This window comes from Odocoileus virginianus, chromosome 3, assembly GCF_023699985.2.
Source record: "Odocoileus virginianus isolate 20LAN1187 ecotype Illinois chromosome 3, Ovbor_1.2, whole genome shotgun sequence".
NCBI classification, from domain to species: Eukaryota; Metazoa; Chordata; class Mammalia; order Artiodactyla; family Cervidae; genus Odocoileus; species Odocoileus virginianus.
This window is the reverse complement of record NC_069676.1, coordinates 60,095,308-60,167,396: the sequence shown is the minus strand read 5'-3', so window position 1 is coordinate 60,167,396 and position 72,089 is coordinate 60,095,308. Positions and strand designations below refer to the sequence as shown.

The window sequence follows — 72,089 nt, the reverse complement described above, 5'->3', positions numbered from 1 at the left end:
AAAGTACCTCTGCTAATAATCCTAGTGCAAGTAGTCCTCAGACCACACCTTGAAAACTAGTGTTTTGACTTAGATGAGTTAGATGTATTTTCTGAACCTCAGTTTCTTCAACTGCAAAATAGAGCTGAAAACTCTAGCCTGACCTAATTCAAAGGTCTGTTTGAGGGGATTGTGAATTTTGTGACAACTCTAAAGTGCTATAAACATATAGAGATTTTTATTAGCTTTGTTGATGACAGTATTATTATTTCTAGTAAATGTACAATAGAGGCTTTCTAAATGTAACTATGTAACCCAAAGGAATACCTAAAAACTGAAATTTAAAGGTTAAATGAATTAATGAGGTATAGGCCATATCTGTTTTGATTTATGATCTATCTCCAGAGTTGACATGGAATAAATGCTCAAAAAAAAAAAAGCTGTTGAAATTAGTAAAGGATGTGCAGGCTCTTTGATAACTAGTATTTGTTGCTGTTCAGTTGCTAAGTCAGGTCCAACTCTTTGCGACCCCAAGTTTTTCACCACAGCAGGCTTCCCTGTCCTTCACCATCTCCCAGAGTTTGCTCAAATTCAAACTCATGTCCATTGAGTCAATGATGCCATCCAACCATCTCATCCTCTGTCATCCCCTTCTCCTCCTGCCCTCAATCTTTCCCAGCATCGGGGTCTTTTCCAACTAACTCCCCCAACTGCCTCCTGAGGTTTACTCACTTTAGCTTCCTTCACCAGGACCAGCCCTGGATATGCAAAGCATCAGGAACCCACAGGAACACTGATTTTTATTGACTTAAGATCCCTCCTTCCTGAGCACCAACTTCCTGCTTAGTACTGTCCTAGGCCTGCAACGTCACTTGTGGATTTGTTTTCTGGATAGATATCACAGGACAGAACCACATTTTGGGGATGGAAGAGAATTTTCTTGAAAACACCTCCTTGTAAATGCCTTGCTCCTTCAAAGAAAAGGGTCCCTATCTATGTGGCAGAGATAACCTCCCCAGATCCTCTAAGAATATCGACCTCCTTTTCCCCCACACCATCCTTTTATGCTTACCTGTATTCTGGCATGTCTGTTAGCCCTTAGCATAGACAGAATTTGTGAACCCTCCTTGTGATCAATAAAAGGCAGTGTGCTAGGTAGAAAACAGAGAAAGAACAGGTGGGTGGTTCCAGTCTGCAGGGGCAGTGCTGGGAGACCTGCCAACTGCAGCAAGGGTGGCTAAATCGCCATGGCAACAAGCAAGTTGATCACTTAGGCACCATCACCCACTCCATAGACACAGCCTTCATGGACAAAAGGAACACACATCCCTCCTGAGGGCTTTGATATTAATGCAGGGGCTGCCTTCTCTACAAGGTGCCTAAATTTCTGGTCTATTTTAGAGTTTTATTATTCTCTTTCAGGCTTCTTTGAAATCTCAAGGAAGCAATTAAACTGCACATAATGCTTTTGTAAGAAAGAACAATCTTTTCCTTTTAAGCTCTATAGCACTATTTGTATTTGTTTATTTGATAACTATTTACTGAATATGAAATTAGAGATATATTTTATCCTCAAGTCCTTTTAGTCTAGAAGGAAAATAAAGACATAAACAAAAATTCCTATTAAAAAAAAAAAAAAGAGTAGGCCCTGGAAAAGGTTCTTTAGGTGCTTTGCATTCACAGATTTAATATTCATGATTTTGATGATTCAAAATTTATTGAGGTGACCCATGGCATGATAGAATTTGAGATGATTGAATTCTGGGGCAATTCTGGTATTTAGGAATAAATCACATCATTGGTAAATGAACTAAGCTGTCTTCCTAATATCTCTGTAGTGTGGCTTGGTTGCTTTCTCTTCATTGGCATCTGCACAGCAACTATTAGTAAGCATCTGAAGTGCTGATAAAGATTTTATTTCTAAATGTCTGACTTTTTGTGGAAAGTGATATGGTGATATTATTGAAGATATTATGTGGTTTTCTTGAAGATATAAACTTAGACTGAAGTGCTAAGTCTCTTCAGTCACATCTGACTCTTTGTGGCCCTGTGCACTGTAGCCCGCCAGGCTCCTCTGTCCATGGAATTTTCCAGGCAAAATTACTGGAGTGGGTCGCCATGCCCTCCCCCAGGAGACCTTCCTGACCCAGGGATTGAACCTGACTCTCTTATGTCTCCTGCATTGGCAGGCAGATTCTTTATCACTAACACCACCTGGGAAGTCTCTTTCAAATATTAAGAATTTATTTTAGTGATAAAGGATATTCAGTTCAGTTCAGTCTCAGTCATGTCTGACTCTCTGTGATCCCATGAATCGCAGCACGCCAGGCCTCCCTGTCCATCACCAACTCCCAGAGTCTATCCAAACCCATGTCCATCGTGTCGGTGATGCCATCCAACTATCTCATCCTCTGTCATCCCCTTCTCCTCCTGCCCCCAATCCTTCCCAGCACTAGGGTCTTTTCCAATGAGTCAACTCTTTGCATGAGGTGGCCAAAGTATTGGAATTTCAGCTTCAACATCAGTCCTTCCAATGAACACCCAGGACTGATCTCCTTTAGGATGGACTGGTTGGATTTTCTTGCAGTCCAAGGGACTCTCAAGAGTTTTCTCCAACACCACAGTTCAAAAGCATCAATTCTTCAGCACTCAGCTTTCTTCATAGTCCAACTCTCACATCCATACATGAGTACTGGAATTAGAAATTTAGAAAAGGAAGTTCATTTGGTAGAGAAGATGGATATTTTTAGAGGAACTTTAAGGAGTACATGGCAATGAATTACACTTTGAATGGAAAGAGTTTTCCTATTTTGAGGGAAGGTATAGAAATGTGCACAGGTTAAATCAAGAGTGGGAGGGGGGACCGGGATGGGGAATACATGTAAATCCATGGCTAATTCATTTCAATGTATGACAAAAACTACTGTAATGATGTAAAGTAATTAGCCTCCAACTAATAAAAATAAATGGGAAAAAAAAAAAGAATGAAATACCACTAACACATCTGGGATTCCCTTGTGGCTCAGATGGTTAAGAATCTGCCTGCAATGCGGGAGACCTAGGGTCAATCCCTGGGTTGGGAAGATCCCCTGGAGAAGGGAAAGGCTACCCACTCCAGTATTCTGGCCTGGAGAATTCCAAAGGGGTCACAAAGAGTCAGACATGACTGAGCAACTTTCACACTTCAACACATCTATGAGCATGACTTTAAAATGTCAATAACAAATGCTCACAAGAATGTAGAACCATAGGAACTCTCATTGATTGATGGTATGAATCCAAAATGGTCCAGCTACTTGGAAAGACAGTTTGTCAGTTTCTTCCAAAGCTAAATATAGTCAAAATCTTAGGTATTATGTTTAAAGCAGCTTTATTAATCATTAGTAATAAATGGAAACAACCAAGATGTCCTTTAATAGGTGAATGGATAAACTATGATACATCCATACAATGGAATGTTATTTAGTGATAAAAAGAGATGAGCAATTAAGCTAACAAAAAGACAAGGAAGAGCCTTAATGCATATTGCTAAGTAAAGAAACCATATGAAAAGGGTATATCCTACATGATTCAAATTACATGACTTTCTGAAAAGGTGAAACTATAGAGATAATGAAAGATCAGTGGTTGCCAGGATGTCAGGGGAATGGGACAGGGTTGAATAGATGAAACACGTGGTTTTCTTTTAGGGTAGTAAAATATTCTATATGATACCATAATAGATACCATGTAGATACATGACATTATGCATTTTTCAAAAGCCATTGAAGTTTATAGCATAAAAATTATGAAATGTAATGTATTGATAGATTTTGTTTTTTTTGTTTTTGTTTTTTTTTTTTTAATACATTGACATGAATCAGTCATGATAGATAAATTAAAATAAATCATTTAAGAGGTGGACTGATCCCAGAAGGTTGTAGACTTTCCAAGAGAATCTGGCTGTATTATGAATATAAGAAAACAACTTTAGGAAGAGGGTGGTGCAAAAAGGTGCTGACCTAAGTAACCTAGAAAATGAGTCAGAAAGTCTAAAGCCAAAAGGAGCTACGTACAATGACTATTCTCTAGTTGGTAAAATTGTATCTATCACAGAGATAGAGGTTAACAATTATGATACTGTTATACATGTAAACTGGAACCCAATGACTAAGTAACTGGGTGGCAGATGGCGGGAGCCAGGTCTCTCACTGTAGGTGTAGGAGTTTATTGATAAGGAGAGAAAGCTAGAATGATTCATCTGGTGATGGATTAAAGTTGGAGCCATGAATCTGAACTCACAATGAATGTTGTAAAGGCACATATGATTCCATGTAGAGATAGTGACCTGTGTGTGTTTACAGGTTAGTAAACACACATGCAGTTCCTTGTTCTATCACCTAAGAGGATCTAGAAACAATGACACCTCAGTAACAGTGTGTACATCTACACCCAGATCTTGATTTCAAATACCATTTCCCAGTAAAACAAACCAGGGCAGAAAATATGCCAGATGAGCTGGGAGCACTTTTCAGTGCCAAAGAGAAAGTGCTTAAAAACTGCAGACCCATATTGTTGTAGGCATGTCAGGGGGACACAGAAGCTAACTAAGAGAGTTTCCAATGGACAAAAGCAGAATTAATTTGACCAAAAATATAAGGTATTAGATTTTAACCCACAGTATAAAGTAAATATCAATGTATCTATGCTGATACATATACAAAGATGAATAAATATACTGGGGAAAAGGGACACATCACCCATGCAGAAGAATTCCAAATAATTTATGTAGATACTCCACTTTCAAGGAGCAGAAGAATAACTCTTTACTCAAGTATCAGCTGTGCATAACAACTTCCTTCTAAAGAACACAGTATGTGAAGGGTAAAAAGTGTAATTTTATATTAGAGAAACTTGACATACACCTCATGTTGATAGTACAGTTTTGATATGATGCAACTGGCACTTGATCCCTGGTCTTCTCCACCAAAACCCCTTGTAACTCCAATCTAACAATATAGAGAAAAAATACCAGTCAAATTATAGTAGAGAACATTCTATAAAGCATGACCAATTCTTCAAAACTGTCAAAAGACATCACAGGCGAGGGAAGTCTGAGAAACCGTCACGCCAAGAGAACATAAAGAAATATGACATCTACATGTGTTTCCCAAAAGAAAAGGGACATTACATAAAAGCTTTTTTCAGAAATCTGAATAAAGCATGGAACTTAATTGATAATAATTTGTCAATGTCAGTTTAATAGTTATAACAAATATACCAACTAAAGTTAGATGTTAACAATGGGAAACTGTGTGTGGGATGTATAACAACTCCCTGTACTACCTTCTTATTTTCTTTTCCTGTAAATCTGAAATTGTTCTAAAAAATGTCTGTGTTTTTGAAACATGGCGGGCAGAATTGTTGGGGGAATAGTAAAGAGTTGGGTTGGAAGAGGGACTGTACAGTACTGCAGTGGGAAATCAGGCAGGGATCATATATTGGAAGGCATTACTGTCTACTGTGATAGACAGTAGAGGTTGGCTATATCAAAACCCATTCACAATCCACTTTAATGCTCACTTTCACCTTAAAGACTGGGAAGAAAAAAAAAAACTTTCCTGCATTAAGAAATGAATAAATGGCACATTTTAATAAAGTCTCAGGAAAATATATCTGGAAATCTCTTACTATCCAGAAAAATAGGGTAGATGTTTTTATTACTACCACTTCCACCTTCTCTGTCTTGAGTATATTCATGCTGCCCAGTTCTACGACCACTGTCCCATGACCATGCAGCTCCAAACCATTATGGTAACAAGAGTAAAGATGAAGATAGAGATTATATCTTTGATACATTTTTTAGTGTCTATTAGGTCAAGACTGCTTACCTCCAGGCTTCTTACTGTAAAACCTAATTGAGTGTCTTTATTACTTAAACCACTGCTGATCATGTATGTTGTTAGTTGAATATGAAAGTATTCCTAACAGAGTGACTTTGGAGGCCAGGATAGAGAGACAGGACTTCATTTACCAGGCAGTGGAGAGCACATCTTAGCATTTTATTCATTCATTCATTCATCTTCTATAATCATTAAGCCATTTAGGTTTTCCAGTTCAGCCAAAGTATTAACATTTCCTATACGTCAGGCACAATTCTAGGTTTTATGGATATCCTTTTGTCATCAAGATTACATAGTTTGGTGGAGGGGGGCAGAGAAATCAACCATTTTAGTGGTTCTTAAATGCTGAGAAGAGAAATAAATCAGGGGGAAAAGACAGAGATGAGTGTATTCTAGATTGAAGGGTCAGGGGCATCCTCATTGATAAGTCCACATTTAATAAGAAACCTAAATGAAATGAAAGAGAATGCCTTGTGTGTGCCTAGGGAGAAAACAGTCCAGACACAGGGAAGAACAGGGAAAGTACTTGAATCATTACTGCACTTGAGGAACAGCCAAGGGGCGGTGGAGTCAGGTGAAAACTAGAGGAGAGGACAGGAGGCAGGAGATAACGTCAGACCAAGAATGAGGCTGCCATAGATGGCCTTACAGGCCATGGTGGACTTTGGCTCAGCATAAGCTGAGAATGAAGCCACTGGGGAATATGTAGGAAGAAAATGATGGCATGGAAATGATGTTTTAACAAAAAAGACAAAAGGATATTGGTAAGGGTTACTGACATTGCAATAATATGGCAAAAGGTAATGGTCATTTCATCAAGAGTGATAAATGAAAAGCAGTCAGACTCTAAAAAATTGCTTCTGTGTATATTTCCACTTGTAAACTAAACTGCAAGGCCAGAGTGAACAAGGAACATATTTTAAACTTCTTTCCTGATGTCTTCTCTTGTCCTAACACATTGTGTATAGCAGGATAAAGAAATACACTCTTGAAATGAACACAATTTCTTGAAGGGTAAAAACAGAGAGTGAGAAGGAAGTGCAGGTGGGCTTGAAGCACAGTCAGGGTAGCAGATGTAGGCATTGCTAAGCCTTTTCCTCCTTGGAGTCCATCTGGCCAACCACTGAGAAGTGGCCCCTGCACTCAGCCCTGGAGCCCAGCTCAGACACAACTGAGTCTCAGCATGTTCCACAAATCTGTTCCTACAAGAGGTGGGTGCCATCTCTAAGGCTATGTGGAAGAATACTGGAGAAATCTTGTTTGAGAAGTGTCAGCAGACATATTATCACAGTGCTTAGGGATTCACAAATTGCTTGAAAATGCAGCTGAGAAAAACCTATGATGAATTTCCTTGTAAGTGCTATTCATGAGGGCTATTTGGGGCAATCAACATATTATTCTGCAAGGCTTCCTTCTCAGGCACAACTCCAATTTTATTTGATGAGAGTTTTTCTGAAGGTTCTTGCAACATGATCTCATATTATATAGATAATCAGCAGAACCTGCTCACCCCTTAATGCAAGCAACTGAGACCAAGAGCCTGAACAGAGATAAAATCACAGCTTTACTACGTAGCCCATTAACTGGGTAGGAACTGCATCCTGAGGTTATAAACAGTTATTAGCCAGTTAATGATAGCTATAGTCAAATCGTTACATTTACATCTGATGAACAGGGATGAGGCCTTTTATAGTTTTTCAGCACTCAGACCATTTACTATAGGGCTTTAATATCCCAGGCAGTAGAATTTCTAAAATTAAAAAGACCAGTCCTTCCACTGATTTTGAAGAAACACAGTAAATGAATATAAGAATTATGTAAATGTTCTTAGATTATTCCACCGTATATTAATTCCTATCATCTTTGTGTTCCTAAAGTTCTTATATCTCATTGGAGAGGAACTGAGAGGCTGGAACCTAGTCTCCTGTCCATGTTGTGTGACTCTGCTTGGGTCATTTAACATTTAACTTTGCTTCAGTCATCTCACCTATGGCACGAGCTTAGACTAGCTCACCTAGAAGCTCTTTCTTACAGAAAATCCATGCTATGACAATGAGACTTTGTTCCAAATGGCAGGAACACACTTAGTCTTGGTATGTTCTCTTGTGCTATTTTTAAAAGCCAATATTTTATCTTGTCCTATTTCCCTAAGTGGTTCCTGAAATTGAGAAATTTAAAATATTGGTTAAATCTAGCAATAACCCTTCTCCAGCAGTAGATGCAAATTAATACACAATATATTGTTTGTGGTTGATTTTACACCCAAAGATACATAGTTTGAGCTTGTTTTCTATTTTGTTTAACTAAGGGCTTATGCTTTAATTGGAGTTATTTGGATGAGGGAAGAATATTTGCTCTGGCACGCTTTTTGATAAGTATAGAAAACAAAATGTGATCCACTGGTATCACTGAAAGGTGAGCAGATTCAGAAGTCTTCAGTTTAGAATTTCTGAAAACAGCTCTAGGAGTTGAAGGTTAAACATTATGTTAACTGTGATTTTGCAACTTCTCTTCCCTCATCAATAGTTACCATTAGTCCAAATTTGAACTTATGTGCATAGTCTTGGATATATGAGAGATATGTAGTTAGGGGATGAAGTTTTACATGTATATCACAGCTAACAAGCATTTATTAAGGTTCATTATCACTTATGGAGAAGGCAATGGCATCCCACTCCAGTACTCTTGCCTGAAGAATCCCATGGACAGAGAAGCCTGATGGGCTGCACTCCATGAGGTCGCTAAGAGTCAGACGCGACTGAGCAACTTCACTTTCACTTTTCACTTTCATGCATTGGAGAAGGAAATGGCAACCCACTCCAGTGTTCTTACCCAGAGAATCCCAGGGACGGGGCAGCCTGGTGGGCTGCCGTCTATGGGGTCACACAGAGTCGGACACGACTGAAGTAACTTAGCAGCAGCAGCATTATCACTTACTGTGCGTCCAGGCGCCAGTAGTTACAGAAGGCTTAAGATACAATAGAAGAGGATGACAGTGTGATCACTGTCCTCAAGGATTTTCAGATTTATTTAAGACTATAAGACTAAATAAATATAGAATAATGGAAGTGTGTATAGCCAATATTTGCTTGTTGAGTTCTGACACAAACTGCTATTGATGTTTTTCTGAACAGACATAAGAATTAGGGAAGGCTTCCTTGATCTTAGGTGACCTTGAAGGAGGCTGGAGACTTGGAACAGTGATGACGAAGGGAAAGAAAGGGCATCCGCAGGTAGAGAAGCCTCCTCCCCAGATGTCTGCTTTGAAGAAATGTCTCATTATAAAAAAAATGTTATAAATAATGTCATTTCCTCAACTTTCTTCTTTCTCTGCTTTCCAGAATGAAAAGAAATATAACTGGACTGATAGTGCCAGTTTGCATGGCCTACTCAAGTTTGCTACCACAACAGTCACATGTTCCTTCTTCCAGCATCCCACCCTGCCCCCCCCCCCCACTAAATACCAACCCAGACAGTTCCAGGAACTGTGAGCATTTATTTTTCCCTTTATCTTCATCCCAAACTGCTTCTCTTCTCTTCCTACTTAGCCTTCTCTCACCTTGCACGCCAGCTTGCCAGACCAAAAGGACCTCTCAACCAGCAGACACAGTAGGATTCCACTGAACAGCACCCAAATCAAAGGGACACACAAACACAATAATCCTGCGCTCTTTCCTCCTCATTCCAGCTGCCTTTTGAAGCTGGTAACATTATTACATAGGCTAACAGCGGGGACGGGGGTGGGGGGTGGGTGTGGAGGAAGGGATAATAAAAATCGTATTCTTCTTTAATACAGAATGAATCCTATATTCTTACTCACTTTTATTGACAGTTAACTGAAGTGGAATTATAACCATATTTCCATGGTTACCCCTTACCATATCTCCAATGTTTTGGTTTTTTTTGTTTGTTTTGTTTTTTCTCCAATGTTTTAAGGAGCTACCTCTTTAGAGATTGCTGAGACTGTGTAGGTGAGACCCTCCCACAGTTATGTAATATTTAGGGACAGAAACAAAAACTCACTAAACTCACTTTCCTGAGGGTAAGGCAGTTTTAGTTGAATAGAGGACAGGTTAGCATCATGTTTTAAAATTGCAATAACGTAAAGACAGGGAAATAGACAAGCTGCTACACTCTTTCTAAGCCTCACTGTGCTCATCAGGGACAAGCGGGTACCCATCTCACAGAGTGTCTATAATGATAATGTAGGAACAGTTTGCGCACAGCACCTGAGAGATAGTATTTCACTGAGTGTTAGCTTCTGCCTTTGGTGAAGGTAGTTTGTGTGAGCATCGTGCAGGGAAATGCAAACAACATAGGGTATGGAGTCACAGAATCCCACTTTGAATCTCAGCCTTGTCAATAACTGCATGGGATTGGATGAATAACTATCTGTGTGAACACAATTTTGAAAAACTAGAAAGTGGGTATTAGAAGATCTCCTTTTAGTCTTACCTCATAGACTTTTTCAGGACCTCAGATGAAATAAGGCACATGAATGTGTGAAGTAAAGTGTGAAGTACTCTAAAATTGAACTTGTTTTGTTCTCAGCCATACATCCAACCAAGCTGGGGCCCACACGACCTTGGCTGCTTCTTGTGAACATTTCCTATGCCTTCTTTCTGGAAGGATGCCACTGCCCAGGGCCCCAGAAACTTCTCCATGAAATGAGTGATTAAAAGGGCCCAGTGATTTGCTTGGCTGGCTGCATGCAGGATTGTATTTGGAAAGCATGGAAATCTAATCAGATTTTCTGACTCGTGAGACTGAACAGCTCCAAATGCAATTTTTTGGAGCATCTCTCTGGAGCAGTAGAGTCAGGAGCAGGTGGGGGCTATCACGTGGGGCAGAGGAGCGAGCAATCAATAAAAAATTCAGGGAAGCAGAGGCCTCGTGGTGGCCTGCTGACTGCTTTTACAGTTTCCTGGGCTCTGTGACAGTAATCTCTGAAAAGGGACTCATTTTGGAAGAATGGTCAGCCACCTACCCAATTAGTAAGATAGAATAGAATTTAAATCCTCGCTACACAGTAAGGGGATTCAAAATGCAATATACATTTCAGCAGGTAATCGAATTCATCCCAAAGCCTGGCGCTTCTTGCCACCTTAGTGAGTGGAGAGCCCATTATCGTTTCCAAGAAGAAGGAAAGGGGTTGACACGTGTAAATTGCTTTGTCGGTTGACTGATTTGCAGATCAACTGCTCCAGAGTGATAGCAGGTTTCCCTCCACATTAGTCTATGTGTCGAAATAAATTTCCTAAGCGTGGCCTGAGCCCCCTGGATATTTTCAAGTCAGTGACTGCTGTCAGGTTCAAATTTATAGCACAGGAGAGACGACCTTCAAAGCCTACGTTTTCTGTTTTTACACTTTCTGACTTTTAAGAATAAAAGTCTCCTTCAGAGGCGTTGTCGTATCTGGGCTGGAATGACAAGACCACTCATTTGACAGTGAATCCATGTATAACACTGGAAGTGGCTGTGCCCATTCTGTTTTGGTACATCCCTCTCTTAAAATCATGTCATTTAGAGGTTGATACTTCTACTGAGGTATTGAGGAAACACTGTCGATTGGTCAGAAAAGAAAGGAGAAAGTCAAATAGTGTGGGAAGCCTTTGACTCCAACTAACCCCTGGCGCCTGTGGTAATCACAGTCACTTAGCATTCACTGGTTCAATGTACTGGGGCTGTGCACAAGGTTTTCTGTAAAAGAAAGGAAAACCTTTTGATACTGGTGCGGATGGTGGTCTTTGATAGTTCTTCTTTGCCAATAGTAGCTGCTGTGCTTCCTGTGTCTTGTCTGTGTCTAGCTCAATCATAGCAGCACCATGGCAGAGTGAAAAGAATGCTGCTAGGGAGTCAGAAGGCTAGACACGGGTCCTATTCCTGCCCATGGTTAGCATGTGACTCCAGTAAAGTCATCTGCACCACAATCTCTACCCAAGATTTGGGCCTACCTACAGGGTTTAGCTTTAACACTAAAAACATCTTTGGGGCTTCCCTGCTGGTTCAGTGGTTAAGACATTGCGCTTCCAATGCAGGGAGCATGGGTTCGATCCCTGGTGGGAAAACTAAGATCCTACATTGGGTGTGGCCAAAAAAATAAAGACCTTCCTTTCCCAAGACTCTCTGCCCAGCATCAGTACATTCCTTATTCCTTTATGGCAGCATCAGTTGCTGTGAACTGATTTATGCTCTTTCTTCCTCTCCTCGGACTCATATCCATCCATTAACAAATTTCCTTATTAACTATAATGTACAAAGTGACATACTAACCAACATGTGGGCAGAGCTCTCATTTAGAGATCAATCTTGTCTTCAAGGAACTTTGAGCCTGTTTTCCACAGAGTTTTATAGTATCCAGCTTTATATTCAGGTCTCTAATCCATTTTGAGTTCACTTTTGTGTATGGTGTTAAATAATATTTTAATTTCATTTTTTTTACATGCAGATGTCAAATTTTCCCAGGACCATTTGTTAAAGACTATCTTTTCTCCATTGTATAGGCTTTTGTTTCTCCATTAAAAAAAAAAAAATTGTTCTGATGAAAAAATTGTTCTGTGAAAGAAAAATGCAATTAGTAATCTGATAGGGATTCCAATGAATCTGTAGATTGCCTTGGGAAGTATATTCATTTTGACAATATTGATTCTTCTGATCCAAGAACATGGTATATCTTTCCATCTGTTTCTTCCATCTTCATTTCTTTCATCAATATGTTAATAGTTTTTGGAATACAGGTCTTTTGGCTCTTTAGGTAGGTTTATTCCTAGATGTTTTATTCTTTTTGATGTAGTGGTAAATGAAATTGTTTATTTAATTTCTCTTTCTGATCTTTCATAGTTAATGTATAGAAATGTTCATTTTCTGTGTATTGATTTTGTATCCTGCAACTTTATCAAACTCATTGATGAGCTCCAGTGTTTTCTCATAGCATCTTTAGGATGTTCTATGTATAATATCATGTCATTTGCAAACAGGAATGATTTTACTTCTTTTCCAATCTGGATTCTTTTTACTTATTTTTCTTTTCTAATTGTCATGGGTAGGCCTTCCAAAAACCATGTTGAATAAAAGTGGAGAGAGAGGAAATGCTTTCAGTGTTTCACTGTTAAATATTATGTTAGCAGTAGGTTTGTCATATATGGCCCTTATTATGTTGAGGTAGCTTCCCTCTATGCCAACTTTCTGGAGAGTTTTTATCATAAATGAATGCTGATTTTTGTCAAAAACTTTTTCTGCATCTATTGAGATATCATATGGTTTTTATTCTTCAATTTATTGATATGGTGTATCACATTGATTGATTTGCAGATATTTAAAAAGTCCTTGTATCACTGGGATAAATCCCACTTGATCATGGTGTATGATCATTTTAAGATATTGTTGGATTTGGATTGCTAGTATTTTGTTGAGAATTTTTGCATCTATATTCATTAGTGATATTGGCTTGTAATTTTCTCTTTTTGTGCTGTCTTTGTCTAGTTTTAGAATCAGGATGGTGGAGGCCTCACAGAATAACTTTGGGGAGTGTTCTTACTTTGAAATTTTTTGGAAAATTTTCAGAAGGATAGGTATTAATTCTCTAAATATCTAATAGAATTTGCCTGTGAAACCATCTGGTCTTGGATTTTTGTTTTGGGGGAGTTTTTAAATCACCATTTCAATTTCAGTACTTGTAATTGGTTTGTTCATATTTTCTATTTCTTGTGGGTCCAGTCTTAGAAGTTTATACATTTCTAAGACTTTGTCTGTTTCTTCTAGATTGTCTATATTTTGGGGCATAGAGTTACTTGTAATACTCTCTTATGATCTTTTGCATTTCTGTGGTGTCTGTTGTAATTTCTTTTTCATTTCTAATTTATTGATTTGAGCCCTCTCCCTCTTTTTCTTGATGAGTCTGATTTAAAGTTTATCAATTTTGTTTCCTTTTTCCAAGAAATGAACTTTTCATTTCATTGGTCTTTTCCAGTGTTTTCTTCATCTCTGTATTTCGTTTATTTCTGCTCTTATCTTTATGATTTCTTTCTGTCTACTAACTTTGGGTTTTGTTTGTTTTTCACTAGTTGTTTTGGTGTAAGATTAGGTTGTTTGAGATTTTTCTTTTACCTGAGATAACACTGTATCACTATAAACTTCCCTGTTAGAACTGCTTCTGCTGAGTCCCAAAGGTTTTGGATCATTGTGCTTTTGTTTTCATTTATCTCTAGGTATTTTTTTTTTTTTTTGAGACATGTGCACCCCAAAGTTCATTGCAGCACTATTTCCTTTTGAATTTCTTCAGTGATCCATTGGTTGTTTGCTAGTGTATTGTTTAGCCTCCACATATTTGTGTTTTTTACAGGGGATTTTTTTTTCTTATTATTTATTTATTTAAGTTGAGAATTGTTTTATTCAGCAGACTTTTTGAGGGCTCAAGCCCAGGAGACAGCCTCTCAGATAGCTCTGAGGTACTGTTTTGAAGGATATATAAGAATTTTGCAACAAAAGCAGGTAGTCAGAACATCAAAAGGTTACTATTAGAGAAAACCAAGCATCTCACAGGAATGAATTTAGCTTTTTTCTGTGTAGCAGAAGAAACAAGAATCTGGGCTCAATGAAATCATTCCTTTGCTATGCACCTTAGCTATCCAATGCCAGTATCTTGTCCTTTTTCATCCTGAATCCCCTCAGGGTGCACCACTGGGAGTGTCTGTAGTGGCTGAAGGCTTGGCGATAGTCAGCCCACTGGTCTCCATACTGCAGTCCCTCGGGGCTCACCAACCAGGCCACAGTATTGGCTGATGACTAGACAGCTGCAGCATCCTTTGTTGACAGGGCAGCAAATTTTTTATTCTCAGCTGTAAAGGACATTGAGCCTCAGTTTTCTCCAAACCAGCTTCCTCCAGGTGGTTCCTCTGCCCATTGAGAGGGTCAGTGGGCCTGTGGCCCTGGATCTGGAAAAGTAAAAAGCAATTAAGTTTTGAGAAAATAACATATAGGAGACTCTTCATGACCTTGAGGTGAGCAGGTGGCAGTCTTAAACAGGACTCAAACAGGACTAATCATAATAAAAAATAAGTTGAACTTAATTAATATTTCACTACAGGCTTTTAAAAATTATCTTTCTGTTTATAAAAAAATGAAAATTGCTCTTTAAAAAGGACATTGAAAATAAGATGGTAATGGTGTATTTTCTATCACAGCACACCCCCCTCATACTCCTCTACATTCTCTCCATCCCCATTGATTGCCCAGAAAAATTTTTTTCTACAACAACCATACTGGTCGTTGACAGGCTAACTGGTTTGGTGATATTTTATTAGCAAAAAATATTCACATTTAGAAAAATAATTAGATTACAATTTCCTTGACACCATGGACTAGCTCAGACTTATCCAGGTAATTAATGTGACTTGATCATCAGTAAGAGTCATAAGAGAGTTAATCTGAAAGACTCCAGAGAGAAACAAGGCTCAATGGGAAATCAAAGTGAGTAGCAATAGAGTCTTAGAAGGGCCTGGAATCTAACTTAAAACAGCTCCCAAACCAGTTAGTGTCATGTATGGTCATGGTTTAGAAGAGGTAAGGTAACTGGGAATGGAAGCAGCAGGATGAAACCTACTGGCAGAAAATCACATTTGCTCATAGTGTGTAAAAAAGAAGTGCGGGGATCACACAATCACAAGACCAAGAATTAGAGAAGGGCATTTAAGGGAAGAGGAAATGGCACATCCTGTGGCATGAATGATAGAATGATGGAATACTCAATGTCCTGCATTATGAGGGGGAAAACAATATGAGTGATGATTTGAAAGTAATCAGTGGCAATTGGAGAGATTAAAAGAGCAAATTGAATTGCTGGCTTAGAAAGGGTTTTTTGTAAAAATGTACTAATGTATTCAGATGTCATTCTTGTAGGTAAAGCTTTTTGAGTAGGCAATTAACACTTCTAATTTTCAGAATTTGATAATTCTAAAAGTGCAAATAAAATATAAAATAAGTGGATACTGAATGTGGAGACTTTCTTTAATTGGCAAAAACTACATGCTCACTGTAAATAATCAAACAGGATGGTGATGTATTAATAAAAGAGGATATTATCCACCATTCTCCCCTAACCCCAAGCAGTCCTTCTTGAATGTGTTGCTAATCACTCAGTCATGTCCTACTTTTTGTGACCCCATGGACTGTAGCCTGCCAGGCTCCTCTGTCCATTGGCATTCTCCAGGCAAGAATACTGGAGTGGGTTGACATGCCCTTCTCTAGGGGATCTTCCCAAGCCAGGGATAGAACCCTGGTCTCCCATATTGCAGGCGACTTCTTTACCATCTGAGACACCTAACCAGTGTTAATAGTTTGGTATTTATCATGTTATACTTTTATCTACAATCAAAACATAGAAAAACATATGCATGTGTATACATACAATTTTATAAAAATATGATAATGCTATAAGCATTGCCCCTGAATTTTTTTCTAAATTCAAAAGTTATTACTTTATAGTAATTATAAAGAGTGATAATGTAAAAAAAAAAAAAAAATCACCATATGTGCCTGGTCCTCTTTTAACAATTTTATTGGCAGTATTTCATTTAGCCCTCATTATAATCATGTGGTACTATTATTTTCTCTATTTAAAGATAAGAAAGTTGAAACTCAGGTTAAAGAACTCTCCTAAGGTCAGATCACCCAGCTGTGTTAAGACCAATGTCAATGAGTATATTGTGTATATTTTATTCTAAGAGTTTTATAATTTCCAGTCTTACATTTAGGTCTTTAATTCACTCTGAGTTTATTTTTGTATGTGGAGTGAGAAAAGGGTCTAGTTTCACATTTTTACATGTAGCTTACCATATTTCCCAGCAGCACTTGTTGAAGAAACGGTCTTTTCCCTATTGTATATTCATGTTCCCTTTGTAGTAGAGTAATTGGCCAAATGTGGATTCTTTCTGGGTTCTATTCTGTTCCATTAACCTGTGTGTCTCTCTTTGTGCCATTTCATACTGTTATTATTACTGTAGTTTTGTAGTATAGTCTGAAGTCAGGGAGTCTTAATACCTCTAGCTTTGATCTTTTTTCTCAAGATTGCTTTGACTATTCAGGGTCTTTTGTGGTCCTACACAAATGTTAATATCATTTGTTCTAATTCTGTGAAAAATGTTATGAATGTTTTGATAGGGACTGCATTAAATCTATAGATAGTAAGGATAGTTTTTTTAGCTTTATTTATTTTTTAATCAGTGGAAAATTGCTTTACAATTTTGTGTTGGTTTCTGCAGTAAAACAATGTGAATCAGTTGTAACTACGCGCGCGCGCGCGTGTGTGTGTGTGTATCCCTTCTCTCCCTCCTGTCCCAGGATATTTTAACAATATTAATTTAACAATATTTAAAAATAATTTAACAACATTAATTCTTCCAATCCGTGAAAACAGAATATCTTTCCATTTCTTTGTGTCATCTTCAATTTATTTTAGTAGTGTCTTACAGTTTTTGAGTATTCCTACATATACTCTTTTTATTTGGTCATAATCAAATACTTTTGATTATAAATGTAATTGTTTTATTTCTGATAGTTCATTATTACTATGTAGAAAAGTAACAGATTTCTATATATTGTATCCTGAAACTTAGTTGAGTTTATTTATTCTAAAAGTGTTTTGGTGGAGAACTTAGGGTTTTCTAAATATATTATAGCATCATGTCATCTGCAAAGAATGACAATTTTACTTCTTCCCTTCCAATTTGTATGCCTTTTATTTCTTTTACTTCCCTAGTTGCTGTGACTAGGACTTATAATATTATGTTAAATAGAAGTGATGGTAATGGTCATCTTCCAATGAGTTGGATCTTTGCATCAGGTGGCCAAAATACTGGAGCCTCAGCTTCAGCATCAGTCCTTCCAATGAATATTCAGGGTTGATTTCTTTTAGGATTGACTGGTTTAATCTCCCTGCTGTCCAAGGGACTCTCAAGTGTCTTCTCCAGCATCACCATTTGAAGGCATCAGTTCTTTGGGGTTCAGCCTTTTTTATGGTCCAACTCTTACATCCATACATGACTAATGGAAAAACCATAGCTTTGACTATACAGACGTTTGTCAGCAAAGTAATGTCTTGGTTTTTAATATGCTGTCTAGGTTGGTCATAGCTTTTCTTCCAAGGAGCAAGTGTCTTTTAATTTCATGGCTGCAGTCACCATCTTCAGTGATTTTGGAGCCCAAGAAAATAAAGTATGTCACTGTTTGCATTGTTTCCCCATCTGTTTCTCATGAAGTAATGGAACTGGATGCCATGATCTTCATTTTTTGAATGTTGAGTTTTAAGCCAGCTCTTTCACTCTTCTGTTTCACCTTCATCAAGAGATTCTAGTTCCTCTTCAATTTCTGCCATTAGGGTACTGTCATTTGCATATCTGAGGTTATTGATATTTCTCTCAGCATCTTGATTTCACCTTGTGCTTCATGCAGCTTGGCATTTTGCATGATGCACTCTGCATATAAGTCAAATAAGCAGGGTGACAATATACAGCCTTGACATACTCCTTTCCCCTTTTGGAACAAGTCTGTTGTTCCATGTCTGGTTCTAACTGTTGCTTCTTGACATACATACAAAATTTCTCAGGAGGTAGATAAGGTGGTCTGTTATGCCTATCTCTTTCCAAATTTTCTGTATTCTGTTGTGATCCACACAGTGCAAGGCTTTAGCGTAGACAGTGAAGCAGAAGTTTTTCTGGAATTCTCTTCCTTGTTCTATGATCCCACGGATGTTGGCAATTTGATCGCTGGTTCCTCTGCCTCTTCTAAGTCCAGCTTGTACATCTGAAAGTTCTTGGTTCACATACTATTGAAACCTAGCTTGAAGGATCTTGAGCATGACCTTGTTAGCATATAAAATGAGTGCAATGGTGTGGCAGTTTGAACATTCTTTGGCATTGCCTTTCTCTGGGATTGGAATGAAAACTGACCTTTTCCAGTCCTGTGGCCACTGCTGAGTTTTTGAAATTTGGTGGCATATTGAGTGCAGCACTTTCACAGCATCATCTTTTAGGATTTGAAATAACCAAACTGGAATTACATCACCTCCACTAGCTTTGTTCATAGTGATGCGTCCTAAGCCCCACTTGACTTTGCACTCCAGGATGTCTGCCATCATGGTTATCTGGTCATGAAGATCATTTTTGTACAGTTCTTCTGTGTATTCTTGCCACCTCTTCTTAATATCTTCTGCTTCTGTTAGGTCCATATTGTTTCTGTCCTTTACTGTGCCCATCTTTGCATGAAATATTCCCTTGGTATCTATAATTTTCTTGAAGAGATCTCTAGGCTTTCCCATTCTATCGTTTTCCTCTATTTTTTTTTTTTTTTTTTGCATTGTTCTCTTAAAAGGTTTTCTTATCTCTCCTTGCTATTCTTTGGAACTCTGCATTCAGATAGGTATATCTTTCTTTTTCTTCTTTGCCTTTTGTTTGTCTTCTTTTCTTAGCAATTTGTAAGGCCTTATCAGAGAACCATTTTGCCTTTTTGCATTTCTTTTTCTTGGGGATGGTCTTGATCACTGCCTCCTGTACAATGTTATGAACCTCCGTCCATAGTTCTTCAGGCACTCTATCATATCTAGTCCCTTGAATTTACTTGTCATTTCCACTGTATAATCATAAGGGATTTGATTTAGGCCATATCTGAATGGCCTAGTGGTTTTCCGTACTTTCTTCAGCCTAAGTCTGAATTTTGCAATAAGTAGTTCATAATCTGAGCCACAGTCAGCTCTCAGTCTTGTTTACTGACTGTCCACAGCTTCATCTTTGGCTACAAAGAATATAATCAATCTGATTTCGGTACTGACCATTTGATGACGTCCATGTGTAGAGTCATATCTTGTGTTGTTGGAAGAGGGTGTTTGCTATAACCAGTGTGTTCTCTTGGCAAGGATATTGACCTATTAGTTTCTTTGTAGTGTGTTGGTCTGGTTTTGATATTAGGGTAATAATGCTGGCCTTGTAGAATGAGTTTGGACTTATTTCCTCCTCTTCAATTTCTTGGAATGGGTCATGAAGGATAGTTATTGACTGTTTAAATGTTTGCTAGAATTCCATTGTGAAGCCATCTGATCCTGAACTTTCATTTGTTGTGATTTTTTTATTACTGATTCAATTTAAATACTACTAATTAGTCTGTTGACATTTTCTATTTCTTTATGATTCAGTCTTAGAAAACTGTATGTTTCTAGGATTTATCTATTTCTTCTAGGCTGTCCAACGTGTTGGTGTGTAACTGCTCACAGTTCTGTTATGATTGCTAATCTATTTGTTATATTGGATATAACTTTAACTGTTTAATTTCTATTTTTGTCTGAGACTTCTCTCTTTTTCTCTTAATGAATCTAGCTAAAGGTCTATGAATTTTGTTTATCTTTTCCAAGACCAGCTGTTACTTCTATTGACCTTTTACCTTTTTTTTTTTTTCTTTTGGGAGGGGGGAAAAAAGGCATCTTATGTTTTATTTCCTCTCTGATCTTTATTATTTCCTTCTGCTGACTCTGGGCTTTGTTTGGTCTCCTTTTTCTCTAATTCCTTTAAATGGAAAGTTAGGTTATTAATTTGAGATTTGTCTTGTTTCTTGAGGTAAACCCTTTATCACTACAAACTTATGTCTTAGAACTACATTTGCTGAGTTCTATAGATTTGGGGAAATTTTGTTTCTATTTTCATTTGTCTCAGGGGATCTGATTTCCTCTTCATTTATTTCTTCAGTGACCCATGGTTTTTTTAGTGGCATGTTGTTTTAGTCTCCACATGTTTTGGGTTCTTTCCCTATTTTTCTTTCTGTAATTGATTTCTAGTTTCATATCATTATGGTCAACAAAGATCTTTAATATAATTTCAACCTCCTTAAATTTATTAAGACTTGATTTCTGGCCTAGCATGTGCTCTATCCTGGAGAAAATTCTATGTACACTTGAAAAGAATATATGTTCTACTGATTTGGGGTGTATTGTATAAGTATCTATTAAGTCAATCGGTCTCATATGTTTTTGAAGGCCACTGTTTCCTTACTGATTTTCTGTCTGGATGATCTATCCATTGATGTAAAAGTCCTGTACTACTAATGTGTCACTGTCAATTTCTCCCATTATGTAAGTTCACATTTTCTTTATTTTTTTAGGCTCTTCTGTCAGGTATATAGGTTCACAAAATACTTCTTCTTGGACTGACTCCTTTATCATTATATAATGATCTTCTTTGTCTTTTGTTATAAGCTTTGTTTTAAAGTCTGTTTTGTCTGACATAAATATTGCTACCTCAGGTTTCTTTTTATTTCCATTTACATGGAATATCTTTTTACATCTCTTCACTTTCAGTCTGTGTGTCTTTAGCTGTGAAGTGAGCCTTTACAGGCAACATACAACTGGGTGCTACTTTTTATCCATTCATGCACCCTATACTTTTTGATTGGAGCATTTATTCCACTGACATTTAAAGTGATTATTCATAGTTATATGATTTTGCTATTTTGTTACTTATTTTCCCACTGTTTTTTGTGGTTCTTCTCTGTTCTTTTAGCCTCTTCCCTATGGATTGATGATTTTCTTTAGATTTGTATTTGAGTTCCTATCTCAGTGTTTGGTGTGTGTGTGTGTGTGTGTGCATCTATTGTAGGTTTCTGAATGATAGTAACAAAAAGGTTTATATATATATCAACCTGTTACTATCTGCTTCCTTTAAATAAGTTCAAACACATTCTAAAAGCACTACATCTTTACCATGTTTTATGTTTTAGCATTATATTTTACATCTCTACAACTAACCCTTGTTTACTATAGTTATATTTGATTTTACAATATTTTTGTTTTAATCTTTCTAATAGCCTAACTGCCTTTACTATATATTTACTGTCTTTACTATATATTTACCTTTACCAGTGAGATCATTGTCCTTCATATATTTTCTTACAGCTTGTTATAGCCTTTTCCTTGTTGCTTCAAGACCTTTTCCATTTCCTGTAAAGCCTAAAAGTGGTGATGAACTCTTACTTTTTGCTTGTCTGGGAAACTCTTTATCTTTCAATTCTGATTGAAAACCATGCTGAGCAGAGTATCTCGGTTGTAGATTTTTTCCTTTCATCACTTTAAATATATCATGCCACTCCTTTCTGGCCTGTGAAGTTTCTGCTGAAAAATCAGCCAATAGTCTTATGTTGGTTCCCTTGTATGTGGCACTTTGCTTTTTTCTTGCCACCTTTAAAATTCTCTTTAACTTTTGCCCTTTCAGTTATGCTCTGTCTTGGTGTGGGTCTCTTTAGGTTAACTTTGTTTGAGACTCTCTATGCTTCCTGAACCTGGATATCTGTTTCCCCTTTCAGGCTAGGGAAGTTTTCAGCCATAATTTCATCAAATACATTTTCTGCCCCTTTCTTTTCTTCTTCTGTGAGCCATGTAGTACAGATTTCAGTAAGAGTGATGTCCCCAGAGTCTCTTAAACTATCTTTTTTCTCCCTCTTCTATTTGGGTGATTTCTGCCATTTTGTTTTTCAGGTTGTTCATGCATTCTTCTGTGTCACGTAATCTGCTGTGAAGTCCTTCTAGTATACTTTTCATTTTAATTCTTTTCTTCTTCTGCTCTGATTGCTTGTTGTTTCAAGTTAACTTTCCTAGTTCTTTAAGTTCTCATTGTATGGTTCTATTCATTTTCTGAGCTCACTGTCTATATTTATGCTTATTGAACTCTTTATTAGGTACTCAAATACAGTTCAGTTAGTCGTGTCCGACTCTTCACGACCCCATGGACTGCAGCACGCCAGGCCTCCCTGTCTGTCACCAATTAAGTAAATTATTTATCTCTAATACATTAGGTTTTATCTCTCATTTTTTGATGGTTTTCCTCTGGAAGATATTCCCCTGCTTCTCATCTTGTTGGGCTTTCTCTGTGTCTATGATATAAGGTAAAACTGTTACCTATCCTGATCCTGAAGATGTGTCCTTGTATGGGAGTGTCCCTATGCAATCTCATGAGCCTAGTGGTTTTTGGTGGGAAAGCTGCACCTGAAGTGAGCATGGGCTGTATTTCATTGCTGGGGATGTGCTGATGACTGCCAGCTTGGTGGGGGTGGTGTACGGCTGAGATCAGAGGGGCTAGCACAGGAGCCTGGTATGAACCAGGGGTGTTTGACGGTGGCCACTGCCTGTTGGGGAGTGGGGTCAGAGCCCAAGGGGCTGGAACAGGAGCCCTGAGGGAGTTTGGCTCCTCCATAGGGTGGTGGGGGGGAGAGGTTCAGACTTGACTGAGGATGGGGCTGGAGATAAGCCATCTCTGCTTCTCCCCTATGTAGTGATGTCTCTGCCTTGATTAGGGGTGGGATTGGGACCTAAGGTATGAGAACAACAGTTCCCAGTAAGCTATGTTTCTCCTCAGTATGTGTGGTGACCTGGGTCGGATCCTTGGGTTGGGAAGATCCCCTGGAGGAGGGAGAGCCACCCACTTCAGTGTTCTTGCCTGGAGAATCCCATGGACAGAGGAGCCTGGCGGACTACAGCCCACGGGATTGCAAAGAGTTGGACAAGACTGAGCAGCTAACACTCACTTTTCAGTGCCTGTGGTAGCAGTCTCTATCTTGGTCAGGAGCAGTGCCAGAGCAGGAGGGGCTGAAGCAGAACTGAGCCTGGTGCAGACTTCAGGGTGTGCTGGGGGGTACTGGCAGGCCCACCAGAACGGTCAGGCAGTTTTCAATCTGCTGCCTTTATTCTAGGACTGGGAGCAACAAGCGTTATGTGTGCACTCTTAGGAGCAGAGTCTATGGTAACTCCCTCCTCTTCTAGGTCTCCCACCAGGGGTACTTCTCCTAGATCACTTCTGTCCTCCTGCCATACTGTATACAGTTCTTTCTTTACAATCTTGGTTGTGGAACAGCTGTTCTGCTAGTCATCAGGTTGTTCTCAGGGAAGGATGCTCTACAGGTAGTTGTAGTTTTGATGTGTTCATGGTGGAAAGGAGGTGTGTTGGTAAGTTCTAGATCCCCTAATTCCACCACCTTGATCCTGCCTCAGTTTCAAATCATCTCCTCTCTTAAGATAGGGAAAGAAATTTGGAAAGTGGTTGGCTGCCTTTCTTGATCTGTTGTCTTGAGATCTGCGTGTGTGCATATATACATACACATATGTACATTGCACATGTGCTACTCCTCCTGTGTAGGTTTTGGCTTTAACCCAAATACATTAGTGCCGTTGAAACAGCCTGCAATGTTTGTGCTGCTTGGCATGTGACTGGGTGGTAAAGAATCTGCCTGCAATGCAGGAAACCTGGGTTCCATCCCTGGGTCAGAAAGATCCCCCTGGAGAAGGGAATGGCAACCCACTCCAGTATTCTTGCCTGGAGAATGCCCATGGACAGAGAAGCCTGGCAGGCTACAGTTCGTGGGATGTATGAAGGGGTTAGAAATTGCACTTTGTAACCAGAACCTAGGTCTCCTTCTCCTATCCAACTTTATCAGGATTCTGCTAATGTTTGGGGTCTAGTCTTGTACCTGTGTTTTTTCTCCACTGGTCCCGAACTTGATGTGGCAGGGGACCATCAATTACTGAAGAAAACCAAAGAGTGGCATGCTGAATCGGATACTCATTCAGTGCAGATGTCCAATTAACCTTCCAGCATAGGTGAAAGCTGGTGGCCCACGAGGAGGAAGAACTATTCAGAAAAAAATGCATGAATAGAGAAAACACATAAGGAGATATAATAGAGGGTCTAAAATTCCTGGTTAAATTGTTTTGAATATATTCTCTGAGCTACTCGAAGACAGAAAAGCTCTAAGCCAATGCATATTTTGAAATGCATATGCATTCATTGGTCCATTATCATGCTAAACTGACAGCTACTGAAATTTGCAGGTAATATAGCAATGATTGATTGATGTCATCTTCTCTGTCCTGTACCATGGGCCTTTCTTGGGGCTCAAGGAAAGATATCTTGCTGTGGCATTTAGGGAAGTGAAAGAGAGGGCATTGATGCAGGAATCTGAAAATAAATTGCTGTGATCCTGCAGCTGCATTAAACTGTCTTAGGCAATATTCCCATTGGACCCTTGGATAAAATACTGGCTTTAAACAGTGCCTCCTGACTAGGTCCACAACTCTAAATTATGTCTGGGTTTAACCAGTTGCTACAGATATAAGATGGATGCCTAGGAATAAACCATGCCATCTGAAGCCCTCCAGAAAGTGGACAGAGATGAAACATGTTGATGGAGGGCTACTTCAGACTGATACATTAAAAAATGGATTAGCTGGAGAGGCAGTGATTCTTGGTAGAACTTGGCCGATGTTGATTCCCTTGTTGCCCTTGGAAAAAGGGAGACTCCCTAAGCTGTCCCAGTAGCACAGAAACGACGAAGTTGAGCTAAGCTATAAGTATTAATATCATTCCTAGGCCCATCTCTGTATATATATATATATATATATATAATGTCACAAGCTATTGATTTACCATTTACAAACACACACACATATATATATATCTTCTCACCAAGAAGGTGAGAGTTTTAAAATTATGTGATTTCTGTGCTTGGGTTAAATGAAAGGGTTTCTTATCAAATGAATAGTGCTTAAAAAATATCTTTGTTATATTACAGGCTTAGTTGTCTATGAGGCTCATTGAGACTTTTATTTAATCCCCCAAAATATTACATTTTTTCAAACACTGAAGTATTCTTAATTTGCTTAAATGTGGTAACAATATTGTGCTTACTTAGGAGAAGATATTTTAATTATGCTGGACAACTTAGGAATCAAGAGTTATAATGACTGCAGCTTTCAATATTTTAGAGTAAAAAAAAGTTTATTTTATTTGTAACATAAATATATATTTATCTCATTGAATTTTGGCTTCCTAAAGCCTTTAAGTGAGAAGGAAATAGCACCCCACTCCAGTACTCTTGCCTGGAGAATCCCATGGATGGAGGAGCCTGGTGGGCTACAGTCCATGGGGTCGCAAAGAGTCAGACATGACTGAGCGACTTCACTTTAAAGCCTTTAAGGTTAAATCTAAGATTCTTAAAATACGTTCAAGGCTCTATAGAGCCTAGACCCAGACTAATTCTTCACTTTTCTCTTGTGCCAATCCCTCCTTTGACTAGAAAACTTTAGCCATTTGCAGTCCACAATATATCATACCTTTACCACCACAGAGCCTTTGAAAATGTGGTTCCTTTTTATCCCACATCAAATTTTCTGTCCTTCCTCACAGTTCTTTTGCTACTTGTAGAGTACTACTCAGCTTTTGCTTAGTTATCTGTGTACTCAGCTGTGTCCAACTCTTTGTGACCCCATAACCGGGCTCGTCTGTCTATGGGATCTTCCTGACCCAGGAAGTGAACCCACATCTCCTGCTTTGGCCATCAAACTCTTCTCCACTGAGCCACCTGGGAAGCCTTTGCTTGGTTATGCCACAATAACAAACACCCCCCTACACACACCCCACATCACAGTGGCTAACAAGGATGGTTGTGTTCTCAATCTTTGACTCTCACATAGCCTGTTAAGAACCTTAGGAAATGTCTTCGCTTCACTGGGATTTTTCCTTCATCTATAAAACAGGTTATGGTATCCATCCTTCCCCTGTCACAGACCTTTCCACTGTACTAGGTTATAATCCTAAGCTGTTAAGTGCAGCCTGTGTGTTCTGAACACAACCTCAAACTCTGACCTTATTGACAATCCCTTTCCTTCTTCCTCACCTTGTTCCCTTGACAGTTGTCTCCTTCTAGCTGTTTGGAAGCAGACTACCACTCATTCAGTGTCAAGCAATGTTCCCTGTCTTAGACGGGTTTTACCCCTAGTGCACAACTGTCTTCTACTCTCCAGTTCTCAGCTAAAATATCTATACTCAGCGAAGTCTTCGGAATATTGTAACTTAAAAGGAAGGGCTTCACTGATGGTTTATTTTTTTAATGTATCTTTAATTGGAGGATAGTTGGTTTACAATGTTGTGTTGATTTGTGCCATAGAACGTGAATCGGCCTAAGTATACACATCTCCCCTCCCTCTTGAGTCTCCCAGCTACCCACCAGCTAGCTATTTTACACTCAGTAGTGAATATGTGTCAGTGCTATAGTCTCCTTCCTCTGCTGTGTCCACAAGTTTCCTATGTCTGCATCTTTATTCTTGCCCTGCAAACAGGCACATCACCTTACCATTTTTCTAGATTCCATATATATGCATTAATACCGATATTTGTTTTTCTCTTTTTGACTTAACTCTGTATAACAGACTCTTGTTACTCATTATTTTCTTTCATAGGCCAAGGGAGTTAGTGGGGTGGTTAACAATGCAGGCTCTAGAGTCAGATGCTTGGGTTTGAATCTCAGCTCTGATACTTATCTTCCACATCTTTAAAAAGGGCATGGAAACAGTGAAGGACAGGGAAGCCTGGCTTGTTGCAGTCCACAGGGTCACAAAGAGTGGTACATGACTTAGCACTCAAATAACAATAAAAACAGATGGCTGTCATGAATATGGTGTGAATGAATTTAAAGGACTAGCGCAAATTTCTGGTGCATGTAAAGAAATTAATGATACTTACTGTGATTTTAAATAATTTATCACAGCATTTTAAATTACCATAGATATGCATGTATATTTCTTCAAGTTGAAAGAAATCTTAAAATCTTAAGTGATCTTTCCCACAATTCCATTTTTTTTTTTCTCTGTTATTGTTACCTAGACCTTGTTTGAACAATTCCTTGGAAGAATTCACTATATCATAAAGCAACCTTAAATGTCTGTAGATTTATATTCTTGTAAATTCTACCACTTAACTCTTCCTTCTAGAACAGACCACCACAATTGATTCTCTTTTCTACCTCATAACTGCAGCTTTCCTGGCAGCCCAGGGAGCACTATTTCCAGTGCCAAGAACCCAGGTCCCTACATCACCACTCTTCCAGTCAACTTTCCAATCTGGAGCCTCTTGTCCATGCCATATGACTTTGTCAACATTTATTTTATGGAGCTCAGTGTTGAATATTCCAAAGTGTTAAATCTATGATTTAGAGCTAATGTGAAAGAGTGAGGAATTCCTGTGCAAAAATAAAGGCTTAACAGAGAGTGCTGATAAGATGTTTGGAATGTAAACACTAAATATGTGCTCTCACCTGATAAGACTCTTCCAGATTCCTCCTTCTCATATGTATACTCTCCTCCCTCCAGAACATTTCAAGAAATCATTTGGCAGTAACTATTGAGTACCTACTGTGTGTCTGCCCCTGTAGGCGCTAAAGCAATCACAAGTCAACAGAAAGGGTAAAAGATGTGAAATCATCAGGACTATCCTTCCGGTGTTCCTGAGGCTGCTAGAGTAGGGGCCAGTCATGGGTTTCGTGGAGGGGAAAGAACAGGACTATCAAAAGTGTAGATTTTAGAACCTTAAAATGAGAGGAACTGTTTATCAAGTTCCTTGTCCATCTCAGCATTCAGAAAGTTGAAAATCTGCTCATTTTGGAAGTGAAGAATGCATCCTGTCTTAGTCAAAATCTCTGGAGACAGACTTTAGACTTTTTGTGACTTAATTACACCCATTTTTCCTCCTTTCTAAATGCAATATCTCTTGCCTCATTGAGGACAAAATGGACTTATTTTTGTCTGACAATCATACAGACAATCTGATCAGCACCCTGCCCCGCCAAGTGATTTTCCCATTTCAATTGCAAAACTTCCTGGACCAGTTAGAGGCAGCAACATTATTTGGTTTGCAGCTAAGCTAGAAAGGCTGCTTCAGTGGAAATGCTTCTGACTTCATTCACTAAGCTACTTGGTTCTGTTATTAACACTGGTCCAGAAAGGTTGCTGGTAGTGAGAAAGATTCCCTTCTACCCTGGGCAACAAGACTGTACCACCAGAGAAAAGACAGTGATGATGGAAAATCTCAAAGCCACTGACATCTGGGAGAGATTTATGAAACACCGAACAAGCAGAACAAGGATGCTTGTGCCATTGGGTTATATAAAATATGCAGTTTTAATTCAGTAAACAGTTTATCTTTTCACACAGCTTAGTTTGCTGGGATAATTACCTTCCTGAGCAGTGCATGTCATGTACAAGGCAAAGCGTGTGCAAAATACACAAATCTGTGTGTGCCATTGGAAAATACAGCAGAGAGAGGAGTATTACATTTTAGAAAAACATGCTGTAGACAGTTAATCCAGGAAATCTGAAAATTGTGCTGTTGTTGTTGTGAAACTAAGTAAGCTTAACTTTATCTTATCATAACGATAGGTAATTGAGCCCTGTGCTCAGTATTTTTCAAGCCTTCCAGAGGTTAAATAACTTACTCAAAACAGGCATTCAGTGAAGGCATGTGGAGGCTGAGTTTGACCCCAGGAAATGTGCCCCAGAGCCTGGATCATCTTCCCCGAAAGAAGCCCTCTCTGCTTCCTTCAGTGACCAGCACCTCTGCTGGTGGACTAGACCCCGTGCCCTCCTGCCTTTTAGGACATAGTTCCTGCACTGCTAACTCCTCTCTCTCCTGGGACACTTGTTTTCCTTTCTCTTTTGCATCTTTTCCCATCAGCATATACAAATGTTGCAGTTTGTTTCATCCTAAGGAACTTCTGTTGATCTCATTTTTCCTTCCAGTTATCACCTCATAGTTATGCTTTCCTTGATAACAAAACTTCTTAAAGACTTTATATTTAGTCTCCACTTCTGATTTTCTCCTGAACCCATTCTACGTAGGCTTTCGCTGCTGCTAAGTTGCCTCAGTTGTGTCGGACTTGTAGACCATAGCCCTCCTCCTCCAGGTAATCTTTCCAACCCAGGGATCGAACCTGCATCTCCTGATGTGGCAAGCAGGTTCTTTACCACTAGCACCACCTGAGAAGCCCTACTTAGGCTCTTATCTCTGTACTTCTGACACTGATGCTTTAATGGTCACCTGTCCATTGTAGCATGTGACATTGATTACTCTCTCTCAAAGCATTTTCTATGTTTGGCTTCCAAAAATACCCTCTCCTAGTTTCCTTCTGTCTTTGCCCTCCACTCCTTCACATATCCCTTATTGGTTTCATCCCCATAAAGTTTTCACAGTGAAGTAGAAGTAATATAGAACTTTAGGACTTCATCTCCATCATGAAACCCTTCCAATATCCATATTCTTACTTAATGTCATTTGAATGTCTAATAGCCATCTCAAACTCAACACATCTTAAATGTACCTCATGACTTTCCCCCAACACACAACTCATGGCCAAATCAGACCCATCTAATTATCCATACCTCTGCTGATAAAAATGCCATCTTTCAAATTGTTCAAGCCAAAATCATGACGTCTTCTTTGACTCCTCTGTTTCTCTCCCACTCCATATCTAATCTTTCAGGAAATCCTATTGGCCCATCTTCAATATCTATGCACTTTACTCCCCACCTACACAGATACCACCCTAATCCATGTCAGCATCAGATTTTACTTGGAATATCTCAGTTGCCTCCTGCTTTCAAACTTAGCCCCCTGCACCCTAGTCTCAATCCATAAGCCATATGATACTTTAAAATGCACCAGTTAGATTATCTCACTTCTCTGCTTAAAATATTTCAATGGCTTCCCATCTAATTCAGAAAACACAAAGTCCTATGACAAGCCCCATCCCACCTCCAAATTTCTGATCTCTGGGGTACCTTGATTCAGGCATAACGGCTTCTTTGCTAGGTCTTCTGGCTGTGCCCTCTGCTTGGAATGCTTCCTCCTGATGCACACCTGGTTGCTCCCATTTCCTCACTTAGGTCACTGCTCACAGGGTTCCTTCTTAGTGATGCCTCCTCTAACAACTTTATTTAAAATGGAACGCCCCCATACATACTTACATTCACACACAATCTTTTCCTTTTCCCTGCATTATTATTTCCATACTATTTATTGTCCTTTCGCATACTACATAATTATTTACCCATTTTGTTTACTGTCTGCACCCCTCAACTCAATATCAGTTCCTGGAAAGTAATGGTTTTGTCTGTTTTCTTCACAGCTGTATCCAAGAGCTTAGAGGAGTGCTAGAAACATTGCTAAGTGCCTGTTTGTTGAACTAATCTGTCCTAATACCGCAAACCTAGAGAATGGTGGAAATGACATTCATCACAGCCACAGGCCCATTTTCCAAAAGGGTTGGTGTGCTGCCTGTATTAGTATCGGGAACCCTACCTGTGACTTCATCAGTGTAATGTCTACCTGTACTTGTGGGATGCAGTGGAGTATAGGGGTTATGTGTGCAGTCCTGAAGCCAGAACTCTTGGGTATGGATTCCGCCTTGGGCACTTATTAGCATTTTGAATAAGGTCCTAAAATTTCTTGTGCATTTTTTTCCACATCTGTAAAATTAAGGTAATAAGATCATTTGCCCCAGAGGGTTGTTGTAAAGATCCATTAAGTTAAAATACATAAAGTGCTTAGGGCAGCATCCTATAAAAGTCATATTAATAATAACAATAATGAGGATAAAGCTAACAGTCACATTTCTGTTTATCATGAGAGATCAAAGATGTTGATCAAAGAATACAAACTTTCAATTACAAGATAAATAAATTCTGGGGATCTAATGTATAGCATGGTGACTACACTCAATGACACTGTATTGTACACTTCAAAGTTGACAGTGAGATGAGAATTTTCATATTCTCACCATGACAACAACAAAGTAGCAATTATTTGAGGTAAAGGACAAGGTAACTAACTTTACTGTGGTAAATATTTCACTATATATATAAGTGTGTATATTTATATGTGCAAAAATATATAATCACACTGTAAACCTTAAATTTACACAATGTGACATTATATTCTAATTGTATCTCAATAAAGCCAGGGAAAATAGAAAACAAAGAAACACTATGGAGGATTCTGTGAAAACCCTTCCATTTCCAAAGAAAGCAAAATGTAAACGGTAGCCCATTAGAAATATATCTTAGCAAGTAAACTTTTTTGAGCACTTACTTAGTAGTAGGTACTGTTCTAAGTACTTTGTATGTTTTAACTGACTTAATCCTCACAAGAAACCTATGATATATGTACTAATCTTAAAGATGTGGAAAATGAGGGCAGAGAAACTAATAAATCTGCTGAAGATGGATTTTCATAGCTGCTATAATAGAAGAAAATGTTTCATTTCATGTTTCTAAGGTAAGAAAGGATAGTTGTTGCCTAAGGAATTAGTGATTACAACAGGACAGGTCACAAATGCAAAAACTTCAATGGTAGGCACTCAGATATGTCTCCCCAATTTTTAAAGCACAATGGTTCTCAATGTATGGTCATGACACTAATATCCAGAAATAATTGTAAGTTAGGTCCTGAATAATCTTCCCTTGTAGCAAAGTACTGAAATTGGAAAATGATTTATACAATAGAGCAGATACAAGTTTATAACTGCAGTTATGCCACTCTTACTATGGTATCATTTCTAAACAGGAAGAGAAAGAGATGGAGTTACATCTAGGATGTTGAGAATCATCCTGAATGGACATTAATCACAGGTATGTAATTAATTGGTCAATTACTGTAGCACTTACAAGGTTTTTGAGGCCATATGAAAATGTGGGTGTACCCTTGGGAAACCGTCACTCATTGGAACACCATGTGTTAAGGGCCTCCCTGGTAGCTCAGTTGGAACACCGTGTGTTGTGTATGCTATAGTAGAAAAGGGTTGACACCTTTTAGGCCAGATGGCGAGGGTTAGTACTTATAAGAAACTGCTTAGTTAAGGTTCCTCTCTGAACTTTAGAAGACTGATAATTAGCTGAAGACCTCTGGTCTTACATGCAAAGACTATACAAAAAAAGGTACCGATTGCAAGGCCAGTACAGCTCATAAATGGGCTGGGGTCAGTAAAGATTGTGTCATCAAGCCTTATGTTGAACCCAGACACAGGAATGGGAAGTGATGGGCAAAGGGAGGCTAGGTGCCTCCATCAGGGAAAGATGTTATTCTCTCATCAAGAGGTACTTCAACTAGTTCCTGCCTTCAGGAAGAGTAAAGCCTAAACCGTAGATCTCTTTATACTTGTAGGAAACCCCATCATTCTCCACACCTCATGTGCATCATCTTGTGACTACTGTCACCACAAGAAACCCAGGACTCCATGGGAACCCATTTTCCTCCAGGCGCTAACACCTACATGACTCTGTATGTAGATCACTGCTGCTGACCCCAGTTCCTCTCCTCCCCCATATCCTGTGACCAGTAGGCTCCTTCCACAAACTCTCCATACTTTCTATGCCTTCAGTCTTGCCTTCAAGAACCTTCAACCTTGGCAGGCAGATTCTTTACCATTGAGCCACCATGGAAGCCCCTTTGTGTCACTAGAAACCATTAAAATAGCTGTTATCAAACTGGAGAGGGGCGGAATAAGCAAATCTTGCTACAATTCTACTGCTTTTCTCTTTCTTTAATTCAGTGTAAATAGAAATCCCCAAAGCCTTCAGTATTTATTAACATATCTAAAACAAACAAAAATGTTCATCACCTTCTTCTCGTAGAAACCCGGCTTTCCCTTGAGGTCAGTGCTTTCTCTCTGCAGTTTTCTCGTGGATTCTTCCCCCGCGTCTTTATCAGAGGCCTGGGGTGTCACTTTCTTGCTTTTCACTGCTACTTTCAACTCTTTTTTTTTTTTTTTTAAACCCCCATTGGAGTCTCACTTTGCTCGGCTCAAATATATATTACCTCCTCCTTAATGCAGTTGTCAGATGAATCTGTGTAACTATCCCTCATTTCTTAAAAACTTTGGTTCGATGTCTTTCCCTATTTGACCTTTCTCCTAAATTCAATTTTAGTGAATTAAAAAAGTAACCATAGGGATTTTTTTAAATCCCTGAACTTTCAATTCCCAAAGTTTCCTTTTTCAGTATTTTTCCTCCTACCCTTTCCCTAGACCTTATGAGTAGCAATACGACAGCTCCTCCATACTCTCATTTTCAAACTAATTTACAAACTACCATCTTCTCTCTCTCATGTTTATTCTGTTTTGTAGTCTGACTTCTTCATTCTATGATGCATGCAGTGAACTAAAGTCTCTGATTTTAGTAAAGGAGATTCTACTTATTATCTTTGAAAGCACACCTAACTTCACTAGTGCCAAAGAAGAGGAACATTAGAAGCGGAAGACTAAAGACAGCAAAGATGGCAGAGTAAGCATGTTTGACAATCTTCTCTTCCATAAAAACAAGAGGAACACTGGTATAAATTGTCAGAATAGATGTTTTCATTATTTTGAAAATTAACTAAAGTATTCTTACAGAAACCGTAAGAATTTAAGACCAATGGCTGACCCTAGGTACAACAATGAGCATTATGGCATTTACACTTGTCCTGTTTGCTTGCTCTCCCCAGCACTACAATAGCCTTGAAAATCACAGGCCTGGCAACCACTCAACGGAGCAGATGAGACTGTAGCACTTTCAAAACCACATTATCAGAGAAGCTGCCTGGTGATTTTCTGGGCAAGCCTTCGAGCAAGGTTATCTTTATTTGACCTAACATGGAGCTCAACATCCAAGGCCCTAGAAAACAGGTGGGCTAAATAATAGGCTAACCAAAAAGCTTTAAAGGAAATCAGAGGAATGAGATATCCAAAGAGGGCTTTGAAAAATGCTGACATATTCCACAGTATCTAGGAGGCCATGCACATGCTCATGGTTAATGTAAATGCTTAGGATACACTTGAGAAGACCCTAAGTGCTTGTCTTGGGCTTACTTTGAGTTTCTGCAGAAGTAGAAAGCTAAGTCGGGGTCATTAACTGCCTGGCAGAATGCTGACTTCAATATCCCAATTTAAGTAATCGATAAAACTAGAGTATTAAGTAGAAAATAGAAAATTTGAGAACACTATAACTAAATATAACAGACACCTATAGAATATTCTATCCAACAGCAGCTAGAATAAGTATTCTTCTCAAGAACAGACCCTATATTAAACCACAAAACAATTTTCAATAAATTTTAAATGCCTGAAATCATAAAAAGTATGTTTTCCAAGCACAATGGAGTGAAATTGGGAATCAATAACAGAAGCAAATTCTGTACATTTTATACATATGAGTAAATAAAGCAACACACTCATAAATAACCAATGAGCCAAGGAAGAAATCACAAGGGAAATTTGAAAACACTTCAAGATGAATGTAAACAAACTAACAACATACAAAATTTAAAGATGCAACTAAAGTAATTCTTACAAAGAAATTTATAACTGTGACTCAATTAAAAAAGAAAGATTTCTCTGAGGAAAAAATAGATATACAAATGACCAATAAGCTGTGAAAAATGCTCATAATCATCAAGGAAATTCAAAGTAAAATAACAATGAGATATAACTTCACAACCACTAGGATGGATACAATATTTGAAAAGTATTGGGAAGACTGATTGCTAGTGAGAAAGTAAAATGGTAGAGCTACTTTGTAGAACATTTTACAATTTCCTCAGTGCAAATGAAAACAAAAGTCCATACAAAATCTAGTACCTAAATGTTCATAGAAACATTATTCATAATGGCCAAAAGTGGAAACCAGCTCCTCACATGTATTATTAGCTAATAAATGGCAAAAAGATTATGGTATATTGATACAATGGACTGTTATTCAGTGACATAAAATAAAGAAGTGTTGCCCATACTACAACATAGATTAATCTTGGAAAACACTAAATGAAGCCAGAATCATAAGCCCATTCATTTTATGATTTCATTTTAAACAAATGTACCAAATAAGCAAATCCACAGGAACAGAAAGTAGATTAAGTGACTTCTAGGAGCAGGTGGAATGGGAAATAACCACTGAGTATGGAAGTTTCTTTTGGGGTGATAAAAATATTGTAGAATTAGATAATGGTGTTAGACACACAACTGTACTATAAAAGCCATTGAATTGTATATTTTCAAGGGGTAAACTTGTTTATGTCAGCAAAGTAAAAATTAGGGCAGAAATATACATATTAATCCTGACTGGAAAAATTATAAAAGACTTCCTGAGTAGTGTGCAGCATTTGCATTGGAGCAAGATCATGAATGCTCTGCAAATAGGGAGACACTGTCCTGAGAAGAGAGGGAAGGCAGCATGATTGAGAATTAATGCTTTTCTCTCTGACTACAAGGTAGTATTCTGGAATGACATTAGAGTATTATATGTGGCTAGATTTGAGAGCAGCAACACTAGGCCTCTGTGTATACAGCAGATCGGCTCTTATGACCCCTGGCTAAAACCAAGTCATGGAAGATGCAAGCTGTGCTCCTTTAGGGTCTCTAATTCCGCTTTTATTGCTCGACTCTGCACATCTCAGAGTGTCCCACTGGGAGTCTTCCAGGCTAAACAGTAAAGGAGTCCAAAGCCAGATTTCTCTCAAAACCATAGCATGCAGGTCATCTCCTGCTCTACATAATTGTGGGGTTAGGTTGTATTTCACATTTCAAACTAGCTTTTTGGGGCTGAATGCAGGTGACTCTGGTCCAAGCCGCATTCCCAAGAACTAGAAAGAAGTCCAGAGTTAACAGAAGAGCACATTTGCCCAAAGAGGATTCAAATTGTTTGGTTTATAGTTTAGGGAAACAAAATATTTTTCTACCTACAACAAGCTTTTTAGCTCCACTGGCTGCCTAAAAGCAGAGGGTTTGCCTGTATCTATAGATAGGGAGAGAGAGAGATTAGGGTAAGAGAAATAAGGAACCCAGGGTATACAGGGTTTTGCTTTTAGCTTTTACAAATAGTGGCAAATAATATACACATATGAATGTTATATTGGAGTAGGAAATAGCAATGCACTCCAGTATTCCAGCCTGGAAAATTACATGGACAGAGGAGCCTGTTGGGCTACAGTACACAGGGCCTAAAGGGTCAGACACAACTGAGTAACAGCACATAAAGGTTATACATAAAGATTAATAACAAAAGAGTACCCATATAAATCCAAAGAATAGAAATAAGTCAAGAAATAAAACCTGTATTTGTGGTCATACCACGGCAACTCAAAGAGGAAAGGATAATCTTCTCAACAAGTGGTGCTGGAACAGTTGGATATAACCATACACAGACAATGAACAAAAACCCTTAGTTCACACTATATGCTGAACTTAACTGGAGATGCATAAGCCTGAATGTGAGAGCTACAAATATGTAACTTCTAAAAGAAAATAAAGGAGAAATCCCTTGTGACATTATATTAGGGAAAGGTTTCTTAGATATGACACCAAAAGCATAGCCTTAAAAGGAAAAAAAAAGTCAATCTTATTCAAACTTAGATCTTTGTCTCTTTAAAATAGACCATTAAGTAAGTGAAAAGAGAAACTACAGAGAAGAAGAATAACCACAGACTATTTACCAGTTGTGTGTGTGCGCATGTGTGATCAGTCATGTTTGGCTCTTTGTGACTCCATGAACAGCAGCACATCAGACTCCTCTGTCCATGGAACTTTCTTAAAAGCTTTTTGCACACTAAAGGAAACTACAAACAAGGTGAATAAAACCCTTAGAATGGGAGAAAATAATAGCAAATGAAACAACTGACAAAGGATTAACCTCCAAAATATATAAGCAGCTCAATACCAGAAAAACAAACAAAACCTAAACAGACATTTCCCTAAGAAGACATACAGATGGTTAATAAATACATAAAAAGTATACTGTAATGGTCTTTATACAGAGCGAAGTAAGCCAGAAAGATAAAGACCATTACAGTATACTAACACATATATATGGAATTTAGAAAGATGGTAACGATAACCCTATATGCAAAACAGAAAAAGAGACTCAGATGTATAGAACAGACTTGCAGACTCTGGGAGAAGGCGAGGGTGGGATGTTTCAAGAGAACAGCATTGAAACATGTATATTATCTAGGGTGAAACAGATCACCAGCCCAGGTTGGGTGCTGGGCCAAGTGCTCGGGCCTGGTGCACTGGGAAGACCCAGAGGGATGGGGTGGAGAGGGAGGTGGGAGGGGGGACCGGGATGGGGAATACATGTAAATCCATGGCTAATTCATTTCAATGTATGACAAAAACTACTGTAATGATGTAAAGTAATTAGCCTCCAACTAATAAAAATAAATGGAAAAAAAAAATAAATACAAAAAAGGTGTTTAACATTGCTCATTATTAGAGAAGTGCAAATCAAAACTACATTGAGGTATCACCTAACACCGGTCAGAATAGCCATCATCAAAGATCTACAAACAAGAAATACTGGAGAGGGTATGGAGAAAAGGGAACCCTCCTACACTGTTGGGGGGAATGTACATTGATACAGCCACTACGGAGTACAGTATGGAGATTCCTTAAAAAAAAAACAAATAGGCATAAAACTACCTTATGACCCAACAATCCCACAACTGGGCCTATACTCTGAGGAAACCATAACTGAAAAAGACACATGTACCCCCATGTTCATTGTGGCACTATTTACAATAGTGAGGACAGGGAAGCAAACTAGATGCCCATCAACAGCTGTGGTACACATATACAGTGGAATATTACTCAGCCACAATGCATTTGAGTCAGTCCTAATGAGGTAGATGAACCCAGAGCCTGTTATACAGAGTGAAGGAAGTCAGAAAGAGAAAAAAAAAAATTGTACACTAATGAAAATATATGGAATCTAGCAAGATGGTACTGATGAACCTATTTGCAGGGCCGCAGTGGAGATGCAGACATAAGTAACAAACTTGTGGACACAGAGGAGAAAGGAAAGGGTGGGACAACTTGACAGAGTAGCACTGAAGCATATACATCACATAAGTATAATTAGATTTAAAAAAAGTATAATTAGACAGCCAGTGGGAATGTGCTGTGTGACACAGCATGCTCAGATCTAGTGCTCTATGACAGCCTAGAGGGTTGGGTAGGGGTGGGAAGGGGTAGGAGGGAAGTTCAACAGCGAGGGGTATATGTTTATACTTACAGCTGATTCATGCTTATATATGGCATGTACATCATATTTGTGTAATACTGTAAAGCAATTATCCTCCAACTAAAAATAAACTAAAAGAAGACTGGAGTGGGTTGGCATTTCCTACTCCCAGGGATCTCTCCAACCCCGGGATCAAACTGGTGTCCCTTGTGTTTCCTGCATTGGCAGGCAGATTCTTTGCCAGTGGGGGCACCTGGGAAACCCAGTTACAAATCTAATAAATAACCACTGTCCCGAATATATAAAGAATTCTTTCAACTGAAAGATAATTTTTTTTATATAGCTGTATTTTTATTTGAGAATCTTTAGCTAGTAAGAACTGTATAAATTGAACTGTGGTGCTGGAGAAGACTTGTGAGTGTCCCTTGGATAGCAAGGAGATCAAACCAGTTAATTCTAAAGGAAATCAACCCTGAATATTCACCGGAAGGGCTGATGTTGAAGCTGAAGCTCCAATACATTGGCCACCTGATGCAAAGAATTAACTCATTGGAAAAGACACTGATGCTGGGAAAGATTGAGGGCAGGAGAAGGGGCCGTCAGAAGATGAGATGGTTGGAGGGCATCACTGACTCAATGGACATGAGTTTGAACAAAACTCCAGGATACAGTGAAGGACAGGGAAGCCTGGTATGCTGCAGTTCATGAGGTCACAATTGAGTGAATGAATAACAAAAATGTATTAAGACAAAATAAATCTGACCAGCTCATCCTCCAAACCTTAGGTTTTTTCATGTGCCAGAGAGATATAGAATCAATTTTGAGTAGATTTGGTTTCTAAGGAAAATCTAGGCTTTTCCTACATTAGTAAGACATACATTTTGCATTTGTTAAGGGTACCTATTAAGAATTTTCCTCCTCTTCAAATACTGTTAAATTAATACGGGTATCTTTTCCACCATGATATTTTAAAAATCTCAGCTCTGTATAACAGGTTACAATATTCTTGTCCTCCATAACCTCAGTGAACATAGGGCCGGGGTAGCAGCAGTCACTGGGGATGAGAAAAAGAAATCCAGACTGTTTTGCCATGGTGAGTCCCAGCTAGGTGCTGTCTGTGGGGCTGGACATGTCACACAATTCCCACACTACAGCATTTACCCCCAAAACTGGAAGTCCCAGATCTAACTTTACCTAAGTCATCAGTCTTGTGAAGGTCAAATGAGATGAACGAAGCTTTTCAAGATGCTTCCCCATATATTCAGTGTCATCCAAGGCCACGTGTTGGTGTTATTAACAGCAGCAAGTACATAAGTTAGAAATTTAAACTTGCTTTCAGTTGCACAGCTTTTAAAATTGAGGTTATAATGAGTTCCTTGAAAAGTGCCTTATCTGCAAATATTACGTTTCTCCATTTATTATAGAAATGGGTGCTCTAATGATCTGCATACCAAGCTTGAATTTGATATGAGCCCAATGGCAGTGTAATTCTGTAGAAGGAGGCTGGCTGTGAATGTGGGAGTCTTTAACATCATTTCCAGCCCCACCACACCTAAGATGGCCAGCACATAGCAAGCCATTGATGACACTCCCCAGGCTGAGAGGGCAGTTATGGACAGAGGATGGGAAGAGCATTTCCCTGTAGAACTTGACCAGAAGTTTGCGGGTTAAGGAGTTACTGGTTTGAGGCCCAAGTACTTCTCCTGGAAGATTCTGACATGCCTTTCTAGGGTATACAGTCCTCTCTGAGAATGAAAAAAGTAATAGAAGGATGGAAACAGCTAACACTTCTCAACTACTATAAATAAGACATTGCACTAAGCACTCTTCTTATATTTACTCCTAATTAGTCTTCTACATAGAAACTAAAGAGATTTGGGGAGTAAAGTAAATTAGATTATGTCATACCGGTGCTTATAAATTCCTTTCATGGATTGCCTTTCCATATAAAGCAAAATCTTAAATCTTGCCCCGTCTGCAAGATCAGATCTCGTATGGTCTATCTCTGCCTGTCTTTCTGACCTGGCATGCCCCTCTCTTCCTACGGCTCATTCATTCCAGCCACAATGGCTCATGCGTACATGCATCCTAAGTCTCTTCAGTTGTGTCTGATTCTTTTAGACCCCATGGACTGTAGCCTGCCAGGCTCCTCTGTCCATGGCATTTTCCAGGCAAGAATACTGGAGTGGGTTGCCATTTCCTACTCCAGGGAATCTTCCTGACCCAGGAATTGAACAGGCACCTCTCACGTCTCCTGAATTAGCAGGCAGGTTCTCTACCACTAGCACCGTCTGAGACGTCCCTACCATGGCTCACAGATTTTGCCTTTGCTCTTTCTTTTCCCTGGAGAGTCCTCACCCTTGATCATGGAGTAGGCTCCTTTAGCTCATAGCTCAATGACATCTCTGTAGAAAGGCCTTTCCTGACCTTCCCCTCTTGAGACAGACTCAAAGGGATTAGTTCACCTGACACACAGGAGCAAAGCAACAATTTGCATCTAAGACCTTCCAAAGCAGGGGTCAAAAAAAGCTATTGCTGAAAGAAGGAGAGCAGAGATTTATCTTTATCTTAAGAAAGCAATTAAAACAAAATCTCTCACATTCCAAGTTGAAACAAAAATTCTTCTTGACTGTGGGTTGGGTTTCTTTTTCTTTTTAGTCCAGAAAGAACTACAATCAATAGAATTAAATAAGGCCACATTTCAGAATGACAGAAAAGGAGAAAGTTATAAAGGAGATGAAGGTGAAGGAAATTTCAGATCTTCTATCTCCCTTCAGGAGATCTTCATTATTTCTCCTCATCAAAGTAATTGTTGGTCTAACGCCAGATCTTTCCATCAGATAGGCCCAATAAGACATTGGAAACTGAATAAACACACTGCCTAATGACAAGTGATAGAGGCAAAAGGTGAAATTTCTATTTAGAAATAGCTATTCCTTGCTGAAATTTCCCAGGGGCAAAGGGTCACCCAGCTGAGATAATTGCTAATTAAGATTGGACAGTCCAGACAAGAAGCCAGACCAGTACCCCAATGTCACAATGGGTCAGCCATTGATTAGATTTCTGGCTCTTGATTAAATGTCACCCAATGATTAACTGGTTAATCCTCAGGCCTTTCTGGAAGAGACTCTAGTTCAGCATACTAAGCTATAGCCCAGTAATTCTTGTTCAATTCTTCTCTTGGGCACAGAATTCTTTTGAAAAAAAACACATGATTCACTCTATTCTGCTTTCTTCCCAGTAGCCTTGTTCAGCTTCTCTTTCACTTTGTAGTAACTAATAAGTTCACTCCCTTCTCTAAAGGTGTGACTTGGTTAATTTAATATTCCCTTCTGTATCCTTATCTATCGATACAAACCATCAGGTAAGAATGCCTAGGACCAAGAAAGCATAATGCAAATTGTAAGTGCTTATATTTTGACTAATTTGGAGGGACAGTAAGCAAACTCCAGGAGATACTGGAAGACAGAGAAGCCTGGCATGCTGCCTCCATGGGGCCACAAAAAGTCAGACATGACTTAGTGTCTAAACAACAACAAAGTCTAACTGCCTGGGTTCATACCCAGCTCCAATGTCACCTTGGTGACGGTTCTTCTCTAAATTTCAGGCTTGGTTCTATAGCAGGAGGAAAATAATACTGTTTATCTAAAAGCATTATTGAAAATTAAATAATATTACATAAAAAGCAGTTAAACATATACTTAATTGTTTATAAACATTTATAGAATGAGGGTGATAAAGAACTAGTAAAAATATCAGACTGCAAACATCGACCTCTTACCATATTGAGCTTTCCCAGGGGAGTGACTAGGACTATCCCTGTTCTCCCCTTAGAGTTCAAAGAAAGCAGAGGTAAATCCTACTAGCTCATAATAGACTAAATCTGATAATAAATCCCATTATTGTCTTGGAAAATGTGACTTTTTATCAAATGATGAGAGAATTACACCAGCTGCTAATTATTGTGTTTGTTTTTTATGTGCCGGGCAATATGCTGAGCACTTTATACCTGTGAGATCAGGTAATCCTCCTAAAACCCAATGAAGTCAGTGTTAGGAATGGCGGAGTCAGCAGGCAAATTCAGAGACCACTGCCACATGACCAGAGTGAGGCACTGTAAGCCTTCCCTTGCATGCTCTAAATTCCCATCTAGTCAGTTCCTGTACTTGTTCTTTGAATGTCATCTTGAATCTTTTCAAAAACATCACTCCAGCAATTTGATCCATTCTGTAATACATCATCAAGAAACGTCTTCCCTCACTATTTGATTTTTTTAATCAAATCATATTGGATTGGCCAAAAAGTCATTTGGGTTATCTTATGGAAAACCCAAATGACTTTTTAGCTAACTCACTACATATGCCATTATCTTTCCCATTGTATAAACCAAAACGACAACAAAACAATTTTATCCTACTTTCTTCTCTAGCTGCCTCCCCACTGCTCTGCTTCTCTTCCCAGCATAACTCCTGCAAGGATTTCTATAACATTCACTCTCTCCAAGGTTCCTCTTCCAATATTTTCTTGAACCAACTCCCATTTGACTTTCACCTGCTCTCTATTAAGATTGGGCTTCGCAGGTGGTACAGTGGTAAAGAATCCTCTTGCTGATTCAGGAGATATGAGCTATTAAGATCACCATTGCTTTATACATGTTGCTAAATCCAGTGATCTACTTTCCTTTCTCATGTTTCTTGACCTATCAGTAGTATTGGGTCTAAGATCTGCTCCTCTTTGATACATTTATTCACTTTTTCCAGGATACTTCCCTGTCCTGGTTTTGCTTCTACCCTTTCCATCTTAACCCCTGTGCCATTTCCTCCTTTTCTCTCCAAACTCAAGATGTTGGAGCAATCCACACCTCCATCCTTGGTCCTCTTTTCTTCTCTGTCGGTACACATCCCCCTGTTAATCTCATTTTTTTGTAGTATGTAAATACAACCTAAATGTTGATGACTACTAAAGGTGCAGTATCTGCTGTCCAGAGCTCTCTCCAAACTGTTAACTTGCTTAAATAACTGTAGGCTTCCCAGGTGGCACAGTGGTAAAGAATCTGTCTGCCAGTGCAAGAGATCCCAGGGATGTGGGTTTGAGCCCTGGATCAGGAAGATCCCCTGGAGTAGGACATGACAACCTAGTATTATTGCCTGGAAAATTCCATGAACAGAGGAGTCTGGTGGGCTGCAGTCCATGGGGTAGCAAAGAGTCTGACATGATGGAGCACGTGAATGCACATACACACACAGCTGTTAAAATGTGTGCAAATCATCTTGCATTGTTTCTTCTTTTCCTTTAGAATACTTTACAGTCTTTACTTGTGTACCCCACATTGGTGGCATCCAAGGCAGGGCAGATTTCTTACACAACCAATACATTATGCTATATATGTCTATATAGAAATTCTCTATGGTTTTCAAGCTTGTGTGGAGATCATTAATGAAGCAATAAGCTAGGGAAATCCTGGCCTAATGAGAACCTGTGATTTCAATAAGGACAAAGGGGTTTGATTAAGGTACTATTAAAATTCAAGTATCTATTTGCACCAGAAGTTTCATACCACCATGCTTTTTTGTTGCTGTTGTTGTTAGCCCTTTTATATCAATGGCTCCTTGATATCTATTATGGATGTCGAAAGATTGGAAAGAATGCTTCACAGAAACAAATCCTTACTATTCACAGCAAATGTGCTATTAGTACTGGAATATTTCTGTCATCCTTGCATTATAATTGTGCCATACTGTTTTAATGAGTATTTCATTTATTTAATAGTTCTTAATTTTTCTCTTCTTTCCAAGGAGATAATGATAACCTCCATCCCAATACTTCAGTTTATGAAATTAGAGTAGCCTCAATTTACTCATATATAAAGTGGTTATATAAACTCTGAATTTCAATGGGCAAAATACTGATTCAAAAAAATATGGTATTAGTTTCTAAAGTTTTATAAACATACAAAAAGCAATTTGTTTAATTTTGATATGTATGAAATCCCATTTTTCACAGGGAACAATGTCCAAAATGTAGCCCAAATTCAGAACAGTATTTGTAGCATTTTCACTGTAAATGGACAATTAGGCTGCCTAATTTCATAGCACAGCTAAAACCTAGGCTCTTAAATCTCAATTTACATGAAGAGTATTCATTTCCTGAAAACAATCTCTTAACGTAGTGTATAGTTCTTCCACAATTAAAGAAATGGTTCTATTTCCTTCTTATAGCTTCATTAAATCTCCCCTTAAAGTTTTAAGAAACAGAAAATGAGAATTGTCTTGTCTAAAAAGACTGAAGATAAATTTCTCATGCTTCTTATAACACATTCCCTTTCTCTTTTTCCTGTAAGTTCATGTGCCTTGAAAACCGAGTTCTAAGAATGAATGTCAAGACAACTGCTATAGTTGTTTTAAACTCTTGATGATGAAAGTTTGAAATATTATATTAAAGTTATTTTGTAGAAGTTGGTAATCAACTTCTTTTTAGGCATGAGACCAAAGAAAAAGCCAAATGGATAGACACAAAGTACTACTGGGATGTGGAGATTATGAGAAAATGCAAATTATTTACTTGAGAGGTTATAGATTTGCCTTCTCTGGGAATTACAACCTACCCTTATTAATATACAATTTGGACCTTTTCTTGAGTAGTTACTGGGGGCCTGGCATTACACTCAGAACTTATATAACTTTAAAAATCTTCTCAACAATCATTTTGGTAGTAGGGTAGGTCTTAGTTTTATGCCCAATTTACATAATAGCTAAGGGAGTTTAAGTACCTGGCCCAAGCTAACAAATTGTTTTCACAGTGCAAAAGTATTTGCCATTGAGGTAATCAAGTACTGTTCTGGCTGGGGATTCAAAAAATGTGAGAATTATCTCTGGATAAACTAGCAGAAAGAAACATGTATCTTCAATATAAGGTGCAAACAAGTGTATACCTAGGAGACAACAAGCTGTGACCTGGCAGGAGTAGAATGAAAATTGAAGAAAATGTGACATGCAACTGATCCCTTGAGAACTGTGAGATGTAGAATGCAGATTAAGAGTGTGCTGTTTTTTCAGCACCACCCTTTAAGGAGGACACTATTGTCAGGTCAATGTTTTAAGAGAAAACTTGCCAAGAGAGAAAAAGGATCTTAAAGCTAGGTCTCATGGAGAATATTTCAACAACCTCAGATATTTAACTGGGAAGAAAAGATTCTAACACTTATGATATCAAATGAAGAGACCACCTTGCTGACAAAAGATTCATCATGTACCTTGTGAGAGCAAGAATTGAATTTCTGGAAGAGGCAAGAAGTCAGAGATGTCTTTCTTACACTGAATTTAAATAGAACAGTTTGAACTTTCCAAGTCCAGATGAGAATAAACAGCTTTGAATGGTAACAGGATTCCTACTCTGAGGTATGGAAGCAGAAACAGGAGGGTTAGTGTAGGGAAAAGTCAAGCACTGGATTTGGAATAGACTAGATTACTCTTAAAGGTCTCGGAAGAGAATATTCATGATCTTTGATACAGTTTCTTCTGATTCTGATTGTGATAACAGAGTCTTTAAGAATTATCTGCTTTCTAGAATTCTTATCGCAAAGGTGGAAAGTCAGTCATTAGTTGAGTAGCCTGTGGGTATTATACATGTTGCTCTCAATTTAAGGTTAACAACTTCATTGCTTTTCTTGCTTACTGTTTCTCTCAGAATGCCAAGGACACTGCATCAATTTCTAAGTTATTACTCAAAATAAATTTACTAAGCTTTTCCTTTCCAAATAAAATTATATTTTGTTAGCTATAGATATAAGAAGGGTCACAACCAACTTCTATAGGATTTTTCATGACTAGGTTTCGATGTAACTTGACTACAGTTTCAGCAACAAGGTTAAACTAAACAATCCTAAGTATTTCACAAATGATAACTTTTCCAACCTTTGAGACTTAAACCATTGCGTTCTTCATTATATGGTCATGGAAACTGTGGCTTCCAGAAGTTAAATATCTCATCCAATGTCTCACAGTCAGTCAGGTGGCACAACTGTGTGCCCATCTCAGATCTGAGTGACTTGACTTTCTAACCAGGGTAGGAGCAGGGGTCAACCAAGCTGGGAACCCACCTGTCTGCCAGTTGACAGTAACCAAACCACAGCAGAAGGCAGGCAACTATTTGCATTAACTTGGCAAAAACTCAGGAACCAGGAAAAGAAATAGCAACAAAAGTACTGCCTGTTGCCTTGAAAAATAACTGTCTCAGAAGGTATGGCCAAATGGCCTCAGTGCCTTAGAGTTTAGCTTGAAGGAAAGCATTGGTGGATGGATATTCCCTTTGTAGAGGACTGTGAAGCACACATCTACCCACACAACTAACCTTAGAGGGGTTTGGGGGATGGTATGTGTGTTCAGTTGTGTCTGACTCTTTGCCACCCCATGGAATGTAGCCCACCAGGCTCCTCTGACCTTGGAATTCTCCAGGCAAGAATACTGGTGCAGGGTGCCATTCTCTTCTCCAGGGGATCCTTCTCAACCCAGGAATCAAACCCACACCTCTTGGTCTCCTGCACTGGCAGGTGGGTTCCTTCCTAGCTCCACCTGGAGGTGCTATGAAGTAGACGCATCTTCCAGAGCTTCCCTGGGTGGGTCAGCCCGCTCCCTCAGCCACAGGCTTTCAGCAAGGATTGCACTGACCTCACTCACAGTGGGAATGACAACCTTGTCCACAGATATCCAGGAAACCATCCTCCACTCTTGGGTCACAGCTTTGTTACATGCATGTTAATATATTGATTTACCTTTATTATCCTCTACTATTTACTATCCTTTACTATCAGAGTAGGTCACATACCAATACAACACTATCTGGGTGATTTCTTACTCTCATTACACCATCTTATTTCTTTCCTGATTATTATTCTAATGAAAAATTGTTTCCACTTCAATCAATGCCCCTCCCACACCTTCCCTTCTCAGCTGTCCCTCTCACAGGGCAGGCTTTGGTTTTCTCTAACTTTCCTTATAACTTCACAGTTCAATCACACTTATTCCTTCCTATGGAATTTTGGAAGATCTGTATTTACACAGTGCTTCCTCACTGCAAACCAGTGGAAACATTTTGTTTTTCAGAACAAGTCTGAACAAGCTAAAGGGTTAAAAAAGGAAATTATGATTTAACTTAAAAAAAGAGTCACACCAAAGAGAAAATGAACTGTATATGTTTTGTTTTCTTTTTGAAATCCCAGAGTTCAGACAGAAATATCAGACAACTGTAACCTGCCTCTCTTGTGTATACAATTGTATATTCATACCACCTGAGGTCATTTTCATACTATGGGGTCAGAAAGAAAATACTGAGTCATATGGGGGTTAGGTGTGAACAGTGGTGGGCAAGCAAGTACTTCTGTCTCTAAGTCCCTCAGAGCTTTGTTGGAGAGAAGGCTACAAAAACAAAGAAAGATGACAGTTTCTGCACTATGACAGGCTTGGGCTATATTATTAATATCCTCTCAAGATTTATTTATTTGCACTATTGCCTTACTCACATTGTCTCATTTCATTCTCAGAACAGTAAGGTCACGACTATGGCTACTGGTTTTGAGGACAAGGAAGCTAAGACACAAGCAGCTGAATGAACTTACCCAACCTGTCAGGGGAAGCCCACACCACCTACCCTGACCAGGCACCAAAGTAACCATTTGCATGAGTTAATTTATAACAGGAGGTTCTGGTGAGGAACACAGAACCAAGAAGCCACCACCCACTGGAAAAGTGTGAGAAAAGTCAAAAGGAGACACCACATGTCTGACCACCTCCGAGAATCCTTTTTGCTGGCATTCATCTCGGCTGAGCAATGCATGTCCCACCAGGAAGGACCCTGAGTCAAAATGATTGGCCAAAGACAGCCTGGAAACTAATCCCATCACCATAAAACCTGAGACTGGGAGCCACAAGGCAGAACAACTCTCCTGGATTCCCTAACCCGCCTGCGGTGGCAGGGTCTTTCCCAATAAACTCTTGCTTTGTCAGCATGTGTGTCTCCTCAGACAATTCATTTCTGAGTATTAGACAAGAGTCCACTCTCAGGCCCCAGAAGGAGTCCCTCTTCCTGCCATAAAAGTCTACTTAACCACAAACTTTTTCCTGTACATATATTATTGCCAGTTTCTAAATGATGAAGTCTGAGGGAAATTTGACTTACGTTTTTTGATTACTGTCAGATAACATATGTAAGGCTATGTATTGTTCATGCAAAAAAAAAAAAAAAGCCCAAACCAAAATACTAAGTCCTACTATTCCTCTCAAAAAAAAAACAAAAGACTGACACAAGATCTCTAGTATTGTGATGGCTGAAATTCCTGATATATACAATTATTCATCTAGAATCGCTAACAGGCAAACACAATAATAGCCATTAATAGCCATTTTATAATGTCAGAGCGGGGATAAATGATGTTGAGTGGGAAAGGTAAACTGTTGAGACTTCAGACAAGTCTGCCCAGACGTGGACTCTTTGTAGTATCCTGCCACAATAGGGCAGAGGATGAGGCCTTAGTTACCTAGACAGCAAAGGCGAATTGGAAAGAAGTAAAGAGATGAAGACTAGAGATAGACCTAGTACAAAGAAGAGAACTCATAACAGGCCACTTATGATGAATAGGCCTGGGTTTGGTCCCAAATCCTTCCTAGCCTCCTTTAAGTCACTGAGCTGAGTTCTCTTATTTGTATAAGAGAACTATTGTCTGTCTATGAATTGTCCTGGGAATCACATGCACATAAATAGGACAATGATATACAAACTTTAAAGTACTAAGAAATTACAAATGGGGGCCCAGGACCAGTCAGGTTGATGGATGTTTTAAGTTTGGCCTGAAAGACTGGTCCTTCACAAAAGAGAAGACGATGCTGATAGTGATAAAGGAGAATAATTTTAGGCCAGGGAATGGACTCCTTTGTTGACCACTGGCTCCACCAGTCCTGGACACTTTATATTTTTGCTACCTGACTCTCCTTTACTTTTTGCTAAATACTTTATGATCAAGATGGCATACAATGAATTTTACTTGTGTCACCAGTTAACTCAACCTTCTGTAAGATATAATGGAGCAAGTGAAAGTGAAAGTCACTCAGTTGTGTCCGACTTCTTGCGACCCCATGGACTGTAGCCAACCAGGCTCCTCTGTCAATGGAATTCTCCAGGCAAGAATACTGGAGTGGGTTACCATTTCCTCCTCCAGAGGTTCTTCCCAACCCAGGGATCAAACCCAGGTCCCCTGCATTGCAGGCAGATTCTTTACCTCTTGAGCCATCAGGGAAGCCCAAATTGGAACAAAGGTCTACACTATAGGATGAAGAGGTGACAATTTGGGTAAGAGCATCTCTCAGAAATACTTTGAATGCAGAGGACAAAGAGCAGCAGAACAAAGAGTATGATTTTATGAGATCTGTCCTGATATTCTAGATCAGCTACCACTCTCCTAGTTCTTCAATTGATGCTTTTGAGGTTGGGAAGTAAGGTGGGGATATGATCATACCAGTAGCATATCCCTTTTTCACAGGTAGTCTTAGCACCCAGGAATTTATAAATTTAACAGATGCCATATAGCATATTAAAAAGCAGAGACATTACTTTGCAAACAGAGGTCTGTCTAGTCAAAGCTATGGTTTTTCCAGTAGTCATGTATGGATGTGAGTTGGACCATAAAGAAAGCTGAATACCAAAGAATTGATGCTTTTGAACTGTGGTGTTGGAGAAGACTCTTGAGAGTCCCTTGGACTGCAAGGAGATCCAACCAGTCAATCCTAAAGCAAATCAGTCCTGAATATTCATTTGAAGGACTGATGCTAAAGCTGAAGCTCCAGTAGTTTGGCCACTGGATGCAAAGAACTGACTCATTAGAAAAGACCCTGATGCTGGGAAAGATTGAAGGCAGGAGGAGAAGAGGATGACAGAGGATGAAAAGGTTGGATGGCATCACCGACTCAACAGACATGAGTTTGAGCAAGCTCTGCGAGTTGGTGATGGACAGGGAAGCCTGGTGTGCTACAGTCCATAGGGTCACAAAGAGTCAGACAGGACTGAGTGACTGAACTAAAATGAACTGATACCAGCCAGAGTAACAAGAAAAAACAAAAGCACAAAAGATATGAGAGGAAAATGCATTTTGGCATCCAAAAGGACCAGTCGTTAAGCAGCAGTAAGAATTTAAAAGCCCATCTCTGAAAGGCCTCAAACAAGGGCCTCTAGAGTGTTCTGGCAGACGGTGAAGAGGACAAATTCAGAAATTACAATTCATGTAGCAACTGCCCATTCATCCTGAAAATAAATCTATGCTGGTCGCTATTTATCCAGCAGTTATCTTTGATTGCTAAATGAATCTGCGGTACCTTGTGTTTGTTTCCCAATTCTTTGATGTCTGGTGTCAACCAGGCATTTAATAACTGTCAACCAAGATACTGTATTTGAGAGAATATATTCAGTGAAAGATTAAATTAGTCACTGTAGCTGGACCACCAACTGTGCAGGAAAGTATTTCGTGCTAGAAAATAACATTACTGGCATGAGGATAAAAAGAATTTCAAATGAGAGACAGGATTTTCCACCCCAAAATGCAAGGTGTGAGTTTTTATCCTCAAGCTAGGATGTGTGTGGCTTAGCCTAGTTTCAAATGCTCCCCTGGCCCAGCCAATGTCTATGAGGACTTGGACACTCATTTCTGCCCAGAAGTTTTCCCTGATTATCCCTACCACATGTATCATTCTCTCACTTCAACTCCTCAAGTCAAAACATTCAGGCCAAAAGGAACAGAAATAACATTGAACTTACAGTCAGAACACTGGAGCTTGAATTATAATTCCCTTCCTCTTGGCCACGTGACCTGGTCTTTCCTGGACCTCAGATCCCTCATCAATAGAATGTAGTGTTATGTATGTGTATGCATTATTAGAGCTTTAACATGTAAAACATGGCCTTCTAACAGTTGTCCTATTGTTTCAGTATGTGCCCTTTGTTAAACTTGATTAGCCCCTTATCTATGGTCCCCAACCTTTTTGGCAACCAGGGACTGGTCTGTTGGGAGACAATTTTTCCATGGACCTGTAGTGGGGATGGTTTCAGGATGATTCCAGCACACTGTCTGAGGAGGCCTTACAAATAGCTGTGAAAAGAAGAGAAGCAAAAAGCAAAGGAGAAAAGGAAATATATTCCCATTTGAATGCAGAGTTCCAAAGAATAGCCAGGAGAGATAAGAATATATGTAAATCCATGTCTGATTCATGTCAATGTATGACAAAAACCACTACAATATTGTAATTAGCCTCCAACTAATAAAAATAAATGAAAAAAAAAAAAGAAATAGAGGAAAACAACAGAATGGGAAAGACTAGAGATCTCTTCAAGAAAATTAGAGATACCAAGGGAACATTTCACACAAAAATGGGTTCAATAAAGGACAGAAATGGTATGGACCTAACAGAAGCAGAAGATATTAAGAAGAGGTGGCAAGAATACACAAAAGAACTGTACAAAAAAGATCTTCATGACCCAAATAATCACAATGGTGTGATCACTCACCTAGAGCCAGACATCCTGGAATGTGAAGTCAAGTGGGCCTTAGAAAGCATCACTACTAACAAAGCTAGTGGGTATGATGGAATTCCAGTTGAGCTATTTCAAATCCTGAAAGATGATGCTGTGAGACTGCTCTACTCAATATGCCAGCAAATTTGGAAAACTCAGCAGTGGCCACAGGACTGGAAAAGGTCAGTTTTCATTCCAATCCCTAAGAAAGGCAATCTCAAAGAATGCTCAGACTACTGCACAATTGCACTCATCTCTCATGCTAGTAAAGTAATGCTCAAAATTCTCCAAGCCAGGCTTCAGCAATACATGAACCAGGAACTTCCAGATGTTCAAGCTGGTTTTAGAAAAGGCAGAGGAACCAGAGATCAAATTGCCAACATCTGCTGGGTCATCGAAAAAGCAAGAGAGTTCCAGAAAAACATCTATTTCTGCTTTATTGACTATGCCAAAGCCTTTGACTGTGTGGATCACAATAAACTGTGGAAAATTCTGAAAGATATGGGAATACCAGACCACTTGACCTGCCTTTTGAGAAACCTGTATTCAGGTCAGGAAGCAAGTTAGAACTGGACATGGACCAACAGACTGGTTCCAAATTGGAAAAGGAGTACATCAAGGCTGTATATTGTCACCTGCTTATTTAACTTATATGTGGATGAAGCACAAGCTGGAATCAAGATTGCTGGGAGAAATATCAATAACCTCAGACATGCTGATGACACAACCCTTATGGCAGAAAGTGAAGAGGAACTAAAAAGCCTCTTGATGAAAGTGAAAGAGGAGAGTGAAAAAGTTGTCTTAAAGCTTAACATTTAGAAAACTAAGATCATGGCATCTGGTCCCATCACCTCATGGGAAATAGATGGGGAGAAAGTGGAAACAGTGTCAGACTTTATTTTTTGGGACTCCAAAATCACTGCAGATGGTGACTGCAGTCATGAAATTAAAGGAAGGAAAGTCATGACCAACCTTGACAGCATATTAAAAAGCAGAGACATTACTTTGCCAACAAAGGTCCACCTGGTCAAGGCTATGGTTTTTCCAGTGGTTATGTATGGATGTGAGAGTTGGACTCTGAAGAAAGCTGAACACCGAAAAATGGATGCTTTTGACCTGTGGTGTTGGAGAAGACTCTTGAGAGTCCCTTGGACTGCAAAGAGATCCAACCAGTCCATCCTAAAGGAGATCAGTCCTGGGTGTTCATTGGAAGGACTGATGCTGAAGCTGAAACTCCAGTACTTTGGCCACCTGATGCGAAGAGTTGACTCATTGGAAAAGACCCTGATGCTGGGAGGGATTGGGGGCAGAGGGAGAAGGGGATGACCGAGGATGAGATGGCTGGATGGCATCACTGACTCGATGGGCATGGGTTTGGGTAGACTCCAGGAGTTGGTGATGGACAGGGAGGCCTGGTGTGCTGCAATTCATGAGGTCACAAAGAGTCGGACACAACTTAGCAACTGAACTGAACTTACTGACATATGTTATGTACTTTATTTGTATTATTATTCTATGAGTTCCACCTCAGATCATTAGGCATTAGATTCCAGAGGCCTTAGAGGACTATTAGAAGGAGTAGACTTAATATAATGAAATACTATAGCCAACATGTTGTATATGTGTGTTAGTTGTTCATTCATCTCTGACTCATTGTGACTCCATGGACTGTTGGGCATTTCTGTTGATGGGGTTTACCAGGCAAGAATACAATTTACCAGGGAAGGTAGCCATTCCCTTCAGGGGATCTTTGTGACCCACAGATCAAACCAGTGTCTTCTGCATTGCAGGTGGGTTCTTTACTGTCTGATCCACCAGGGAAGCCCTTAAAACATGTTGGATGTGTTCAAGTTCACAGAAGAGGACAGATGCTACTCATGCAGGGAAAAATGAAAATAGGAGAGTGGTGGTTGTTATGGATTAAATAAGAACAACTGTAGTGACGGGCAAAAACTGTCTTTAGCCGTGCCATCTTCTCACTCCCAGACTGAGCTCAACCAAAAAGTTAATCACGCAAAACTGGAAAGTCAGGGATCTAAGGGTGAACCTACAGTGGGATAAGTCATTTTCTCTCTGTAGGTCACATGACAATTTAAGATATATGTCTATCATCAAGTGTGGCTTCAGTTAAGTTCCTTCGCCCAGTTGTGTCTGACTTTTTGCGACCCCATGAACCGCAGCATGCCAAGCCTCCCTGTCCATCTCCAACTCCTGGAGTTGCATCAGAGTCTTTTCAGATGAGTCAACTCTTTGCATCAGGTGGCCAAAGTATTGGAGTTTCAACTTCAGCATCAGCCCTTCCAATGAACACCCAGGACTGATCTCCTTTAGGATGGACTGGTTGGACCTCCTTGCAGTCCAAGGGACTCTCAAGAGTCTTCTCCAACACCACACTTCAAAAGCATCAGTTCTTTGGTGCTCAGCTTTCTTTATAGCCCAACTCTAATATCCATACATGACTACTGGAAAAACCATAACCTTGACTAGATGGACCTTTGTTGGCAATATAATGTCTCTGCTTTTTAATAAGCTGTCTAGGTTGGTCATAACTTTCCTTTCAAGGAGCAAGCGTCCTTTAATTTCATGACTGCAATCACCATCTGCAGTGATTTTGGAGCCAAAAAAAAAAAAAAATAGTCAGCCACTGTTTCCACTGTTTCCCCATCTATTTGCCATGAAGTGATGGGATTGGATGCCATGATCTTAGTTTTCTGAATGTTGAGCTTTAAGCCAACTTTTTCACTCTCCTCTTTCACTTTCATCAAGAGGCTCTTTAGTTCTTCTTCACTTTCTGCAATAAGGGTGGTGTCATCTGCATATCTGAGGTTATTGATATTTCTCCCAGCAATCTTGATTCCAGCTTGTGCTTCTTCCAGCCCAGCATTTCTCATGATGTACTCTGCATATAAGTTAAATAAGTAGGGTGACAAAACACAGCCTTGACATACTCCTTTTCCTATTTGGAACTGGTCTATTGTTCCAGGTCCAATTCTAACTGTTGCTTCCTGACCTATATACAGGTTTCTCAAGAGGCAGGTCAAGTGGTCTGGTATTCCCATATCTTTCAGAATTTTCCACAGTTTATTGTGATCCACACAGTCAACGGCTTTGGCATAGTCAATAAAGCAGAAGTAGATGTTTTTCTGGAACTCTCTTGCTTTTCGATGATGTGGCTTAGTGCAAACATAAATAATAAGAGCTACTCCAAAAAGCCACAGGCTATACACATTCAAAGAGTCACACCTTTTCTAGTAGTAAGGGGATTTCAATGTAATTTAATTCTCTACTTGAAGGAATTATAGCATTCTCAGAAACATGCTTTCTATACAAAAGAAAAAGCTAATAGTATTTGCTTTCTTTATTGTTTTTCTTTATTTTTTGATCCATTCACTCTCTTTTTTCAGTGGGACCTAATTAACCTTAAAAGCTTTTGCACAGTGAAGGAAACTATAAGCAACATAAAAAGACAACCCTTAGAATGGGAGAAAATAATAGCAAATGAAACAACTGACAAAGGATTAATCTCAAAAATGTACAAACAGCTCATACAACTCAATACTAGAAAAACAAACAGCCCAATCAAAAAGTGGGCAAAAGACCTAAACAGACATTTCTCCAAAGATGACATACAGATGGCTAATAAACACATGAAAAGATGCTCAACATTGCTCATTATTAGAGAAATGCAAATCAAAACTACAATGAGATATCACCTAACACTGGTCAGAATGGCCTCATCAAAAAATCTACAAACAATAATTGTTGGAAAGGGTGTGGAGAAAAAGGAACACTCTTGCACTATTGGTGGGAATGTGAATTGATACAACCACTATGGAAGATGGTATGGAGATTCCTTAAAATCTTGGAATAAAACCACCATATGACCCAGCAATCCCACTACTATGAATATACCCTGAGGAAACCAACACTGAAAAAGACACATGTACCCCAATGTTCATTGCAGCACTATTTGCAATAACTAGGACATTGAAGCAACCGAGATGTCCACTGACAGAGAAATAGATAAAGCAGCTATGGTACATATATACAATGGAATATTACTCAGCCATAAAAAGGAGTGTATTTGAGTCAGTTCTAATGAGGTGGATAAATCTAAAGCCTATCATACAGAGTGAAGTAAGTCAGAAAGAGAAAAACAAATATCATATATTAATGCCTATATATGGAATCTAGAAAGGTGGTACTGATGAACCTATTTACAGGGCAGCAGTGGAGACACAGACATAAGAGAACAGATTTATGGACATGGTGGGGGAGAACAGAGAGGATGGGATGTAAGGAAGGGTGACATGGAAACATACATAACCATATGTAAAACAGATAGCCAATGGAAATTTGCTATGTGACTCAGGGAACTCAAACCAGGCCTCTAACAACCTCAAGGGGTAGGATAGGGAGGAAATGGGAGGGAGGTTCAAGAGGGAGGGGACATGGGTATACCTGTGGCTGATTCATGTTGGTGGTTGGCAGAAACCAACACAATATTTTAGAGCAATTATTCTTCAATTAAAAATAAATAAATTTAATTCTAAAACATAAGCAAAAATTTAAAAATACCCATTGAACCTGCTTAGTTGTCAAATGTTATACAAATATTTTATATAGTAGTATCTTACTTAATCTTCCTGACCAAACCTTTTTTAGATAAGGAAATGGAAACAGAGAATGAAGTGCCAGGTTCTTTTAAGAATTAATAATTGCTAAAGTCAGAATATGCATTCAATTCTGTGTGATTCCATAGGGAGAGTTTTTATAACCTGAGATATTTTGTCTCTGACATTGCTCTTTCCTCTACTAGGAACATGTTGCTGTTTACTCACTGAGTCCTGTCTGACTCTTGCAACCTCATGTAGCCTGCCAGGCTCCTCTGATATCTTCTTCCAAAAAGGGGAGACCAAGATGAGTGGCTGTAGCCAATCTCTGGACTTTTCTTTTCAGCATCTGAGGGCACCTCTGGATTATTTACAACCGCCAATTCATTCTGTCATACTTCTTGTTTTTCCTTTCTCTGTGGAAACCATCTAGAAACATCTTAAGCCCCGGTGATTAATCTGACTTGTAGTCACTTTCTCAGCCAAGTGTCCATCTATTTTATTTGACCCATTTATTAGTGAGTTTAAACTCACCGGGAAATTTTTCAAAACCACCAAGATCTTATTATCAACAGGTCACATGAGCAGATTTGAACAGACAGGAAGGACATATAATACCATGAATTCTAGTTACATAGCTGTCTCCAAGCCTGTATTTCATAATTATGGGATGAAATATGATCCCTCTGAGTTGATAAGGTATTTTCTAAGTGAGGTAGGAAAATTATTATAGGAAAAGAATAATTTTCCAGGGGATCTTCCCAATTCAGGGATCAAACCCAGGTCTCCTGCATTGCAGGTGGACTATACCAGCTGACCTACCAGCAAAGGCCCTGGAAAAGTTTTAATTTATAAAGCTAAAAACAGTTATAATTTAGCTTTAACAGTCTAATCTGCCAAAGAAAGTGAATATTTTGACTATGCACCCAAATATATTTTAGACTGTTAAGATGACAAAATATTTTATACATTCTCTCCTTTCCATTGGTAAATTGCTTCTTAAATAAGAACACTGAAAACAATATTCTGAGAGATATTGCTGTTCAGTTCAGTTCAATCACTCGGTTGTGTCCAACTCTGTGACGCCATGGACTGCAGCATGCCAGGCCTCCCTGTCCATCACCAACTCCTGGAGCTTGCTCAAATTCATGTCCACTGAGTCAGTAATGCCATCCAACCATCTCATTCTCTGTTGTCCCCTTCTCCTCCCACCTTTAATCTTTGCCAGCATCAGGGTCTTTTCTAGTGAGTCAGTTCTTCACATCAGGTGACAAAAGTATTGGAGTTTCAGCTTTAGCATCAGTCCTTCTGATGAATATTCGGGACTGATCTCCTTTAGGATGGACTGGTTGGATCTCCTTGCAGTCCAAGGGACTCTCAAGAGTCTTCAACACCACACTTCAAAAGCATCAATCCTTCTGTGCTCAGCTTTCTTTATAGTCCAACTCTCACATCCATACATGACTACTAGAAAAACCATGGCTTTGACTAGATGGACCTTTGTTGGTAAAGTAATGTCTCTGATTTTTAATATGTTGTCTAGATTGATCATAGCTTTCCCTCCAAGGAGCAAGTGTCTTAATTTCATGGCTGCAGTCACCATCTGCTGTGATTTTGGAGTCCAAAAAAATAAATTCTTTCACTGTTTACATTGTTCCCCTTTCTATTTGCCATGAAGTGATTGGGCCGCATGCCGTGATCTTAGTTTTCTGAATATTGAGTTTTAAGCCAACTTTTTCACTTTCCTCTTTCACTTTCATCAAGAGGCTCTTTAGTTCTTCACTTTCTGCCATAAGGATGGTGTCATCTGCATATCTGAGGTTATTGATATTTCTCCTGGCAATCTTGATTCCAGCTTGTGCTTCATCCAGCCCAGCGTTTCTCATGATGTACTTTGCATATAAGTTAAATAAGCAGGGTGACAATATGCAGCCTTGATATACTCTTTTCCTGATTTGGAACTTGTCTGTTGTTCCATGTCCAGTTCTAACTGTTGCTTCTTGACCTGCATACACATTTCTCGGGAGGCAGGTCAGGTGGTCTGGTAGTATTCCCATCTCTTGAAGAATTTTCCACAGTTTGTTGTGATCCACACAGTCAAAGACTTTGGCATAGTCAATAAAGCAGAAATAGATGTTTCTTCCGGAACTCTCTCACTTTTTTGATGATCCAACAGATGTTGGAAATTTCAATTCTGGTTCCTCTACCTTTTCTAAATCCATTTGCTGTTCAGAAATGTAAAATTTTTTGAAGTGATAACAAATAATAAAAATTGGATAAATATTAATGAAAGAACTATGTTAAATACCTGACCTTGGTTGAAGGCTAGGGAACTTTTTTTTCTTATTAAACTCTACTCCTCCCTACTGCTTGACATTTTGTCCCTACCCTTTTAATTCTTGTGGTCTCTGAGCTTCTATAATTGGCATCTCAGATTTACTGTTTGCTTAAGAGTCTGGGATCTCCCGCATGCAAATTTGGGGCATGTCTGAAATGCTCAGTTTGGCTGCTTCAAAGAACCATCTGGATTGAGTCAGCTGTGATACATCTGGGTAGATTGGGTATAGGCCAGGTTAAAAAAGAATTAGACTGAATGGAGTTACCTTTCAAGCATCTGGTTATTCTTGCTTTAAATACTTGGCCATAAAATCATAAATTAGAGAGTAGCTTCAATGAGTGGAAACCCTTTCAAAGAATCACCTAGTCTAATCTTGCCTTTCTATTTTAGAAACTCTTCCTCACATTTAAAAAAACTTTTTCTTGCTACAGTTAGAAAAGAAGCCACATTGTTTGGTTTAACTTCAGCACTGACTGGGAAGTCTTCCATGCCATCCCACAAAGTTATGAAAACTATCACAATGAAATCATGATCACACGGATAATATGAGTTTGGACTACCTGGACTATCTGACTACCTCTCAGGTAACTGACAGCTGGCTTGGCTAAAAAAAAATTAAAACTTTCATCAGTGATTATTTACATTGAGGGTGAGATGGTTAGATAGCATCACCAACTCAATGGGCATTCTCAAGGAGATAGTGAAGAACAGGGGAGCCTAGAATGCTGCAGTCCATGGGGTCACAAAGAGTCAAACACAACTTAATGATTGAATAACAACAACAATAACAACACTGAGAACCTGCCTCCAAAATGTCTGATTTTACTTTCTAGACATAGTAACTTTTACTCCTTTTTCTGTTCTTTAATGGTGTCTTTTTTATCTATGGTAAGTTGTTAGGTTTCATTTCTATGAACCATCTCAAGTGTTGGCACTGACTTTCTAAAATGGAGAGGTTTAAGAGGCAACCAATATTCCACAGAACCTCCTGTGCTATATAATTTACATTCTACTTTATCACCCCAGGTGATTTTTCAAGACATGCTGTCATTCATTTATCTTCTGCTTCACAAGCCTTGGTCTGAATAGAACACTAGGGAATGAAGGTAGCTCACCCAAGAATATCGGGGTCTTAGAATGGCTCACCTCCTTAGGGATGACCTATCACAAGGAATCTAGTCACTTCTTAACCTCCCTCTGAGAAAGGTGCCCAAGCCAGACTTGACTATTTTTCTTTTTCTTTTGCATCTCAGAAAAAGTCATTACTTCCCATCCATGTCTCAAGCCAAACACCTAGGAGTCTTTCTTGACTAAATTTTTTCCTCTTCTAGAATAGTTGATCCGTAAGGCCTAACTACCCTTACCCCAAAATTATTTCTCTGATTTATTAACTTCTCACCAGTTTCACTGTAATCGGCCTTGAGAGTGATTATTTTCTCTCAGGTGTAACAACTTCCCACCTGGACTCCCAATTTTCACTCTTTTTCTCTTTGCCATCCATTATTTTTATGCAAATGAGAACACTATAACCTGAATCTTACACTCGGGGATCACCACCAAGGTTAACTCCTTAGTGTAGGTCTTTATGGATCTTTTTCTCCATATGTTTGTGTGTCTGTATGTGTTGTTTTTTAACCAAAGTGAGAACAACATGTCTCTACTGTTTAGTAACTTGTACCTTGATTGATAGTGTTGCGTCTGCATTTCAGTAATCTTTAAAATCTCTCCAATGATCTTCAAATGTCTTGAGACACATTTTCCCTCTCTTCCAGGATCATAATTTCATTATACTCTTAATCTAGCACAGTCCCTTTTATCTATTTCTGACTTATTGACAAGATAGGGCCAATTTTCTTAAATTTTCTTCACAAAGAAGTCTGACTTTTGTTTCTACAAATATAAATCAGATCAGATGATTCTCTTTCATCAGCATATGAATGGCTTCTCACTTGCATATAACAGAATAAAATGCAAGCTCCTACTATGGTCCTCTAGGCCTTAAGATCTGGCCTCTGCCCAACCTCACCGACTTGATCTCAACACTGCTTCCTCTTGCTCACCAGGTATGAGTTATCCAGGCCTAATCGCAGATCCTCAGGAATACCAAGCTTTTCTTACCTCAGCACCTCTGTTCTTATCCTCCTGTCACAGATCTTCTTATACCCTTCTGGTCTAAGTTCAGATATCACTGTTTCTCAGAGGTTTCACCCACTTCCCATATAAAGCATTTACCACCAACTGACATAATCATTTTATCTACCTGATACAGGTCATCTCCTGTCATTGTAAACTTGATACCAGACATTTTGCTAGGACATGACCACTGTGTGTATCTTCTGCATCTATAGTAGCAACCAGTACCTAGTAGACACTCAATAAAATTCATTTGGTGAATGAACAGAAAGTGCCAAGACTTTAAGAAAAAAATATAAAAAGACGAGATGGAGTAAATCCAAAGACCATTTAGGTCAATCTTTCTTGTTATTGGTGAGAAAGTGGTAGCCCAGGGCCAGGGTGGTAGGGGTGGGCATAGGAAGGACATGCACTGCATAAAAGCAAGACATATAGCATCTGGATTTGGAGCTGTTTTCCTGAACTCTGCCTGGAGTAGGGCTCTCTAGTGCTTGGGAAGGCAGTCTTGGGCATAGGCCTGCTCTTTCAGTGCCAACTCCAAGCTGTCACAGTTGCACATTGGGGCTTGAAGTGCCTAGTGGTGACCTAGATCCTAACAGATGCCAGGTTTCCCAGCTTCTACTAGAGGCCTTTTCCATTCCAACATCCTGTCCTGGAGCTTTGAGCTTTGTTTTTTCTTTCAAAAACTAATATTGCCCAGTTTTACTCTGTGACAGTGACTTAAGTACCTACATGGATCAGCTCACCAGTCTCTATTTAATCATTAACAATATATCAGGGCCTTTGCTAAGTGATTCCCTTGCATTATTCTACTTAAAGTTCATACCATCTCTTTAACTTTTTATTTTATACTACAGTCTAGCTGATGAACAAGTCTGTGTTGGTTTCAGGTGTATAGCAAAGTGATTCAGTTATACATGTACGTCTATTCTTTTTTAGATTCTTTCCTCATATAAGTAATCATAGAATATTGAGTAGAGTTCCCTTATCTATACACTAGATCCTTGTTGGTTGTCCATTTGATCATGTTTTATTTTTGCTGCTGCTGCTGCTGCTGCTAAATCGCTTCACTCGTGTCCGACTCTGTGCGACCCCATAGATGGCAGCCCACCAGGCTCCCCGTCCCTGGGATTCTCCAGGCAAGGACAGTGGAGCGGGTTGCCATTTCCTTCTCCGATGCATGAAAGTGAAAAGTGAAAGTGAAGTCGCTCAGTGGTGTCCGACTCTTCGCGACCCTATGGACTGCAAACTATCAGGCTCCCCCATCCTTGGGATTTTCCAGGCAGAGTACTGGAGTGGGTGGAGGATAATCGCTTTGCAGTATTGTGTTGGCTTTTGTTGTTGGTTTGTACAACAATGTGAATCAATGAGCCTCCCTTCCCCCCACCTCCCGCCTCTAGGTCCTCACAGAGCACCGAGCTGAGCTCCCTGTGCTGTAGCTGCTTCCCATCAGCTGTCTGCTTTACACAGGGCAGTGTGTATATGTCAGTGCATAGCATCTCTCAGAGGTCAATACTATTCTTGTCCCCACGGTACTGGTGAATAAGCTGTGCATCAAAGAACTTAGGTAACATGTACAAAGTTAACAACTAAAATAAGGGAAGAAGTCCTGCTTCAAATGTTTATCTGTAATCTGCAAATCTTACCACCCAGTGCCTTCTTTCTGTAATGATTCAATCCTCAAGCACCTACACATGCCAACCCCAGCCCAGTTCTCAACCCTGGGTGCCTTTCATAGCAAATCTCACTAGAAGTTGCCTCATTCCTTTGTGTTCAAATAAGCTGTCAGGTATAAGCTGAGAATCAGTGAATATTTACCTGATATGTCAGACTTCCTAAGTGGCTCAGGAGTAGTTTATGCCTTAACTCCCCCAAAAGTACTTAATCTTGCATCTTTCAAATGTGCTGGCAGCCTAGTGAGGAACATATTTGATGAGAAAGGAACTCTAAGAGCTTGGCTGTATGAAAGATTACTTCCCCTGTATCTCCATTTTGGCATACTCTGCCCTATGTAAATATTTAGTGCTGTTTAGGCATAGGAAATAGTCATTTAACTTAGAACCTTCAGCTTAAAAAATTACAAAGTACATTTACGCTGCGGTTTTTAGTAATACAGCCTTTTCTATCCATCCTTTTGTGCAAATACAGTATATAAAAGATCTGAACCACATGTCTCCTATTGAAAGAGGTACATGCGCATTTGGTGGATGCAGTGGTAGAAATGAGAACTTAGTGATACTTGGCTCCTTGCCTTTCTGATTTGGTCACGCGGCCTGAAGCAGGAGAAAGTCACCAACCCAAGGTCACACAGTTCTCCAGATAATCATAGAGTTACCTGTGAGCATTGGCACCTAATATGTTCGATGCTAAAATGCACAATTTAATTCAATCTGTGTACCTCATTTGTACCAGGGTAGTAGGCAGTGCTTTTTCTTTTCCTGCCTCAGCTGACTCTGAATAAGGAATCCCTTCTCCCTATTTTCCAGGCCCACCTCCCTGTATTCCCTCGTGGTGCACACTGTTTGCTGCCTCCAGACTGGGTTGCTTAGCAACCAAGCTCGGCAGGCTTCCTAACAGACAAAGGTTTTTCCTTCCAGTCCAACTGCTGTGCTAATGCTCATTGTTGACAAGGGAACAGCTCCCTGCTGAGCATACTCTGTAAGCTGGAGGCAGATTTGGGGGCTTATTGCCAGGAGCCATGGACATCTCTCCTAAATGGGAAGGAGGAACAGAAGTTTGAGGACCCATTCATATTGAATGGACTGTTTCCTGTGTTGATAGATGACTACACAGGCATTTCAACTTGGTCACTTAACAGTGATTGTATCACAGGAGACATTTGGTTACAGTGGTATCCAAATTCATAGAATAATTCACATTGCCATTTTCTTGTCCTATACAACCCACAAAGAAATCATCTCCTATTGCCAGGTACACAGCCACAACACTTGACATTATTTCATAGGCATGAACTAAACTATCAGATTGAAGCTCCATTAAACTAGAAAGGCTTGAATCTATGGAGTTCTTTCAAATCCATCTCACAGGATCCTAACATTGGGCCATCCTCCAGGTAGGCAGAACGTGGAAAAGCATTCCTACTTAGTAGAAGATGGGGTGACTCACCCAAAAGTAAACAGGGAAAAGGAGGCAACGCTTCTTCTTCAAAACCAACTCCTTAGAGTCCTCTGGCTCCAGGTGCATGTTCAGCTCTGGGACAGATACATCTTCATGTGGAAAATGGTTTGATATTTGTGGTTCGCCTGCAGAGAAAGGAGGGCAGAGGGTTAGTTTGTAAATTACTAAATAAGCTTGGAGAAATGTAACAACTTATTCTGGGTTACTCAGCAAAGCTCTGACCCTCTCACCTTTCTGAATCAAGGCAATCAGCCATTAAACTCTACACTACTTATGTCTCCATGGCTTTATTATGAGACAGCTTGTGAATGCACTTAGAAACATATGCAAACAACTAAACTTTAAGTATAGATGAATGACAAATTGCAGTTGATACACCCTACTATTGAATGTGGCAGGATTTCATAATCATTCTCCCCCGCCCCAGGTCAAAGCAAGATAATAGACTTAATGAGAATAGGTGTTATGTTTCTTTCCCTTGCCTTGGGTCTTGTATATATCTGCAAAGAGCCTGCATATCATAAATATTAGTAGAAGTAAAGAATAAAAAGATGGTCAAGGTCAAGCCCAAGTTCAGATAAGTTCAAGGCCAAGGTCAAAGTCAAGGGCAAGTCCAAGGACCTTAACTAATCTAGTGCCAGACATATACAGGTATATTGAATATATTTATTACTTTCCAGATACTTATTAGCATTCTACTCCTGTTTTTATTGCCTTATCTGTGAGAAGTTTCTTTTTTCCTTTGTTTTAATAACTATATCTTTTCCTCAGACTTATATACATATTTAGATACCACATGAACAAACTCTGTCTTCAACCACAAGAAATATAGGAGCAGAGTACAGCATATAGAAATATGAATTTTATATGGATAAGAAAATATGTATGATTCCAAAACTAATGGTCATGTCTGTTCAGAGATACAATAATACAGGAAGACAATAGCAAAAAGCAGACATAAAAGTGTAGAATCATACCAATTAATCAGAATGCCTCTAGAATGGGATCTATCAAATAAGTTATTTTCCTGGTTAATAGTAATTCAATTTACAGATTTTTTTTTAAATCCATATGTTATTTATTTGATCCTCACAATGAGCCCAGTGGTAACTATTAGTCCAAGATCACAAATGACAAAACTAAGGCCTAGAGAGACTCAGCTTATTGTCTAAGATAACACAAGCAGGAACTGATTTTCAGATCTTCCAACTGAAAATTCCATAGCCTTTTCAGTATACTATATAACATCTGATCAGCCAAAAATTAACTTAGACCACTTTTTTTTTTTTTGGGGGGGTGGTCCAGAGATTTTGTTCTAATGATTGCTCCAGGTGATTTTGATGCATCCTAAAATTAGAGAAGCACTGCTGTCATAGACCAGCTTTCACTGTATCCTCTTTTTATTTTTGATTAGAGGATAATTGCTTTCCAATGTTGTTAGTTTCTGCTGTACAACAACATGAATCGGCTATAAGTATACATATGTCCCCTCTCTCCTGACCCTCCTCCCATCCCATCCCTACATAACCTAGATCACTTATTTAGAGTCTTGTTAAAAATCGTTCTATAGCATTTTCATACACTTGACTCAGGAGGCAAGTATAATCCCAATTATATACAAATCCTAGAAAATGCAAACTAATTCATAATGACAGAGAGTAGTAGTAGTTACCTGGGGATGGGGAAGGGAGGGCTGGATTACAAAGGGACAGAAGGAAACTTTTGGAAATGATAGGTATGTTCATTATCCTAATTGTTTAGCTTAAAACCATTTAGAAAATGGTTTTCTAGATGCAATATATGTCAAAGCTCATCAAATTCTCCACCTTAAATATGTGCATATTACTGTACATCAATTATATTTAAATAAAGTTGCAAAAGACAAAAGAATGAAAAGAAAGAAAAATGAGGAAGCACTTTATTAGCCAATATACCAAAAATAGCTTCTATCCCAATACTATTCATATTATCTAATTAGACTAAATAACACCACTTTAGATTCAAAATCAGGAAGAATTTTCTGGCACTTTTTGGCATTTTAGTGTCACTAAAATCTTGGAATATTGTCCAGAGAAAAAATAAAAGATCTTCCCTGTGAAACAAGACTGGCTACCCAGCTGTAAGGCCAGAGCCCCACATAATTTAGATTGGGAAAAAGAAGAAAAGTCAGTCAAACAAGAAATGCCCTTCTAGCCCTCAGTATTTTAATTCTTCTTCCATTCAATATTATTCCATCCTTCACCACAGTGATCATTAAAGACCTTTTGCTTAGCTAGTTCTATAATCTATTATTTTTAGGGCAAGCTCATCATAGCATACAGCATAATAATCAAGAATATAAAATTTGAACTCAAGTCGGCTCAGGTAAAAGGCCTTTCCTCCTAGTGGCTGTTTAGATCCTTAGGCCTCTTTGAACCAGTTTACCTATACACAAAATGGGAATTATCATAGCACTTATGTCAGAATGCAGCCATAGACATTTAATGAGGTAATGCTTAGTAAAGCTTTTGACTCAGATCTGACATACAGGACTTGATCAAGTTAGTCATTAATTTAAAAGATCATAGTAAGTACTATAACTTTAGTTTTATATCTGATTTTTTTTCTTCGAGGAGCCCATATTCTTTGAACAAGTTCCCAAGATATCCCACACTTTTCAATCAACTGATGGAACGAGTGCCTAGTGCATTTCCAAGAAACATGTGTTCAAAAGTTAATACCTTTCCAGGTCCAGGGAGGAAATTCTAGAGAAGCAGCATTCTAGACCTTTTCCATGTAGGACTGTGCTGTTGGTATCCCACTATTTCCTTTTACTTCCCACCTTCACCACCAGAAGGAGGAATAATCCAGTACACATGGTCCCTGCCCCTTCCTATGCTGGATGGGAACATACCATGTGTCTCCCTCACATGCTAGATTTTTCTGACACCATCTGTTCTCCTAAGCCCACAGCACACAGTTTGCCTTGCTGTCACAACCCTATTTGAAAATGTCGATAAGGCATGTGATGAATAATTCTAAGGAATGCTGTTTACCTACCACCCATCTCACTGCTGAGTACTGGGCTGGAGCTGGGGTAACAGTCCAAGACCTTACAGTACTGGGATTCTATGTGTAGCCCTACATTATATGTCACAGAGGTTGAATGATAGAGACGGGGCTGATTCCAAACATTTTTAACTCAGTAAGGACACACTGCTACAGATCCTAGGTTAACTCTCAACTATTGAGGTCTTAGTTTCCACTGGGAACTATGGCAGTCACCTTCCACACATATATAATCCTAACAAAACCCCAACAAGAAGAAAGGCACCCTAATCGTCTACATGTGTAACTGAGAACCTAGAGACTTAAATAGATGAGTTGCTCTTCTGGTCACACTGCTAGTAATGGCAGAGTTGGGATATGAACCCAAGCTGTCTGTCTCCAGATTCTCTGACCTTGCCTACAATGCTTCCAACAAGAGCAGTAAACTATGGAGCAACTGCCTTCCAATCTCCAGTCCAACCTTTAAAAAGATTTTTTTGTCCCCTGGAGTCATAGTTCCATTTTTCTATATTACTTTCTTTCCTAAACTGGAAGGAAGTTCATTAAGGGCAGAGACCATGAACTACTTATATTTATACACTCAGCCACACAAATACACACCTCTCACTCCACCTTTGATCACTTTGTTGGTTGTCGTTCAGTTGTTAAGTCATGTCTGACTTTGCGACTCCATGGACTGCAGCGTACCGGGTTTCCCTGTCCTCCACTATCTCCCAGAGCTTGCTCAAACTCATGTCCATTGAGTTGGTGATGCCATCCAACCATCTCTTCCTCTGCTGTCCCCTTCTCTTCCTGTCCTGAGTCTTTCCCAGCATCATGCACAGTAGGTGCTCAGTAAATATCATTGATGGATAGCACCTCAGATGTGATCAATCACCTATTACAAGCATAATCAAGTAATTTATCATCCAAATCAGGATATGTTTGAGAGGGAAATGGGTCCTACTAAAAAGTATGCTGGGAAAATAGCTATTGAGATCATCCAAGACAAATTGGACCAGGTGGTTATCCTAATTATAACCCCTCTTCTACCGTATCTATTCAACATCATGAGTTTCCTCTGAGATAAAACTAACAAACAGCCATCGAAACAGTTAAACTGAAACATAGAAAAATGGAGCCATCTATTCCAAACACAAACCCCCAAACAGAGACTATCAAAAAGACAACCTGGATGTCACCCTGATGCTGTTTTCCCTTTTATAAATGTGTTTATGATTTTTTTTTTTCCTCTCCTCAGCAGATGCTACCTGATTTGTGCTCTGGCTAATGTCACTCACATCAACAGCATTGCCAAATGCAATGAGGTGCAACTGACACCAGGAAAGATGATGAGCAAGGAGAATGGCAGCTGGCTGCATTTCCTTCTTGTAGAATTTTAATGAATCAAGCAGCATCCTGATAGAGTACATCTGTACATGCTAGAAGCTAAGCTGAATGCTCTTGTCCCCAACTCTGAGATCTGAGAAACCCAGAGCTGGCTGCACCCTCATGATAGGGCTAGATGGGTCCTGAATAGAGGATGAGGACTGGGGAATATAAGAAACAGCTCCAGGAGAAAACTACAGCTATGGGGAAAACTGCAGAGAAGTGGGAAAGAAACATGAGTTCTCTCTCACTCTGTACTACTCATTAGTTTTGTGACTTGGGCAAATTATTTGTCTTATTGGGACTCTAGTTTTTAGTAATAAGCAAACACAAAAGCTATAAGTAAAGGCAATAAAACAAGTTGTTTATGTCAATGACGCGCAGGCATTTCATGGAAGTCGAAGGGAGGAACACACAGTCCCAGAAGCACTGGGTAAAGGAGCTACAGTGGCACTGCATGCCTAGGAAGAAAACTTCTTTCCTCTTTCCTTATTGCTTCCTTCTGTGAATCTGCTTCTTTCTCATCTCAGTCAATCATTTTTTTGCTACCTAGTGTGCCTGATGGAATAACCCAAGTTTGAATGGCATAGATCCAGCCACAAGAACGACTGATTCTCAATTCTTGTTTCTATGCCTGATTCCCAGTCAAAGATCTGAGCAGCCTAGCTAGTGCCAGGTGTCTTCCCCAGAACCCCAAAGCATTAATAGAGTATACATCAATTCTAGAGACCATGGCTGGGTCCTAGTTCTATGGCCCAATAGAAGGCAGATCCATCCCCGTCACAAGGGGACTGTGAGCTGAGATAATATTTTCAAAGGTATCCCATTAGCTTATATAACTTTACTCCCTCAATATTAAAATCTGACTTTTTTTTTCCTCATGAGGTTTTTAAGTCTTAAATGATACCATGTCTAGGGGGAAAACGTGGAATTCAAATGACATTCCATCTGTCAGGTACTAGCTTTAACCTCAAATCACCCCATGAGTCAGATGTAAAGCAGTCATATTTAAACCTATACCCTCTAGATCCCCAAAATGTAGCCTTCCTTCCACAGATACCTGGAAGGTCAACGTCATTGCCAGAAAAAATGAAAAGCTTTCCCAGTGTGAACGTTATAGGTCTTAAAGTTCACTGACAAGCCAGAACATTCTCCCTTTTCTAGGTTTGTAATTAATTCCCCTATTTACATTATGTAAATAGTGCTTTGTATAATTTCATATCCATAATTGTTATCATCAATAAATTCAGTTGTTATTTCTCTAACTGAACTCTGTGATGCTTAATTATTAGAAATGTAAACAGAACATAAGGGGTGCAGAAAGCATGAATATTTAGTGATACTGACAGATTTTGTTCATGACCTGCCACAATTATTAATATTACTATTAATTTTCCCAGGGTAGGTTGTCAACATCAGTACAGAGTATGAAGCAAAGAAAACTCCTTTACCCAGAACTTAATAGTCCAAGGAATACTACTAAAAAGGAAAGGATATACATCTCACAGAAGCCCTGAGAAAATAATCAATTGATTAACAGATCTCTACTAAGGTCTGTGATGGATAATGATTCAATAATGTCAGGGGGCAGGAAAGGGCTGGAAGGTAAAATAATATACTGTAATATTCTCCACATGTCTGATCTAAACACTCCCTCCTCCCCAACCCTCCACATAAGTGACTTTGTGAAAAGAGCACCAAGTTCTAATCTGATTCTCTAAATTACTGGCCTGAAATTCCTCACCATTAAAAGGGGCATAATTCAAATATCCTATCTGCCTAGCTGGACTAGCAGAAAGGAACTACTTTGTCAAGGAGCAGCAGAGAAAAACTGAAATTCAAGATTTGAGGCATGTGTTTTTCTCCAGAAAGCCTGAAGTGATATATGCCCTGGGTACACATGAGCTATCTTGCATAGAATTGTTGAGAAACAAAGTAGATCTGACCTGCGAGTCCTTCTGCAGGTATATGCAGAGAAGCTCTAAGAGAACGAGGGTACAGTACAGATCACGAAGTGGTGGTAATTACCCGAGAGGCAAAACTTACAGAGATGAGGAAGGGAAAGTGATAGAGAGGGGCTAGAAAATGGGGAGGGAAAGGGAGAAAAAAATATGGGATTATACTGACCAGGCTGTTTAAAGAAAACATCAACTAGAGGAGTGACTGTATTTTATACTCTCAAGGGTGCACACGTGCAAACACAGAGACAGAAACACATGTGGTTATGTATTTCCTCCACCCACAGACACTATATATGTACACAATATCCTTGTATTCCTCAATATGTACAACTTGTGTGTCCGTCCATTGTTATTTAGTCGCTAAGTCACGTCCGACTCTTTTGCAACCCCATGGACTATAGCCTGCCAGGCTCAGGGGTTTCCTAGGCAAGATTACTGGAGTGGGTTGCCACTTTCTCCTCCAGGGGATCTTCCTGACCCAGGGATTCAAACGACACCTCCTGCATTGGCAGATAAATTCTTCATCATCTGAGCCACCAGGGAAGACTTCATTTGTCCATGCACACACATAAATGCACACCTACAAATCACACCCACACACACACTTTCCACCCTGCTTATATCCACAAGAGGAGCAGCAGCACTTTAGCAAGCCGCCTGAAACAAATGCAGAAATGGAGGGCACAAAAGCTTCAAAGACAGACAGGCAGTCATAGGGACAGAGGTTGCCACTGTCAATCAGAAAAACAGAGAGACCTATCCAAAGGCCAACAGAAAGATCAGCATGACTGATACCTGCTTCCTTGAGCAACTGATGAGTTTTCTGTACTTCTGTAAATAGAATTGAAGAGGGAAGAAATTCAGGTTAATGGCTAAGTGCTATCATTAGCCAGATCACTGCCCATTTTGGAAAGGATATTTTAGTGAAATGTTTACCAAAGGGTCTAATTCAAATACTAACTAAAATAGAAAATTGTAAAAAATGTAAATTATTCTCCATCTGATCCATCTCCTCAAAGGCACAGAGGAATCAAGTATGATACAAACATACACACACACACTTTAACATCTGTAATTATCAAATATCACTCCTAATACCCATTATACAGCTGTGAGTTATCAAATAATTTTTAACAATTACATCTGAAGGTCATACTGCATAAAGGAATGGGATGTTGGGTTCACTAGAAAGTTACCATTTATTAAAAACTAACTGTGTGGACACTGCTCCAGCAT

At 39.2% G+C, this 72,089-nt stretch overlaps 1 long non-coding RNA gene across 1 annotated transcript; it reads right to left on the bottom strand.

Moving 5' to 3' along the window:
* Positions 1 to 13,718: 13,718 nt before the first annotated feature.
* Positions 13,719 to 64,593, bottom strand: LOC139032438 (uncharacterized). The gene is made up of 3 exons (XR_011484975.1): positions 64,465 to 64,593; positions 24,357 to 24,517; positions 13,719 to 14,794 (listed from the first exon to the last, which is right to left on the bottom strand). It is a non-coding gene; the product is annotated as an uncharacterized lncRNA (long non-coding RNA).
* Positions 64,594 to 72,089: the final 7,496 nt, after the last annotated feature.